Source organism: Oreochromis niloticus, linkage group LG2 (assembly GCF_001858045.2).
Source record: "Oreochromis niloticus isolate F11D_XX linkage group LG2, O_niloticus_UMD_NMBU, whole genome shotgun sequence".
NCBI classification, from domain to species: domain Eukaryota; kingdom Metazoa; phylum Chordata; class Actinopteri; order Cichliformes; family Cichlidae; genus Oreochromis; species Oreochromis niloticus.
The window spans coordinates 15762799-15834887 of record NC_031966.2 but is presented as its reverse complement, the minus strand read 5'-3'; the positions used below and the strand labels follow the sequence as shown (position 1 = coordinate 15834887).

Sequence of the window (72089 nt, the reverse complement as noted above, 5' to 3'; positions counted from 1 at the left end):
TTTTTACTAAACTGTAACCTTAGTTTCCTGTTCTTAGCTGATAGGAGTGGGACTCAGTATGGTCGATATTAATAATAATGGATTGCATTTATATAACGCTTTTCGAGACCCTCGAAGCGCTTTACAATTCCACTATTCATTCACTCTCACATTCACACACTGGTGGTGACAAGCTACAGTTGTAGCCACAGCTGCCCTGGGGCAGACTGACAGAAGCGCCATATCGCGCCATCGGCCCCTCTGGCCAACACCAGTAGGTGAAGTGTCCTAACCAAGGACACAACAACCAAGACAGACAGAGCAGGGGGTCGAACCAGTAACTTTCTGGTTACAAGATGAGCTTCCCAACCCCCTGAACCACGGTCATCTCAACTGTTACAATTGTCGCATTAGCTATTGATTCATCTGCTCACATGTGGCCAGAAGACAATATTAAGAAAAATCAATTAAATGCAGAACCAATAACAAGGTAAAACATTAAAAGTGAATACAAATACTAGGAATTATTTATACCAAAGGATCACTTCAAATATTGTTAAAATGGTGCCTTGTTGGATAGCTACCTGGCAGTAATGATGATATCGCCTTTTTTCCTGACTGCCATTTGTACAGCTCAGAGCTTGTCATTTATTTGCGTTTTCATTTCACAAAATTTGTGAATCATACCCATAAAAACAAAGCTGTCATCCCAGTCTTTTAAAATATTTGGGTTTAATTAATTATTGGCGTGTTTTTTGTTTTGTTTTGTTTTTTTTACACTGGTAAATATTTGCTAACTTTGGTTATGAAAAGTATTACATTGTCAGTACATTACACTAATTGAGATTTTCAGATTGACCCTTTCATCATTTTTTGTCTTTTACTATATAAACAGATTTGACAAATAGATTTTTTGATAAATGATTATTTATTATCTTAAAGCGATCTGTCATTTTTAACAAAATTAACAAACATTTTTTTTTAGCATTTCCATCACAGTTGTTATAGAAATTAATATACAGAAATAAACAAAAACAAAAATTGGCAGAGGCAAAATGCTCACCAATTATACATGAAGTGATGCATTTCAGTTACTTCTGAGGCATGAAAAGGGTCAGGATTATTTGCTAAGTACATGGATCTATCTATCGTTCGTAGCACATAATTATATCCCTACTTTACTACAGCTCAAATTGCTACTTAATAGATGAAGTGACAAATGCAGACAGTGAAGCAGAAGTGGTTTCAAACTGGTTTCAGTAGACAGATTTTAATCTAATAGATCCAGATTTCCGGATGCGATATTTTCATCCTGTATATAGCACAATGAACTAAAGCTGCTGCGAGAGCAAATGGAGGCCTTATAAAGTATTTCTATAATCTCAAACGAGATTGGTTTTTGATTCTGACCAGACAAGCACTTAAAATAAATATTTTTTTTCACTGTTAATGTCTTCTTTTTATAAACAGGAAAAGTAGAAGTCTTTACTGATGTTGAACAGGACAAATCATCCAGGGATCAAATGAGCAACGAGGTACACACACACACACACACACACACACACACACACACACATTATATTTATAGCTATCTATCTATTACAAAATACATGACTAGACTTTCATCATAATATTGATATTCTGCACTATTGATGACAAAGTGACTTCTTATTTTTAACCTCCTAAGACCCGAACTCTTCCACGGCATGCATTTTTAATTTCTCTTTGATATTTGGGCTGATTGGGACCTGGTGAATGTAAAAACAAAGAATTACCAGATCTTTTTTTTTTTTTTACCTGATTTTTGTTTCTAAGAAAAATAAGAGCCACATATGAGGATATTCATTTGAAATTTCAATAGAACAGTAGCAGTATAATGTCCTCGTCAGTGGATATCAGGCCCCTGTAGAGCACAATTGAGTATTTTGGTCTAAATAACCCAAAATGTGATGTCCACATATGTGGACGCCAGGTCCTAGGAGGTTAAGGTTGAAACACAAAACGAGTAAGCTAAACATTTTGTATAGGAAACAGGAAGCATTTTGATGTTGTGAAATACAAGAAAGTACAGACAGCAAAGATCAAAAAACTACATTTGCCCTGAAACCTAGATGTCAAATGTAATCAGTAATCAGTAGTAATCAGTTGCATCTGATATCCTCCTAGAAGTCCTTTATTGTAAATGATGACATGTTTGATTAGGTCACACTTTAGTGTAATATATGTACATTAGATATGTGTTTTCATGATGGTAATTTGTGACTCGCTTTGAAACACTTGCAGTTGCCATTACGCTGAAACATGAAGTCATCTTATGTTAGACTGCCATCTGAGGAGAAACAAACAAACAATGGCTATGCGATGTTCTCTCTTTGTGTGTTTATGTGCTGTATGTGTATTTATTATTTTCAATTTTTTATATTTTTGTTAATAATTTACAGGAAGGTGAAGATGTAGGACTAAACTATGTGGCTCTGGATTTCCCCTCAAGAAAATCTTCAAGATGGAAGAGTAAGAAGGAGTCACCAGAGAGCACCATATACTCTGGCATCAGAGAGGGCCAGTAAAAGGCAGATTTAAGGTTGATGCAGATGCCATTCCTCTGTGTAGATGAAAAAGGAAATTACAATGACAAAGACAGATTCTTTTGTAAGACGGATTCTTTTAATCACCTTAATGAAGATATTCTGTCAGGATTAGAGAGGTAAAATGGGGCACAACCATTAAGATACTTAAAGACAAATGGATTCGTAAATGAACTGGAAGCCAGTGAAAGGGAAGCTAAAACTGGAGTAAAGTCCTCTTGCTTGCTCGCACAAGATAAATATTGTATATAAAAGCATGTGTTCATGTTTCAAGGTTGTGTTTGGCCTGAATAGTTACACAGTTGCCTCAGTTAGAAAAAGCAGGGTTAGGACTTAAACAAATGGAGAGCTTATGAGGATGAGGATATCATGGTCCACAGTATCAAAAGCAGCTGTTAAGTCTAAAAGCACGAGTAACACGCAGTCACAGAATCAACTGCTAAACATATGTTGTTACAAACCACAAAAGAATGGACTCTGTACTGTTGTGAGTTTTGAACAATGTGAGTATACAAACATGGCAGTTTGTCTTGAAACAACAATTGTTTTTCACCTTTCTTTTCAAAATAGTATTTAAAATTTTTTCTTAAAATAGATTTTCGACTTTAATCTCAAAATTTCATATTTATTCTTAAAATGGGGTTTTTATTCAAAAAGTAATGCATTACTCTGTTTAATTCTTAAAAGTAATCCAGTATATTACTTAATTATGCCCCAGAGAAACTGATATGGGACACTCCATAATGTGAGCTGAACTACACTGTCACACGAATATGATTTAACTACGTAAACTGTAGGCTACAGAGCCACACACTGACACAAATCTATGTCTCTATGTCCGTCATGAGAACATGCGTACTGTTTGATCTCTCTTTTAGTGTTTGAGCATAAACACAAAGCCAACAATACAAAGTTTTTTTTTAATTTCTTGTGGATAAATGAAGAAACCTGGGTTATCCACAAACCAGCAGTGTTGGGTAAGTTACTTTAAATTAGTAACTTAGTTACATTACTAGTTACTTCTCTAAAAAAGTAACTCAGTTACTTCAAGTTACTCGTTACTTTCAAAGTAACTAGTTACTAGGGAAAGTAACTTTGGTTTTACTCAGAATTCTCTTGTTAATGTGTTGCTTCCGTAACTGGATACCCAGCCAGACTGCCAGTCTTCTAGCTTGCTTACTTGCCACAAGTGCACTGTGCCACCTACCAATAGAAAGGAAAAAATAATGTGCATATTTCCACGAGAGAAATCCCACGCCTGGACCGTCGTCGACCGCCGCCATGATTCTAGCCTGCTTTTTACATCCAACACAAAAACTGCAGTCGTGGTGCTTTTGATTGTACTCAGAACTTGGAAATTCTGTCTTCTGAATAGGAAGATGTAGGTAACACCAGACTGCAGATGAGCTGCATACAGAGCTGGACTGGGAGAAAAAAATCGTCCCGGGCATTTTGACAAGAGACCGGCCCACCATTATAGGAAAAATCATAAAGCCTTTGAATGAAAATAAACACTGTTGTGACAGTGATGTACACTGTTCTGATGGTATATATGTATCAATCTATCAATTGTTTGTTGTAAGACTCAGATAATTATTTTTTTTAAAGCGAGACATTTTAAATGAGAATAATAAAGAAAAGTATTTCCTTGTCCCCCCCTTTCCCTGTTAATGCCCTACCTGGCCCCCTGGCAACACTTTGCTAGACCCGCCCCTGCACAGTTACCAGCTGTCAGCTACGTAGAAAAGGATCCTGGTGTTATTTGTCTCTCAGAAACAGTTCATAACTTCCCTTCAACTCATCCATGTCACCTAAAAGGTAAACCTGTTTCTCCATCACCTGTTCAGCTCTGATGATTCAGTAAGGACATCTCCTGGTTTCATCTTCATGTTTCCCTCTCACCAGATAACCAAACCGATATCATGACCAGCAGCTTTACAGCTGTGGCTCCAGCAAACATCAGCTGATACTAGAAATTAATATTAAATAAATTCTAACAACAGCTGATCAAGCTTAAACGTGCTGCTGTTGTTTAACGCGACATCCGCTGGTTTCCTCTTTCTGGCGCAAAGTGGGCGATAAATAAACAAGAGAGAAAAGCCGATCAGCTGATCATTGATCAGTTTCGTGATTGAAGTAGGAACGGGAGAGAATGAGAGAAGAAGAGGCAGCTGTGCAGCTTCAGCTTTGTGTCTTTTTCATTGTAGCTGAAGTCCGGGACAAACTGTGTTCCTTTTCACCTCAGTACGAAACGCGAAATATTTTCTCTGAATACCAGACGATTCTGTTTTTTACGGGACGGTTGGAAACTCTAATAATTAACCGTATGAACAAAATAAAGTTCAACATCAGTAACATAGCACCCACCCAGCTGTATAGAAACTCCGTCATGCTAGCTAGCACGCAGTACGAAAATGTCAGCATACCGAAAATAAACTCCACCTAAACTTGGTTTATATCTGACTCCGATAGACTGCAGGTCATAACTTCTTACCTGAAGTTCAGTTCACCTGACACGCGGACCGGCGGCCGCTTCGGGTCTCTCCTCTTGCCTCCCTTTTCCTTCATCCACCTGCTGGCCTCCACCACTTGCTAATGTTACTGAATCTGTGGAAGCTCCGCGATATCCACCACACGAAGTAACGAGTAACGAGCCTATCTAAATCCCAGTAACGAGTAACGCGTTCCTGGTTTTGGCATAATAACTAGTTACCGTGCTCGTTACCACAATAATAACGTAGTTACTGTAACGCGTTACTTAATAACGCGTTAGTCCCAACACTGCAAACCAGAGAAAATAAACACAAACAAAAAAAAATACCCACACATCAGAAAAACTTTGCAAAACCTGGAGAACAACATGCTCATAAAAGGACATGAAAGTCTGGCTTCTTGGAAGCAAAATATAAAGAAATGAGGGGTGACTGAAGACAGTACTGTGAACAAAACTGCCATGATAGAGGCATTGTGGCTTGTGCTGTTGTGCAACGAGTGACGTCTATTGACAACCACATTTCAGTCTTCAGAGGAAAACACAACCTCAGGAGGATGCAGTGTTGCACATAACTTATACATACATATTTCAGTATCAACGTTATGCTCCACATGCTGCAGTGACCTTCACTCACTGAATTGCAATCCTGATATTTGTTTCCTAAATTTAAAATAAACATTGTTGAGGAAAATGCTCCATCTATTGAATTTATGGGCATAGAGGTGCCTCACTAGGGATGGGTACCGGTGTCCGGTGCCGTGCTGACATAAACGGTAGTAACCAGACCGAAAAGCAGCGCACATTTCGGTGCTTTATTTCGGTGCTTTTTTTCCCCCTGAGCCAATTCTAGCCAATCATTTTACGTTTCCGAGGATAGTAGGCGGGGCCAGGTACGTACGTTCTTTTAGAGCAGAGCTACAGATTAAAAATGCCCAAGGCGGAGCGATCAAAAGTCTGGCTGTACTTCACAGCAAAAGATGCAAACTCAGCAGCCTGCAACAAGTGCTTTAAGCTGATACTGTGATACTGTCAAAGGAGGTAACACCTCAAATCTGATGAAACACCTGGCGACGCATAGCGGTTTTTTTAAAGCCGAGAAATAAGCCGTGTTTGATAGCTTGCAGCGAGACCTCACACCGTGCACATCTACTGTGGGTGTGGTGCCTGTTATTGGACCCGGAGTTAGCAACATCCCCCCAGTAGAGAGTCCTGGCCCCTAGCCCTGTCAGCGTAGCAGAAATGATGACGGATGATGATGGCAGCAGCAGCCGTTCTTCTCTGCGTGAGTAGCTTCACCACATTAACCACATTATTACATTAATGCATGTAAGGTGAACTAGCAAACACCGTCGTAGTTACATGCAGCTGTCTTCTTGTTTGATGGCAGATACTCCCTTCACCCTGGCCAAAAAGGTATCCCAAAGAAAAAGTGGAAAACAGTTAAACATGAGAGGTTTTTGGACAAAGTTTGTGTTTTTTCCATTGTTTAAGCACTGCTTCCAGCCAAGAGTGATACCATATATGCCCAATAGCTGCAGAAAAGGCTAACATTGTTATCTTTTTACAAAAAAAAGCTGAACATGAGAGGTTTTTGGACCAATTTTGTGTTCTCCATTCTTTAAGCACCGGTTTGAGCACCGTTTAAGCACCGGCACCGTTTCAAAAGTACCGGTTTGGCACCGGTATCGGATAAAACCTAAACGATACCCATCCCTATGCCTCACTGTGCACCTTTTCTTGTAATTTTCTGTACATTTCAATTTCTTGGCTCAAAGATTCTTAATATAAGCTGTTTTTTTTCTCAATGTCTAACTAACTGATGCATTTCCAAAGTGATTGAACTCCCCCTAGTGGTTCAAAACAGAATCTTGCACAGGAGCCCTAAAAAGCTAGAAACAGTGAGACATAGATAACTGTGGGTGAGCTAGAATCAGTGGTGATATGGTTATAATCACATTAAGTAAAATAGAGCTTTAGTCTTTTTATTCCACACTCTGTCTATGTGAATATCTCCTAGAAACAAAAAGTTAAACCTGCAGTAAGTAATTCTTTATTTAAGTTTCGCTCACTAAAATACCTCAATCATGTATGTTTGCCCCTGCCTGAAGTATCACATGGACTTATGGCCTCCTGGAAGAGTACATGAGAGGAAATATCACCTTAACCCAATATTCATTCTGAACTTAAGTCTAGATGCCCCCCTTCAGTACTCCACCTGAAGGTCAAGATCCAGCAGAGGGCAGCATACCTGTATATGCTTCAGTGAGGCCTGAAAAACTCATAACAACATGGGTCATTTAGTATTGTTTTACCAATTAAAACAAGCTGTTGGAACTTTTTCTATTTTCTTTCCTTTATTGAAAGGAATGCCTTCTATTCCCCAAATTCTGTTCATCTGGACGTAGCATTTTCAGTGGGAGAAACGTTTCGTCACTCATACAAGTGTCAGCTGACTGCAGGTTTCCCCAACCTTATAAACAGTACATTTGCATAATGAAACTAGACCCACTGAAGGAACAATGGGCTGGGAGGCCAGTTCCTTGATCATTAATATGCAAACTCTCATGACCATTGATCAACAACCACTGATTAAAAGCTCATTGATCAAAGACCACTGATCAATGGCCATGAGTACCATTCACAGAGAGTTGGGGAATGGCTGCAATCACAGCATTGTAAGATGGTGAAAGATGTACCCTTAGACCCCCCAGCATCCAACATCAGCATGGAGGAGAGGAAGGCACTCACATCACTTAGCAATGACGACAACATTATCATCCTTCCGGGTAAGTGCACAAGGGTAGGTGCACAGTTTTGCTTACTGCAACTGCTGCATGCACTTTTCATGATTTGAAGAAGCAAAGCATGAAATGGACATAGTGGACCGGTGTGTCTGTTACATGTTTTGCCGTGATACTAGGTTGAAAGTAAACACTAGTTCCACCAAACATAGCGCTGTTACTTCCGAAAGGGCACACCCAATTTTTATTGTAAGAACAACAGGAGCTAAATAAAGGAGAAAAAAAGGACATTTCACAGAGCAGAGAACTCAACAATACACAATATACTTGCAAGGTAAGTATTCCAGACTCAAGCTCAGTAGCATTATCTTGCTAATATACCACAGTAGTTTTACCACTCGGAGTCCTCCATCTTGGTTTCCTGTGTGCGACCTGTATTGGGCAGACCACTGTTTCTTTGAAATTATGGACTCATGTACCAGTGTGAAATGAATGGTACTACACATTTGTACCTGGGTGGGCAGCCCTGTACTGTACTGGCATGAAATGTGGGTCACATGGATACCAGTAGGCAACCCGAGATCTACATTGTGGGCATCCTGTGGGTATGATGCCGGCATGTGGTGATGCCAATTCTGGGCCCACACCATACCACAGAATGGTCAAAATCTAGGTGTGGGCTGCCCTACTGACTTGTGTGGATGGCCCCATGTGGGCCCACAGTAGACGAGTGGGACATGTTGGTCTGCCCGCAGCACCTAGATATGAGCACAAAGGGGGCATATTTCCTGGGTAATAGGTTCAGTAGACATGCTTTATTGGATTTAGGCACATTTAGGGACTATGTGCCTAAATATGCACTCACAGGCTTTATCTCGTGCTCAGCAGACTCAATATATGCCTTGCAGGTGTATAACAGTGTTTTAAATGAATGGATTGAGTTTGCAACATAAGCATGTTAAGGATGTTTAAATATTACACTTGTCATAGCTGTGGCGTTTCTGTGAAAACCCTAAAAGGTTATTTAAACATCATCAAGGCCTATACAAAATGAGGCACATTACCAAAGTGCATGTTGTTACAATGTTACAAGTCTGTTACAAGTTTTTTTTTTTTCAGGGATCATTTATAGAGCAACGTGATTTTTTTGTATTTAACTAGCAAGTAACTAGCAGGTTGCTTGTTGTCAGTCTTTCCCTGATTAAAAAAAAATGTGTTAACCTGCTCTTTTCTATCTGCATGGTATTGGGCTATGAACACAGCTCATATTAATAGATGCTGGAATCTCATGCCAAGCCCATGCAGCCTGTTTCTTACAATTTGGCCAAAAATGTACACATGTGGTCTGCTGGAGGTCATTTTATGTGACTGGCAGTGTTTGTGATGTTTTTTCTTGCGCAAAGAGGCAAATACTCATGCAGATACTGATCCTGTGGCCGGGATGATGTCCTTCTACAGCCCTCTCCTCCTGCCCTTCTGTAACAGTTTATTGTCTACCTTGAGAGTCTGCTGAGAGATACAGGAAGCCTTCTGGCAATGGCACATCTCATGTTATCAGTAGTGACAAAAACAGTAGCAAAGAGCAAAACTAGAACAAAAGGAGGGATAAACAGAGAAGAATGGTCTTTGACCACCTTTCCTTGAGGTTGGGCATTATACCTCGAACCTCAGCTGCACCTGTAGTCAGCTGAATATGTATTGAAATGCAATTACCCAAATATAATAATAGACAGATTTTTCTGTATTTTGATTATGAAAAATTTCAGTAATATTTAGGTGATGGTAAATTTCAGTTGTTTTAAGCTACCTGGTAACCCAGCTACTATAAATTTTCCCACTTGAATTTCATTTGAGGAGGATGAGAAACAAACGTCATGACAAAAATCTTAAATGTTCATAATTTTATTAACAGAACTTAGAATAAGCAAACAATAAATACCTTAAATTCTCTAAATGTCAAACACAAGCATTTTAGGATTTATATCACCAACCAAAAATTTTTGTCATTCAATTAAATTGATAAACTGACAAATGAATATTTGTATGGCATTTCATGCAATATTTGTAACATTTCCACTTTATACAAAACGTAGTGTAGTAGCATTTTTTTTTCTTAAATAATCATTAGAAAAGGGCATTAGAAAAGAATTTCACAACTCACCAGCAGGTGACAGCAGAGCATCTGCCGCCACTCATTCAACATTTTGGGCCTACAATTCTTCTTCTTAATGCATCGGAAGTTAAATGATTTCAGTTTACTTCCATAAGACAATAAGACTGAAATTGTAGCAACAGTTTTTGTAGTAATAGCAGGACTACATGTGGCCTTACTTTGTGTTTGACTTTTTACTCTGTAATCTAGTCATGAAAGGGACTTGACCTTAGTAACATCAACCATTTACAACAAGAGAAAAATGTGCAATTAGTGTTCATTTTAAAAATAAACATAGTGGGGAACTGGTGGGCTCATGCAGCACAGCATCACATTCACTTTGTGATCATCAAACAAGATTTTTAATGATCAGAGTTTCAATGATCTACCTGAGTGTTGGTGTTGCGCTCTAAAAGTAGTTATAAAATGTACATTTTTCTGAATCGTTGGGAAAATCTTTAAAGACTATTCTTATTTATTTGTGTTTTATTTTTGGACACATTTCTAGTTAGTTTTTGTAGTTCACTAGCTCCAGGAGGTCAGAGTTCAGACGTGTGATGTCATCTGTAAGCGCAGAAAAAAAGGAAAAAAACAGTGTCTGAGACGTGAGAGCAATGTTTTGCTGATGATATGCTATGCTGCCTGTAAACTCCAAACCTGAACTGAGGAGAATAAAGTTACCAAAAGGAGAATGGAGTCGTGTCTCTCTGAGGGTGCAATATTTGCACTGAGTTGATTTAATTTACGCAAAACTTAAAAATAAGTAACTTGTAAATGATTCATTTATACATGGTTCTTTGGTTGTGGTTGATGTTTCACATGCAGCATGAACAATGAATGGAAAATTAAGCAGTGATGTGGTTGTGTGGTGTGAATCCACAGAAGGGTTTTTTTTCTTGTTTTTTATTTTTAGTTTCTGAACTTTTCCCGCTTTGTTTTTTTAACGGCAGCAGTTCATATACATAGTATACATAGTATTTAGAATTTCTATTGCAGAAATGTGGTTATCATGATTTTTTGTTTTGAAAAGAAAATGTGCTGCTTAGTCACCTGGTACATTTTAATGTTTGTTCAAAGTGAAAGTGGCAGAGACAGCTGATCTTCCCCTCACATGCCTCTTTTTCTGACCTTTATGCATTGCGCCACTAAATAGTTAGCTTATAGTGAACTTATCACTTATCACTCATCCCCAGACTATCCAAATAAGTATCACTTTTTCGAAGCTACTAATGTGGCTAATTGACATACAATGTGTCCCTTGACGTAGTTGCTCTAATGAATATTTGTCATGCCATAACTGAGAGGTCAGTCATACGTATATTAATGTAGTTCCTAAACCAAACTGAGTAGAAATGAAGATGAAAAGGGAGAAGAAAAAAGTGAAAAACACAAACTTCTAGGTTACCACACCTGAATCAAATGATTAGTTCATTACCAGGCCTCGGGAGAACTTCAAGAAATGTTGAGAAGGTAATTTAGTCATTTAAACCAGCTGTGATGGATCAATGACACATCTAACTGACTCTCGAGGCCTGGAGTTAGCCACTCCTGTCCAAATTGAACCAGTCCTGACTACCACCCCTCTAGCCTTCTAACGAGGACTCTACAGGTTTGTTAAATGTGGGAGTTGTCAGGGGCCAGCATATCTCTGATAGGAGAGTCAATGTACTAGCACTGAAAGACATGCAACAGGGATACAGCAAATAATGCTGACAAAGCAGCATTACACAATGTGGACTGGGTGTTATGTGATGGGTCTTAAGATTGTTTTTTAGTCCCCCATACCTACCTCATAAGAAACCAGACAATAGTCATCCTCATTTCTAATATATGTCTTTTCTTTTTTCCTCTCTCCACCATTTTACGCAAGGTCTGAAAACCTCATTAAATAATGAAAGAGTTTAACTCTCAGACATTCACTGAAATTATTTTTTTTAACTTAAGCACACTTGCAGTTGTTCAGGTTTAGAGTAATTAGTTTTGGCCTTATAATAATCAAGGCCATATCCAGGAAGGCTGAAAACTGAAATCTGTCTAACGGTTTAAGCTAAAAATAGCCTGCGGAGGCTTCTTGTCAACGAGCTACATATCCTGTCGATACCAAATATCATGTACATTCTGAGTAAACAGGATTGGCGGGGTGTCGGCAGCAGAGAAGTAGCCAGCCACAACTTGCATCTCACAGTTCGCCTGCCACATGTGGCTTTGCTTGTTCTTTCACAGCCACTGACGAATACGTACCAACATTCTTTGAAAGAAAAACGTGCAAAACTTTTGTTGTGATTTGGCGCAGGTGCTAAAACGTGCATCTAATGAGTTCAATGTTCATTGTTTCCATACATAAATATTTCTGGTTTTGGCCCTGTTCCACCAAAATCTTTCAGTTATCAGAAGTATGCAGCAATACTTTTGAGAATTTCTCTGTAAAGGTATTAGAATGTGCATAAATATTAATTTAACTGTCTAGTAAAGCCTATTAAATTGTAATAATAATACTTTCCTCTGCAGCAATCTCGTGTTGCATCTGTCCCCTCAATTTTAATAGTGCTTAGTTTTCACACAGTCACTCTCACTATTTACCCCTAATACACTGAGCTGCACCCATACACGCATCCAACAGACCACTTTTCACACAGATAAGTAGGGAGGGGGGCTGGCGGATTTTTTTACACCTCAATTTCCTGGGGTGGGGCTGGGGCTGGGGTGGGGCTGGGGTCATACATGCCAACCCTCCCGATTTTTCCAGGAGAATCACGAATTTCAGTGCCCCTCCCGAAAATCTCCCGGAGCCACCATTCTTCCAGATTTCTCCCGATTTTCTACCCAGACAACAAAATTGAAAAACCATATCCCAGAATTCATAGCGCGGCTCAGCCAATTCCAGTTTCCGACAATGGCGGCAGCTACTTCGTTTTAATATTGCTCTTATTGCTCTTTCTGGGTCACAAAATAAACTTTTAGCAGATTTTCAGGCGAGAATGTACCTGTGTAAACTTCAAATATCTGAGCCGGCGAGAACAGCGAACTCCCGGCACATCATTTTCAAACCCCCGCGGTCTTTCGCTACTCAGGTTAAACATGATATATAAGTCACTTAGATAACCTAAAATGTGATTGTTTGACTTTTTTCCGTGTTTTATTTGTTCCTGAGTAAATCGGTTTGGCTGAGATCAAAGTTATGAGATCAGATTAGATTAAATAAAACTTTATTAATCCCTCGGGAGGGTTTTCACACAGCTGAATAAACGTCAAACAGAAAACTGATTAAACAGAAGTGTGAGATGGTCGAGAATTTACGCCAGCGTCCAGTTATATTTAGATAGCAAGGAGCAGGCGGCAGAGTTTCCCTCCACCGAGAGAGCTCGTGATGTACAATCACTCACTTCCGGCCTACCCAGCTTTCGGAGGACCTAGTCCAGTTAGACCATGAAGTCCGGGTCCTCAGGTGGATGCAGCATCTGAATTTCGACAGCCCCGGCTGGGGGACAGTAACAACGGTGGCATTTTACTTACTTTAAATAAATAATTTTAAATAATTAAACACTGTGAAATTGAATTTTTTTTTTGTATATGTATATCTGAATGTCCCCCTAATTCTGAGGTGTCAAGGTTGGCAAGTATGGCTGGGGTTGGCTGTTGATTTGGAGGGATTTTAACTACATCCCGATGACACTGCTGGCTCTAGGGGACACCAATCCGTCAGTACTTCAGAGGATGGCGTAGTTTGTGTGTGTGTGTGTGTGTGTGTGTGGCTAGGCCTGGTTCTGGGGTTTACTGAGCCTTAGTCCCTCTGGGACATTGTAAGAGTACTCCCCTCCCTGCTGCTCCTCACTGGTTGTTGCCCCCCACTGCCTGTGCTAACATCTCTTTCACATGGACGGACACACACACACGCGCGCACACACACACACACACACACACACACACACACACACACAAAGAGCAAATGCAATGTTCATTTGTGTACCTCCCTTTGTCTTGACCCAGCATATCTACCTGTTTCATCGCACCCCCTTTTTTTCTTTATTCCTTTCTGTCCCTTTCCTTTCTTGTCCTCTGCTTTGTTCTCATGCTGTTCACCCCCTGTCTGTGTCATCATAAAAGCCACACAGATAATAATATGAATAATAAAATCAAAGATATAAAGTTGATCCTACAGAGAGTCCAAGGCGCTCCTCTTAGGAAAGAAAATGCGTTTGGCACAGCAAAGCATTCAGACCGTGATACTGCAGGACAGGAAAAAGAAACAACGAAAAAAAAAACCCAAAAAACATTAAAACCAAAACTGTCTGATGCCCAGGGAGGGAAATGAGACAGACATAGAGACAGTAAAGATAATTTAGTTATCTGGCAGAGTGTAGTGTTAACCTGCTTATTTGCTTTTGAACCGTAAACATGCTTTCCTAATCAGCAAATAGCTAGTTTTAACATCAGTTAAAGTACAGCGGCATTAGCATTACATTAGGCAATTGTAGCTGTAACAGGTACTTTTTTAGTATCTACTCCACTGGGGTTTCAAGCAATTCGATAATGTGACGTCCACAGACTGCATGCAATTGACTGGCAGATCACTCAGTGTCACTCAATGAGTTGTGACAATCAGCCACTTTTTTTTTTTAAAACCTGGCAACGAGGAGAAAGGCTACAAAAAACTCCAAGCTTGAGAAAAAACCACAGACCAAGCAGCAGGTATATCACTGACTTCACATCCTCCTTTGTTGTGGGGTTTTTGTAGCATACTAATTACATTATGGGCCGCCTGGCGCTATTGCTATCCGGTCTTTAAGTCTGATGTCATTAGCTGGGTCCAGGGCTGGACTGGGACAAAAAATCGGCCCGGGCATTTTAACTAGAGACCGGCCCACCAGGCCACCCATCAAGCTTAAACGTGCTGCTGTTGTTTAGCCGGTTTCCCCGTTCTGGCGCAAAGTGGGCGATAAACAAACAAGAGAGAAAAGCTGATCAGCTGATCATTGATCAGTTTCATGATTGAAGTAGCAACAGGAGAAGGAGGGGAGAGAATGAGAGAAGAAGAAGCAGCTGTGCAGCAAAGACACAGAATAACTCCAGCTTTGTGTCTTTTTCATTGTAGCTGAAGTCCGGGACAAACTGTGTTCCTTTTCACCTCAATAATATATTAATAATATTTTCTCTGAATACGAGATGATTCCGTTTTTTATGGGACGGTTGGAAACTCTAATAACTAACCTTATGAATAAAATAAAGTTCACTATCAATAAAATCATAGCACCCGCCCAGCAGTATATAAATTCTGTCATGCTAGCTAGTACGCAGTACGAGTTATTGTAACTGACTGTAAAAAGTCAGCATAACGAAAATAAACTCCACCTAAACTTGGTATATATCTGACCCAGACAGACTGCAGGTCATAACTTCTTACCTGAAGTTCATCTGCTGGCCTCCACCACTTGCTAATGTTACTGAATCTGTGGAAGCTCCGCAATAGCCACCACTAAACAATTGAGTTATTTTTACACATCTCCCAGCATCTGGCCAATCCACCACCTTTCAGTGTTTATACCGTTACTGGAAAAAAACGGAACCCCCCCACATTGGCCCATAAAAAGTCCAGCTATGGCTGGGTCCGGGTCCAAACTCTGCTTCAGGTCCCAAAGTCAAAGAAACACTGCGGCATCAGTGAGAGTTTAAAAAATGTCTAAATTATTTCATCGTTAATAAAATGATCAGTGTGGCTGCTCTACGATTAAGTTTAACATCCAGGCATCCATGAAAAACAGGATTTCTGAAATTTAATGAAGTTATCTCACTAATTGTGCAGTATTATCCTAATATATTAATATATTAATATAATCCTAACATTTATCTTATTTTACATTATGTTGCTTTGATAATGTAAAAGAGTCAGGAGGAATAATGTTGTTGTATATTTTGTTTTGGTTTACATAACAATACATACAACAACAAATAAAGTGTTTAGCCCAGCTCTGTTTGCATAGCACACAGGGAAAGTGTCATATCACAGTTCATGAGATAAGAGGATTACAAGTCTGCTCTGAAGTGGCAAAGCTCACCAACCAGCAAACGTACAGTGAACTTTAATCATCAAAGCACCTGATCTGCTTTTTGCACCAAGGAAGAACTATTGTATCATATGGTAATTGTGTTGATCTGTTGATTTTGTATTTAGTCACTATGTGGTGCAGCTTTTGAATGATCAGATTACAAATTACAGAGTACACAAAATTAACACATAGCTTGCAAGAGAGAAAAGAATTTGAAATATTTTATATATATATATGGTGAAAAACCCCCAAACAAAAATACAAATGAAAATATTTAACTACACTTTACCACACAATTTAAAATCTTACCATTTCCTGAAATTTAGGTACAAAAAACAAAACAAACAAAACAAAAACTTAGTTTAATGGGAGAAAATGACCACTAATCTCTTTTTTCCTGTTTTAATTTTTTAATTATATTTTTAGTGTTAAAAAAGCATGCAAGTTAAAACAGAAGTCTTGAAAATACTGAAGGTGTACTAATACAAATATGCACCACAACAAAGACTCTTGTTCAGTAGGTTTCAGTTCACTACATAGTTATTTGTGAGTGGGAGTTGAGTAAACTATGCACGAGACAGCTAATTTAGTGCATCTGCACTGACAATAGTCTCAAGATAGTTACTGTTAATTCTGTAAAAACATTCTTTGGACAGTTGAAACCACAATCAGCTACCAGAATGTTGGTAAGGAAAAAGTATGGATAAGGCTGATCCAGAAGAATGATCTAAAGCATAGCACATCATTTATACATAGCTTGAGCGTGCAAGGCTCCCAGGATTGAGGATGAGACACAGGGCAGAAGCAGCCAAATGAATTCTGAGGTGTTCAGAGCTGTAACAGCTTCAGTTCTTTCAGGAAGGGTTTTCACAAGGTTTCAGAATGTGTTTATGGGAATTTTTGACCATTCTTCCATATGTTACGTTAGACTCTGCCCTCTATCCTAAAGTTACTCCATGACGTTGAAGTCAGGACTCTTTGCAGGCCAGTCAACGTCTTTCACACCAAACTCACTCATCTGTCTTTATGGACCTTGCTCTGTCATATAGGAGCAGGAAAGGGGCCATACCCAAACTGTTCTCACAAAGTTGGCAGCATGAAATTGTCCAAAATGTCTTTTTATGCTGAAGTATTAAGAATTTCTTCCACTGGAACTAAAGGGCCGGGCTCACTTCCTGAAAAATAATGCCATACCATAACTCCCCCTTACATGGCCTACCACTTCATGGTGGAGTTGCTGTCATTCCTATTTGCTTCCTCTTTGTTATAACACCACTCACAGTTGACTGTGAACCATTTAGTAACAAATGTGACGTCTGACATGAGGTTATTGTCTGATTTGTTACTCTCATGATACCACGCTGGAGTTCACTGAGCTGTTCAAAGCAAGCTGTTCTTTTATAAATGCTTGTAGAAGCAATGTTTATTTGTTTGTTTGTTTGTTTATTTGTTTTTGACCAAAAGAACAAAATTCAGTAATTATACATACACTGTAAAATATAAGCTTTAGAAATACTGCCATTGTTTTAAGGATATCTTTCTGTCTTTTAACCACCAATTGGATTTTACCATTTACAATTCAGAGATATGTGTGTAAAACAAATAATGTGATGGCAGAAAATAACCAATATATTTAAAAAACAATTTCAAGTCATTCTTTACAGTGTACATAATTGCAACTAAGTTAAAACAGAAGCCTTGAAAATACTGAAAGTATGTCATAACAGAATCCCCCACCACAACAAAGACTCCTGTTCAGCAGGTTTCAGTTCACTACATATTTGTTAGTGGGAGTCCAGTAAACTTTGGTTGCACAAGACAGCAAATTTAGTGCATCTGAACTGACAACAGCTTCAAGATAGTTACTGTAAAACAAATTTGAATCCAGTGATACATGTTTTTCCAGTTTTTAAAAGAGAAATATTCCATAGTTTGGAGGGGTGGTAGAGATGTAATTCATTCAGAAACAGCAGTTAAACTTAACTATGGAGACACCATGCAATGCCTTTTTATACTACTTTTATACTTATTTTTTTCGTGAGTTTTTGGGTGGGTTTATGCAAGAATAACCTAACCCTATAACTTGCTAGAAAGATCATAACTTGTGATATATGAGAAGTCTTGTCTGTTCTTGAGACTTAAGCTAAGTAAAAGTCATTCTAACTTGAGAGAAATAAAAGGACAATTTATGTCCATGTAAATATACAGATAAACTGCTATTTCATGGTTTGCCATTAGACTAAGGCAGCATGGAGGGAAATAAAACCTGGGTTTGCTAGAACATAAAATTTTTCCTGTCCAGTTGATAGAAAGATTAATAATTCACACATATAGGGGACACACTAAACTAGGCTGGACCATGTGAAAAAGACACATAGTTGCAGGAAGCATCCAGTAGATCTACAAAGATAAGTTCAGAAAGTGCTTACATACATTTTTGATCCCAAAAGAAACAAAAGTAACCATTAAAAAGACGTTTTACTGCATTGCTGTATAAAAGGAGTACTGATATTCTTCTGTTTCAGAGTGACAGCTCATGTTTGGCTGTTTCAAGTATGCATGTAAAACATTTCAATAGAAAAAGACTAAAAACAAAGTTATTCTTCAACTGGGGAAGAAACTGTCTAATAAAGAGCTACTTTAATGTTGTGTGCAAATATGTGTAGTATTTTGTTTACCTCAGAGAGCAGCTATCCAGATGAGTGGATAGCTGCTTTTCTGCTTTTTTGGGCAATGACCAATGAACACACTATTATTAACTCTGTTTGAATATATTTTTATTCATTATCTATTTGTTTTGTGTAATGTTCTTCAGATTATTATTTTAAAGTGACAACACCAAATTTAAGTACATGCATTGTAGCTATGTGAAATGGGGATCGCTTTGCTTGTATTGTGGAAAATATGAGTTGCATCATGCACTTGCTGCAGTCAAGTACTTGTGTGGTGGCCTCTTTTAAACTTTCCCCCCCATCATTTCTCACCTCTCAGAGAATTGCTCAATGTGCTGTGGCTTCTTCAACTGTAAGTACTTTCTTATTATATCATGTCAGATTAAAAAAAAAACTTTTTGGTCCCTGATGTTTAAGGGTGTCAGGATAATTCTAGCCTCTGAAATAATTGTTCACAGTATTGATATAATTTGTTGTACAGTTTTACTTTCACACTTTCACTTTGACCAGAAATAGAATCAGAATAGAGTTTTTGTTGTTGTTGTTGCGGTTTTGTTTTTAGAATCATGAGCAAGATTTTTAACATTGATCAGAATGCTTTCATGCTTTTAGCGATGTTGAAAGTATTCTGATCCCATTTGAAATTTTACCACACTGTAAAAGTATGATTGTTTTTTTTTAAACTCACACATTCTTTAATAACTGAAGATAACCGGAAAAACCCAACAAATCAAACACGCATTGATCTGTGCATTGCATTGAAAATAATTATTTAAAACCTTTTCCGAAAATGTTGGGATGTAGATGCATAAAGTATTATTCTGTAACTTGTAAATCAGTAAAATCCTGATAGAAGTGCAATCCCGAGAAATTCTGTTTTGCTTTTTTTGACTTTCATTTTCTTCTCTCCAGTACCTTTACTCCCCAGGCTCTCTTCCACCTCCTCCGTACCTTCACGGCAAATAATGTTTAAATATCACAGTCTATGGAGACTCCTGCCTGATTTTATCTGTCCACCTGTCAATCAACCATTAAAAACAAGAAAGGGCTAAGAGCTGATCCCTGTTGTATTAAAATGTGCTTTGATCTAGCTATCTTTGTTTGTAACGATTTTCTTCTAAATATCGGAATGTTTTTCTTCCAAATTCCTTGCTAGCTTGATTACGACTTTGACTGGAAAAAAAAGACACAAATCAGTTTGTGTGCAGTCAAAACAAAACTGCAGCACTTGAGTCATGCACCACTGGATTCTGCTGGCCATCACATAAATAAGTGTGTAGTTTGTGAGCACTGAAAACTTTATTTTTTTAATTTATACTTTGACCTATGCTGCCTGGTTATAACTGTAGGAATTAGTTGTTATTGTTATGCTTCAGTTATACCAGATTATTTCCTGCAGAATCATCAGCAACAACAAACTGTACAGTGTAGATTCATTGTAAATGGTTTGAATTTTACAGGAAGTGCATTTTCTGTGCTTCAGCCAATCACTGTGATTTCCACTTGGTAAACCTTGATCAGCTTGTGACTAAATCTTCCTTTGAGTGGGAAGACATCAGTTGTGCGAGAGAAGGCTAAGGTACCACAATGATCAGAAGACTGCTTTCTTTGATTCTTCTAAGTACATTGTGTGAGTTGACTTCTTCTGCACTGAAACATGTGACACTGTAAACAATATAAAACAAAATCTGTAAGGTTGAGTAATGTTTATATATAGATGAGACCTTTTTAAGATGCTTTGTCCTGTCATGTTCTAACCAAAACCGTGTTTTGTGTTGTTTTGTTTTTAGCTTTGACCGAAGGGAATGAGGGTCCTTTCCAGACTTCTATAACTGTGACTAAACTTGGAGATAATGTGACTCTGACATGTAGTATCCCTAGGGATGATGTTGGGTTGTCTTACTGGTATAAGCTGAATTTTGGATACATGATTGAAACAATTGCCTCAGGAAGTTTTGACAAAATATCACGTAAGGGACAATTTAACAACTCAAAATTCAGTGCCACAAAAGTGGGTAATATCTATTCTCTTACCATAAGAAATGCAAGCAAAGAAGATGAAGCAACATACTTATGCCAAGGAGGAACGGCATACGTAATGGAATTTTTTAATAGCACGCTTTTAGTAGTGAATGGTAATGTATTTTAATTTGACTGTTTTTTGTCATATCTGCTTCTAAACCCAAACAATTACAGTTAATGCTATTTTGTGTCTTTTTGTGATTCACACAGATACAAAAACGCAGCAGAAATCTTTCACCGTGAAACAAACTTCAGACGTGGAGTCAGTACATTTGGGAGATACAATGACTCTGCAGTGTTCACTCCTCTCTGAGAACAAAGATGACACAGATCAGTGTCCAGGTGAAGACAAAGTGCACTGGTTTAAAGGTGCATCAGAATCCCATCCAGGCAGCATTTACCACGGCAGTATCAGAAATAAAGAGGACGGGAAATGTGATTACAGTCTGTCCAAAACTATAACAAACTCATCTGATGCTGGGACGTACTACTGTGCTGTGGTGACATGTGGACAGATCCTGTTTGGTAAAGGAACAGAAGTGAAGATAGGTATGTTTTTGAAGTATTATTTTAATATTTGCTTATCTGTATCAGTTGTTGCTGCACTGATTTTGTGAACATGTAGGAGAGCAATTTAAGTCTGCTCAATCTTATATAAACATTATAATGTTCTTAAGCCTCACTGGTTTCTTTGACCTATGAAGTAGTTTTTCAGTTTACAGCCCACATGAGTTGATAAATTCACAGGTGGCATGTGGCTGCCTCTGTGACCTTTGCTTTTTTTTCTCTGTACTTTTCTGTGTATGTGTTTTCTCCCCATTTCCTGCAGTGTTCTCTTTGTCACATAAAGGCCCCTCTGTTTCAGCTGCTCATGTTGTCTTGTGTAGTTTATATGATGATTTATGTTGTGATCAGTGTTGTTAATATGAACAATTAAAATACACTACAATCCAATAGGAAAATTGTATAATAAGAATATGTCACATGAAGCGTACAGAATTAGTTTAGTTTTTTTTTTAGTTCTTTTCAACTGTGTTTAAACTTTGCCAAATATGAATGTGCTGATGTTTAGCAGAAGGGTGCACTATGACACATGTTCAACATAGCTGGGCTTTCTTTGTGACAAAATCTAAAATGCAGTAAGAGATGATTGGTCTCATTATCATCTTTCGCTGCAGAAAATCATTAATCTTATGATTTGATCATGACAAGCCCACAAAAAAATTAAGGGAACACTTGAACAGTTATTCATAATAAAAAAGGCTACAATCGTATTTGTGAACTCTGTCTGCACCACTCTCTTTTCTATTCCGTATATGGACAAATTTCCCAGATTATCCCAGATTCTTTTTTATATCTTTAGATTTAGAATTATTTTTTATTAATATTGTACAATCCAATGGTGAGTAAATGCAATGAATGAATAAATGAATGCATTCAACACGAGGTGCCTCATTCATTTTGCCAGATTGAAAGAGAGCCACCTTTGTGAAAGTGAAAATAGAACTAAGCTAAACATAGTTTAGCCCCTTAATCTTGCTTTGTTGTACAGCTGTTACTGTGTAATGCAGGGAACGAAAAGTGCTGTTGAGATTGAGGAGAAAAAGGTTGTCTGCAGGCATTTTGTCATGAACTTCAGGGTGGGGCAAGTTTTTTTAATATAACTGTTCTGAAGTAATGCTAAGTAAAATTTGAACATATACATAAAAAATCATGAGTGAATGCCCGAACTAACTTTTATGCTAATTTATTACTGAGGTATTGCAGATGTAGGAAAATGAGTCAGTGAAGTGGTTGGAGTCCAGAATGTTTTTTGTTTCTAGCTTTCTGTGAAAAGAGTCTTAAAGTCCTAAATATGAAAATAATCATTATATGTACTTTATATAGAACTGCTCTGTATGTAGACGTGCACTGTTACACAGACTTGTAAATGAGATGTTAAATGTCTGGGATGTTTTCTCATTCCAGAGGGGTTCCCGCTGGTTACTGTGCTTGTGATACTGCTGACCTGCTCTGTGGTTGGGAATATTGCACTGATTCTCATCAGAAAACAAAAACCAGATTGGAAACACAGCAGAGGTAAGTTACTGACACACATGCATACACATATGTACACATGTGCACACACACACACCCACACACACACACACACACACACACTCACGAGTAGCATCAGGTGTTGCCTTCTGCTGCTGTTGATCACCTGCTTCAACGTTCTACTCAAAATTCAGAGATTCTCTTCTGGATCCCTTGATTATAATGAGTGGTTATTTGAGTTACTGTTTTCACTGCTGTTTGGTCATGCTCATGATTGGCCATGTCTACAAAATTACATCTTTCAGCACTTTGCGTGAAAGGTTTCAGTTTGGGGGTTTTTAGTGCATGGTCCTCTGAGGGAAAAAAAAGAAGAAGAAAAAAGTTGCCAGTTCCTGAACTGCAAAGTTTCTGAACTGGTAGAAATTCAAATGTCGTATCAGGTACTATTAGTTCAAGTTTTCTTGACAGTATACCCCAAACATGTTGTTTGTATTTTCACCACCATAGTTTTTTGCGAATTATGAATGTCAGAAATGAACTATGTCCCAACTTCCCACATAGAGTATATAAGCAGAAGAGCTTCTGCTGAGCCATTTATCAAGCAGTGACAAAAATTTGAGGTGACATTGGGGAAATCCTCACTAATAATGCATGATGTGATAGATTTCAGTCAGAATTAGACATAAACACTATAGATCTATCAAATCTGTCTTGTGCATTTTCAAACACCAAACCTCAGATGCCTACTTCCTGGATGAGTCACAGATACAGAAAGCGAAGCAGAAGTCGTATCACGTTTCGTTCTTATGACCATGATAGTGACTCCATAGACTAATGCAGCCATTGTGGTAGACAGATTTTATTTCTTGATGTAAAAGAACAGGATGTTCACAGTGTGAATCTTCTGGTAACAGTTAGAGTAGACTAAACTATGAAATGAATGTATCCATCATAATATTTATAGTAAAAAGAACTGAAGCTAACATGACAGCTAACTGAGTCCCTATGCAGTATTAATTTAGTCTTGATGATTAGATTATTGGTTCTGACCTGGGAAACATTTACACCTAATAGCATATGTTTTTAACACTGTTAACATCTCATTGTATGTCTTCTGACAATGGTAATGTCTTCTTTTTATTAACAGGAAAAGTTACAGCCTCCAATCAATCTCCAGTCAGTCAACAGGAGAGATCGACTGTGGCTCAACTGAATAATGTGGTATATAAAATATTAGATTTTCAGACAAACACAGAACCAGTAAGCTTAAAATTTACTTTAAGAAAAACAGAACACTTTTATCATGTGAAATGCATGCAAATTGTCAAATGAATCTGAAGCTGAAGTGTAAAATTACAGTGTAGTAATCAACCACAACCAGCATCCCAACAAGAGCTGTAAGTGAGGGTGCTGGATTGGACTGATGAGTCAACAAGAATTGAACTTTGACACAGAGAGACACTCGTTAATTTTCAATTTTCAACTATGCTCTTTGTTTGTTTTCATTTTTCAATTTAACACTAAAAAAGTACTTTGGTTATGGTTATTATTTTATATGGTTATTCTTATAGGAAGCAGAGTTTGTGAGGAATTTGCAGTTAATTGTGACTATGTTCTGTGTGTTTTTAACTGTATAATGTAAATCCTAACCAGGTTTTATATTGGTTGTTCAATTACAGTTTGCTCTTACTAATTTGCAGGAGGGTGAAGAAGTGGGAGTGAACTATGCGGCACTTGATTTTCCCTCAAGAACAGCTAAAAGATGGAAGAATAACAGGGAGCTACCGGATGACACACCATGTACTCTGGAATGAGAGACTACTAGTAAATCTCTCTCCCCTTTGAAGAATGAATATATATATATATATATATATACATATATGTGTGTGTGTGTGTGTGTGTGTGTGTGTATATATATATATATATATACATTTACATATATACATATATGTATATATATATATATATATATGTATATATATATATATATATATATTGCATATTTACTGTGTTAATATTATATGCATGCAATATTGATTAACCACTCAAATGGAGAAATACCAATAAATAATCTGCTGTCATTAAAACTCTTATTCCCCTCTATGTTATATGTACCTCATGTATTCATGATTCATGTATTTGACAAAGACAAGTCACAGTTTATTGTCTTTATTCCTTATTTCAACTTCACAGAAAGTATGCTTCAGAGTAAAACAAAGCTTATGCTTCCTGAACCTATACCTTTAAATTTAAGTTTGAAATGTTCTCTATTAGAATTGCAGTTTTGTTGCAACATGGAAACTAACTACTAATAATAACTTACTAATCTGTGGCAAAGAAGGTTGTTTAAAACAATAGCAACATTTATATTCTCCAGACTGTTGATTACACAGTTTTCATTAGTTATATTTTCATCAGTTAATATTTTGGAAGGATTCTACTGATCTACTTGAGGGATATTGTTACTAATATCATAATATATAATAACATAAATAAGCAACTCAATTACAGAACAAAACATATGAATTTACCAATACACAGGTGTCTATGTCGCAAATCATATTACTAATTACATAACTTTATTTAGAAAAAAACACAGAAAGCAGTCACAGGCATGGGATCTGTAACATAATGTGAGGTTTATTTAAAATTCAGGACATGCTCAACATTGTCTTTAGCATTCAACTCAACATTTAAGAGAACACATTGTCCTCAGCAAACTCTGCCTTTCTTACTCTTGTTTCTCTAGCAGAAAAATTCAGTGCAGCATAGTTTATATCATCATCAGCTTCAGTCTGTGTAGTAACAAAAAGCATATAAAAAAGTAGTTTAGATGAAGATATGAAACTCTTTAGACATATTTAAACTAAATCATTGCATCACTTTCATTACTTACTGGTTGGTGGAAGTTGTCAGTTTGTACTTCCGATATAGCATTTCGTATTCCTGAAATAAAAAAAAATCTTATCATGATAAATATATGATAGTGAAATACACTTAATGAGACATTTCCTTCTGAATTTACTGCAGTTACTGAAGTTCCACAAAGATATGATACCCACTCTGGAGCATAATCCATTAAAAAAATATCATCAGTCTGTTCAATAATATTTCCTTATGTTTTTATAGTTGAATTAGTTTTATGTTTTTAAAATACATGAATGTTAAACCACTGATAGCACTTACCTTTACATTTTTTACATACCCTTCGGTTGCAGATGAAGAAAACGTTTCCAATAACAGAAACGGCCAAACAGGCTATTAATATTGTCATTTGAAAAAATACTGGTTGTGTTGTTTGCTCTACAAAACAAACAAAAAAATCAGTTCTTAAAAACATGTTTTGAGTATAACTTCCAGTACGGGAGACAAAATCAGGTACAGGTACCTTGAATATTAAGTATAGTTCCATTTCCAGATATTATTTCCCCACATGCGGCCACAGCACAGTAGTAAGTCCCAGCATCAGAGGAGCTGACGTTCTTAGAGAAGCGATAAACACATCTTTTCTGAGGGTGATATCTGTTCTCATATTCATTATCTCTTTTTCTATCAGTGTAGATGATGTTTGGATGAGATCCAGCTCTGAACCAGAAAACATTATGATCTCCTGGACACGTCTTGTTCTCAGAATCAGAGAAGACTGAACACTCGAGAGTCGCTGTGTCTCCTGAATAAACTGGATTTGATTCCATCTGCTTTTGGACAACGATATAGTTTGATGACCTCTGAGTGTTTCCTGTGTAATACAAAACACAAAGACGTTCTTCAAAACAAGCTCAGAGAATTTTAAAATCTTTGTAAAAGTAGAACAGTTGAATACTTTTTACTAACAAATACATCCCTCTCCATTCACTACTAACACTACTGCCTTGCTCACAGTGATAGTAGCCCTCATCTTCTTGGACTGTCTTCACAATAGTCAGGTTGCCAAAATTTTTATCAATTTTTGCCTCAAATCTTGACTCAGGAAACTCTGGAGTATACACAGGTTTTGTAGTTCCATAAAATGTAACACCTAATTTAAGAGTATCTCCGACACTCTGCTTGTACCACTGGACTCTACTGCTGATCTCTTTAGTAGTTCTAGCACACGTTAAAGTTGCTGTTTCACCAAGATGAGCGGTTTTCACTGGAACCAGAGAATCTGAGTGAAAACAAAACAGAAAAAAATAATCATGAGGGGAAAATATTCCAATATTCCAATGTGTGTTATTACACACACACACACACACAAATCTATTCAACATAAATAATTATATTTCAGACATGTGATCAGAGTAAAAAATAAAAAAGCCCTTACAGCCTTCATGAAGAAAAACCAATACCATCCATAATATGACCATCTTGACACTGCTCCTTGTTGAGGCATTTCAGTAGGTTTAAGAGGTGACATGTGCTTGTTTGTTAGACCATCTGATTGGTTGAAGCATCTGATTGGTTAAAACAGAACAGACTTAAAAGTACACTTCCTGTCACACTGATCTTAACATTTTTTGTCTGTTTTTCATCTTCTTCTGCCATGTTTCAGATGTCTGTCTGATAGTAGTTCATGTTCTCAGATGTTAAGCACAGGAAAAGCAAATGGCAATTCTACTCCGGGTTGTAATACGTGCTGCAAGCAATATCTCAAATACATGAAACTCTGCACTACAGAGGAAATTTACTATCTGTATGTTTCATTGGTGCAGGGCAATGACATTTTGTTCATCAAAAGATCTGAAGAGCAGGATGAACAAATACTATATGGTTTAGCTTCTTCAAAAAACACAGTTAACACAGTGCAATTTGTGGATGAATTTACATGAAAAGCAGCAGCAGATGTTTTGGTTAATATCATATAAATTATCCCCATGGTGGAGCTATAGGTAAAGCCAGAATCATGCCGAGTGCAAGATCTCAACCATCACATGCCTGTACAACAGGAACACCCATGTGAGGATGCTCTCCCTTTAATACAGTATTGCCACACAGACTGGTTTCAAAGCAGAGCAACCTGGGCCTCAGCAGCTCGCTTTGCACTAGGATACCAGACCTCTTTAACAATAGACCCTAGAACATCAGTATGTTCTGGGGTCAGTAGAGATGAAATTAAGTTTTCTATTGTTTCTGTGCAAATTTTCTGTTAAGTAAGTAACTGACATGCAATTCAATATTATCATAATTTTTTTTAACCTCATTAACTCCAGCATTTACAAGGTTAATACTGAGGTGGCAAAATATGCATACAGGCTAAAATTCAATTCAATTCAGTCCAAATGAATGTTATTTATGTAGCACCAACTGACAGCAACAGTCCAAAAAAGAGAAAATATCAGTGACAAGTGGTTCTGTGGAGGAAATGACTGACTTGGCTCTACCTAAAGCAAGTTCCACTTGCTTTAGGATTTTTATGTAGCGCTTATTAAGTGCTTAATTGATCATTTATAAAGCTGTACTCATCTTTAGTATATAATGTATAACTACAGATATAAATGTTTATTTTTGTTTAACAACCCCATATATAATGAGTTCATAGTATCATTTATAAAGTCTAAATAAGTGATGTATTTATAAGGACATTTATCTATATAATGATTAAGATATAACCTCATTGCTTGTGAGTGTGTTAATAGAGGTTTTATTAATACTTATTTCATAGGGTAAATTATGGTTATTTCAGTCAGTTACTAATTGTTAGTTAAGTATTTTGTGTGAGTTCATATAAAGTGAGGACTGTTTTTCCCTCATAAAGCATTTATTAATGAAAACAAAAGTATCTCAAATACCAGCTATCTTTACAGCAGAAAAATGATGCAGACAAAGCACACAGAGATACAGAACATACTAATATTTATTGCCAGATAAACAAACAAACAAACATAAACCACCTGAGTTTTACAGAATACTAACTTTGTAAGTGGGGTTTAAACAAGTTCACTTATTGAGTTCACTTAATTTTCCTCTTTCCTTTCACTCTTTAACATTTTTAGCTTCTTTATTACACTTTTTGAACTGGTTACATACTGTTTGGTTTACTGCTTTCTCACATCGATTATGTCTATTTTTCAGAGTAGATGATGCTTGGCTGACATTTATTTGACATCAGTTTTCAGGTATGAAAAAAAGAACACATTACACTAACCTCAACATGAATTGTTGTGAGAGTTAAAGTGTCTCATGGGAAGAGTGGATTTGATTCTATTGGCTGCTGGAAAGTGTAGTTTGTTGTGCACTTTTTCGTTATACTTTCTGTCATATTGGTCTCATCCTGAGCTTTTTCTGAGCTTTTTCTGAGTCTGTGTCCAAGTGCGCAATTGTATATGTAACCATTGTTACATATATAATCACAATTCCGGAGTTGGGAAGCAGTGATAAATATAGATAGAAACAAATGCAAATATTTGCATATCTCATAATCCCATGTTAAGGTGACAATAAAACAAAGAAAACACAACAGTTGTGCCATTTTAAGATAAACTTAACATACATGTTTAATTTGATGTCAGCAACACATCTCAAAAAAGTTGGGACAACAGAAGGATAAAAAACTAAATGGTACTATAAAAAAACAGCTGGAGCAACATTTTGCCACTAATTACCTTAAATGGCATCAGGGCGACCACACAGTGAATATAAAAAAGTATATCAGAGAGGTAGAGCTTCTCAGAAGTAAAGATGGGCAGAGGTTCAATAAGCGAAAAAGAAGTAAACAGTACATAAGTGTAGAAGCGAGTGCAAGCAAGGTGGAGTGAGTGGAGTGGAGTGGAATTGCTACAGAAGGATTGCAGCAAAAGTAAAAGTCAAGGTTTATATGACTGGCGATGAGCCCTGCTTTAATGTATGGTTTGAGACTTAGTAAGGGAGGCAAACTGATTCACTTGTGGAGAGCAGGGACTGTGCATGTTGTGAAGGAGAGTGTGTAGCAGGTTGGTGTGACAAAGGAGGATGCTAAGAATGGGGTGAGATAGAGGCAGATGATCACAATCACAAGGTCTTTTTTATTCATTTTAATTAGTGACAACTGACAGACTGACAAATGAACATTTTTATGTGATATTTATACAAAATTTGTAGAAAGATTTAAGTAAAAAGAAGTTTTTCATTTAGGCAAAATATATAATAATAATAATAATAATGATAATACATCATATTATAATTGTAACTTTTTTCTTTAATAATCACTGGGGAATTACATTTAAAGCATTTAACAACTCATCAGCAGGTGGCAACAGAGTATTTGTCATCATATCATTAACATGTGGGGCCTGCAAGTTCCTGCTCCTCCTATCAGTGCATCTGAAACTAAATGACTTAATCTCAGGCAATAAGACCAGTCATCATTACTTTTATGAATTTTAACTTTAGCACTTCAACAGTTTTTGTAGTACTTGTGTGACTAACTGTGGTGTTACTTTGTGTTTCGCCACTCACTAGAAGATTGTGCAAATTAAATTAGATTTTGTACGTGTTGTCTGTTGACCTTAATAACGTCGACCATTCATAATGAAACAAAGGGCTAAACAGTTTTGCCTCATGCGTTCTGCTGTCACATCCACTCTCTGATCAGCTTCTTGTAAAAACTCTTTGGTTCATGTTTCACAAGCAGTGAGAAACAAATGATGCATGGAAAATTCAGCTGTGGTTATCTGGTGTGAATCCACAGGGGGAATTTTTTTTTCTCTCTTGCTTTTTTATTTTTAGTTTCTGTGCAGGGGGCTAATGTTTTTCTATCCTTTTTCACAAGACATGTCAGATAAAAATAAGAAAGTTTTAAACAATAACAGTTTGCAGCATATCAAGCAACCACTTGATAAGAACTGTTGTTCAATGAGAATTTCCATTTCAACAATGTGGTTTCCTTAATTAGTCACTGCTCTCACCTTAATGTTTGTAGAAAGTCTCAGGGGCTGAAACAGCTGATCTTCCCCTCACGCATCTCTTTTTCTGACCTTAACGCAGTCTGTGACTCAAAATAGTAAGCTCAACACAAGTATGCTTAAGAAAACAAAACAGCATCTGTTGATATTTGGATTTCAACAAAACTACACTGATACAGTGCAATGCTTCCAGTGTTGCATTTGTAGCTGAATTGTGCCTACCCTAATTAGTTTTTTTTTTTCAGAAAGGAAGCCATCAGAGGTGCAAACAGCCACAGGCAGGATAGCCTCTTAGCCATCTTGTCAGAGCATTCTTTAATGCACCTTATTCCCCATCCTCGGGGTGCTATTTAGTACTATTGTGCCACAGATGCTGGTGTGGCTAATTTATGTACAACAGGGGTGGCCATCTCTGGGCCTCAAGAGCTGGTGCCCTGCAGGTTTTAGATATCACCCTGGGTCAACACACCTGAATCAAATGATGAGCTCATTACCAGGCCTCTGGAGAACTTCAAGACATGTTTAGGAGGTAATTTATCCATTTAAATCAGCTGTGTTGGATCAAGAACACATCTAAAACCTGCAGGACACCGACTCTCGAGGCCTGGAGTTGGCCCCTGATGTACAAAGTGTCTGTTGGTAATTCTGCTGCATTAACAAGTAAAAGAGGTCAGTCAAACATGGTTTCATCCAAACTACAATCTTTCCCTAACATCAGCTTAAACATATGTAGTGCCGAATGTACATATAGTAACACAAATTCCTAATGGGACCAAGCCTAACCACCACCACTCCAGGGTTTGTATGAGGACTTTGTACTAACTTGGAACCTATTTCAGGTGGAAAGGGTAGCTTAACCTTTGCACACTTTCGATCAAGACAAATTGATTTAAAGACTTTTGTAAGAAGATCAAAATCAAGAGTCTAAGGAGAGGGAGTATGTTTTGCATAATGAAGCCTGGTGTGGTAAATTGGGTTAACTTGAACTATATATAAATACCAGAGATTATTCAGCTTAATTAAATATGCAATTGGTAGGTCTGAAGAACAATTTTTTCAGTTCCCTAAATGCACCTCATAAGAAACTAGACATCATTTATTGTGGCTTCTAATATCTGTCATGTCTTTCTTTTCAGTCACATGCAAATCAGCTGGTGGTCTGCAAACTTCTTTCTGAGATACTGATGAGATTTAATTTGACCTCTGATTAAATAAGCCTTAAGTGCTACATATTAAACATCATGAGAGCATGAAAGATTTTACCTGACGAAAGTCGACTATTACATTTTAAAATGTAAGCACAGGTGAGTGGCGTTTGTGTGATTGAAAATAATTACTTTTGTTCAACTCTGCATAAAATTGAACGAAACATGGCCATGACCAGAAAGACAGATCAGAAAATGATCTTGTTAATGGTTTAAGTTTTAAAAAAGCCAGTGAAGGCTTCTTGTGAACCAGCTGCATATTCTGTTGATAACAAAATTCATGAACATTCTGAGTAAACAGGTTTGACGGGATGTCGGAAACAGAGAAGTGGCCAGCCACAGCCTCCATTTCACAGTTCAGCTGCCACATGTGGCTTTGCTTGTTCTTTTACAGACACCGTCACCGTACACATACCACAATTCTTTGAAATAAAAGAATACAAGACCCTTGTTGATCCAGCCAAACTATTTTTGCGCTGTTGCATGCTCGCTAGCCAGTGTTAACTAGTTTACATGCACCTAACTAGTGCAACGCTTATTGTTTTCCACGCATAAACAGCTCTTGTTTGTGCAGCTGTCGTGGAAATTTGTCAACTCTTAGAAGTCCTTTACAGTCTTGATTAAGCAATGATAACACAAATGGAACAATAGATCCAGATCTGAGTGACTTCCTTTGTCTGTGCAACTGGTTTAGTATTCTTCTAAATGCCATAGTCTGTGTGTGTAGGGGGTGTTTGTCATGAGCTTTCTGGTTGTTAGCTACAGCTAGTTTTTGTTTCTTTGGTCTTTCATTGCGACCTCTGTTATTATTGTTTTTCTGTTTAAAGTTCACTGATGTTTTGGTATTTAGTGGCCTAGTCGCCGTCCTGTTTTCTTTAGTTTTCCTAACTGTGTCCCATTCCCCTGATTGGACTTCAAGGAATTTAACTTCTGTCTCTCCTGTTCTTCTGTCAATTTTTTTTTTGTGTTTTTTTTTTTTCAAGGTGCAGCATTACCCACTCCTCAGCCAGCTCCTTCAGCTCACACAGAGGCATTCTCAATCCAGTCAAAAAAGTCTTTCCAGCATGTTTGAGAGTGGGGCATCCTCCAGGAATATCTCATCAGGAAGGTGCCCAGAGAGCAGTCACATCAGATGCATGAACCATGTCACATGCCTTCTTTCGACATTAAACAGTAGCGGCTTTAATCCCGAATGACTGAACTCATTACCCAATGTCTAAGGGGGAGCCAGCCACCCTTGAAGTGCTGCTTGTATCTTTGATCTCTTTCTTTTGATCACTACCAACAACTTGTGACCACATTTAAGCGTAGGATTATAGATCAACAAGTAAATTGACAGCTTCTTTTTCCACATTCAGCTCTCTCTCAAACTCAGCAGACAGGAACAATGTCTGCATTGGCCTCAATCCATTTTTGACCATGTCTACAAATTCTGTCCATCAAAATTATAAACAGAATCATTAACAAAGGGGGGAATCCAGCACCCACCAGGAATACCTTTGACTTTTTTCCTGGAAGGAACAACAAGCTGTGTTTGTGGGTTTACAAGGACAGAATGGCTCATAGAAATGGGGCAGAGACCCCATTCTCGCACCACCCATAGGATTCATAGAGGCACACTGTTGAAAGCCTTCTTCAAGCCTTCTCTCTCTGTAAAATACAGGTTGACAGACATCTGTGAAATTCTATTTATTCTAAAGGGCACTCACAAGGAAAAACACAATCACAAGTAAATAATTTAATTTCTTACGCATCGCCAATCAGGCAATTAGATTCTTCAAACATAAATTCAATAACCCTTGCAAATAAAAACGAGCAGTCATGTGTACAAAGAAGCCATAAGACACACTACGGCAGATTCATGCTTTTGGGTAACTCTGCTTTCAAAGCAGTGAAAACACAGCAAAAATCCTTAAAAAATGGAAGGATTCTAAGGGAAATTGAATGGAAGCCTGTTTCCGCCACTAAAAAAAGAAAAAAAAGTATCCATAATTCAAAATTTGGAGTTATCTTTCTCCAAATTTTGAGTTATTTCTCGAAATTTCGACTTATTAACTCAAAATTTTAAGAAAAATAACTCGAAATTTCGAGTTAGCGCTGCCAATCAGTAATCTACGTGAATGATGTCATTTCCTTGTTACCCAGAAGCTGAAGCCCTCAGCTACAAATGCTACAGCTAAGCTACCAGTATTACAGTCAGTCTTGAATGCACAAATTGCTGAGTATTTTCAGTTTTTCAACAGTCTTTCTGAAAATTCACACATAGCTTACAAGAGAAAAAGATAACTTAATTAAAAGCATCTAAGTCAGTGGTCTGAAACTCAAATGAGCCATGGGCCACTGCTGGCACTGTCATCTCATTGGTGGGCCACTTTAGGGTTAACAAACCGAAAAACACCCACTAAAATATAGTATTTTCTTTGTTTTTTTAATAAAATTTCAAATATTGTATAATAAGACAAAACTGCAAACATGAATGCATTTTTTTTCTCTCATTCTTAACTAACTAAAGGCTTTCAATAAACACATTGGTACTCTCTTTCTGGCCAGACACATGGCAGCTCTCCTGCTATAATTTTGTTCGTATTTAACAAAATAAAAATGCAGACATAAGTGTACACATTAGTTTTTGACTCCTAGTCAAAATTGTTTTCTTTCCAAAATAAATCTCTCATTGAACTAACACAGCCAATCCCTCAACATGTTTGTACTCTCTTGTTACCTGGGCGATGTCCGCAGCTCTGTCCGTGGTAACAGGACCCCTGACTAATATTGCGGTTTCTGTGTCTGGCTCGTAGCCGGTAAATAGCTTTACTGTCTGGGTCAACTTTGCTAGTGAGAGACAGAGAGAGGCGTTGAAAGGCTGCTCTAACTGAACTTTATTGTTTCGGAGGCGCCGAACACAGTGTACAGTTGAGTCTTAACAGCTTACTTACAACTGGGCTGGTCAGGCCCTCTTTTTGGCTGCAGTGGTTATTATTATATTTACATGCTTTCATCTTCTGTTTCTTGTTAGTAGCAACTCGTACTTTTTGAATCTCCTTTTTCTCCCTCCCTCCCGCTCACACACACACACACACATACAACGGGAGGGGCAGTCCCACACATTTTCCCTGCAGCACAGAATACACTGCCCATGAGGCTATATTCTTAAAGGGCTATGCCGGTAGCAGTCTGCTCATTTGGCTTAATATTAAATCAATTTATGTTAATATTAATTTTAAAAAATATTTCTTCACATCAATATGTGCGCCACAAGTAGAGGTGACGTGGGCCATAAGTGGCCCGTGGGCCGCGAGTTTGAGACCCCCGATCTAAGTTAAAACAGATGTCTCGAAAATACTGAAAGTGTGCTAAAACAATGCCCCCACCACAACAAAGACTCTTGTTCAGTAGGTTTCAGTTCACTACGTATTTGTTTGTGAGTGGGAGCCTACTAAGCTTTGATTGCGCAACATGTTTGATTTAGTACATCTGGAGTGACGACACAATCTCGAGACTAGTAGTGCAAAACAAAGTTTAATCCAATGCTTTTTGTTCCCTTTTTTGTGAACATAAACTTTAACATATTAATTTGTGTCAGTGCACATATTTGTATCCACTACATTTTTTTTTTCTATCCAGCTGATAGCATGGCTAATAAATTACATAAAGAAGGGACACAAAAAGCTGGGCTTGGCTCTGTGAGACACAGAGTTTCAGGAAGCCACGAGTAGCCGAAAAGGTCAAATGAGCTGTTCTTACACTCATTCTGATCCCCGAAGAAACAAAAGTAAAGCATTACAGAGCTGTTTTACTACTACTGTTTTACTCCATGAGATGAGTGCTGATGTTTTTTTTGTTTTTTTTTTAAATTACAGAGGGACAGCTCAGGCTTTAATTCTGATTCATTGTGATTCACAAACTCAACTGTATAGGTGTTTTCTGATATAGGCATGAGTTTGTGAATGACAATGAATCAGAATCCTTTATTAATCCAAGTGGAAATGATGTGGTCACAGTTGCTCCAAGACAGTAGCTCATAAAGAACTACAGATTTATGAGGTCAAGACTATCTGCATGTATGCACGCATCAAAAAAAGCATGACCAGTGAACACATTAACATTGTTAATATAATTCATATATTCATCATGTATTTAACTATTATTGTTTCTGCAATTTATCCTGACAACAAATTTAAGTATGATAAGTCTAAGTATGTGACATGAAGTGGGATTTGCTTGCATAAAACATAAATTATGGAAAATGTGATTCCAATTTGGGGTGCAAGAATTTCTAAACATAGCACTAAAAGAAAACAAAAAACTAACATGTATCATAGTTTCAGACTGCACCACCCATTTGCTGCATTCAGATTTTTTATCAAGCCAGTCAGCATATGTCTGTTGTGGCCATTGTTTACAATTTCCCACATTATATCTCACCTCTCAGACAATTTCTCAATAAAACAATGAAATGTGATAATAATGAAAAGTTAGATAGAAGTGAAAACCATGCATAGCATTCAGATCTTACTGAAATGTAGCTCAGTAGAAGTATAAGTGTAAGTCAGATAAAGTTTTCTTCCAAGTACCGTTCTAGCTCTATTATCAGTTTGATTGGCATGAATTAAAGGACACAGTTTCAACACACTCAGAATCAAACTACAACAACTGACTCATGTACCACTAGATTGTAATGTCAACTACATTATCGTCTAAACATGACTCTTCTGAGCACTAAAAGTTTTAATCTTATATTTTACACATATCCTTCAGATGGCTTAACTACTTTAGTGCAGGACTAACTTACTACAAGTTACCGGTTTGTCTTAATGATTAATAAAGGTAACAGCTCCAGATAGATAGATAGAGCTAACAGCTCAGTTGTGCAAGAGAAGGTTGAGGTACCACAACGATTCGTTTCTTTGATGTTTCAAAGAACATTGTGTGAGTTTTCTTCTTCCGCACTGTAGGATGTACAATTGTATACAATGAAAACAGAATATTACGATGTTATGTAACATTTTAGACAGTGATGATTATACCTCTTTAAATTGCTTTGTCTTCAATTCAGTTTAATTCAGTTGAATTTTCCTTATACAGCACCAAATCACACCAACAGTTACCTCAAGGCACTTTATTGCCTTTTTTCAGCTCTGAGCAAAATGAATGAGGTTCTGTGTTAAATGTCTTCGACTGAGGCTAACCTTAGAGATGGTGTGACTCTATCATGTAATATCTTTAGGGATGATGTGCTGCTTACTGGTATAAATTGAATCTTGGATATATTACTCAAATAATCATCTGAGGAAAGTTTGACTAAATATCACTTCAGGGAAGGTTTAAAAAAAGAAAAAGCTTCAAAGCCACAAAGGTGGGTAAGGTGTATTCTCTTACTATAAGAGATGTAAGCAAAGAAGTTGTTTTCTTGTTGTTTTAATGCCACAGTAAATTACACCCAGATCATTCAAGTTAGATTGATCTTATATAAACTGCTTTCAATTTTTAGCCTCCATGAGTTGATGATTTCACAGGTGGCATTTGGCTGCGTCTGTGACATTTGCCCTCTTTGTTCTTTCTCTGTATTTCTGTGTCTTTTCTTCTCATTTCCTGTGGTGTTCTCTGTTACATAAAGGCACCTGCGTTTCAGCTGCTCACGTTGTCTTATGCAGGTTACATGCTGATTTTTGTTGTGAGGTTGATGGGGAAACATGCCGACTGCAGGCTTTTTGTCATAAGCTGCAGTATGTAGCACAGTTTTTTAAATTGCTTTGAAGTTGTGCTAAGTAAAATATTCATGGATCCATAAAAAAATGCCAAACTTTATCACAAAGATACTGCACATCTAGGAGATGGAGTCAGTGAAGTTGTTGCAGTCCTGAATGTTTTTGATTTGCGCTTTTCTGAAAAGAGTCCTTACTTCCTAAGAAAAAAGTTAAAATAGCTTATGTATGCTGAAAACTATCAACATATATGACACTGACCTGGTCTGTGCTGGTCAGGCAGAAAAAGTACTTTGGTTAATGTTAGGGAAAAAATGTTAGGGGTTAGTGTAAGGCAGTAGTAACTGACAGGTGATGAATCGTGTCAAAGTGAATGCTTACTTGCCAGGGAGATGGAACCGGTGACAGGAGAGCGGTGGAACGAGTGTCCAGGTGAGGGTGGCAGAAGCACAGTGGAAAAATACACCACACACAGGATGCTCATGGACCATGACAGCACAAGCCACTTTATGTATATAGGTGTTTGATAATCAATCCACAAGACACAATTTAATGTTTTGATTATTTCAGCTTCACAAATTGTATACTTTAGAATAAAGCCAAAACTAGCTACATGGTGTGAATTGTAAGAACTTGTAGGGTGTTACTTATGGGATTCTCCAGTATGATAACGACAGATGTTTCATGTTCTGGTTTCCACTGTTCTTTTTACTGTCTTGACTTTCTGAACCTTTCTACTTTGACAGTGATTTTGAAGTGCTATTAAATTTAACTCTAAAGTATCCTTAAAATGATTTGGAGCTTTGTCACAACATGGAAAAATGGTAACATATTAAGATTTTGTGCTTAGTCTGGCGCAAAGAAGGTTTCAAAACACAAGCAAAATTCCGATTCTGCAGAATGATTTTTGCGAGGTTCTTAATATTTTGGCAGGATTCTCATTTTCAGTCTCTCTTCTGATTAATAGATAGTGTTATATGCACATGCAGTTCATGTTTGTTGCACAATCTGTTTAGCAATGCACAAAGATATATATTTTATCACTACAGAACTTATTACGTTTTTCTATTTGTAGTCACTAGAGCTAAATATCTTCTTCTGTCTACAGCTAATATCTTGCAGTTCAAGATATTATAAAAAATAAAATAAAAAATAAACTGAATTGAACAACAGGTGAATCCTATACATTCAAACTGTCTGGATTGTTATGATGATTTGGAGGACAAAGTTTTGGATAAAAGTTTTATTCTAGTCTCTGTGGCGGTATGGTAATGTTTCTTTTTCAACATTGCAAGAATGACTTTGTTTCAGTCTTAAAATAATACAACACAGCAGAACCAGAAAAAAACTAAGTTTCTTATAAAAAGAAGTTCTTGGGTCTCTCTTTATGTTTATATTTGCAACTGATCTGCGGAGTGACATTACTTGGTAAAAATGTAGGATTAGATATCACTCTGCAGATTTGTTTGTCTGAAACAAGACCCTGTTGTAATTGAGACACTGAGTCTCAATAGGACTACCTGTATAAAAAAAGGTTAAATTATAATTAAAAATTGAGAATGCACTTACATTAAGACAATTTCAAAGCAAAATAACTAACATGTTTTCCTTTCCTTTCCTGCACTCTCATACAAATAAACACTAGATCCAATTCCAGTTTAGTTTTTTTGTTTTTCTTGGAGTGGGGGGCTGTGTGGATTAGTTTTTAACAAAGACAGAAAAATAAGAAAAGAAATAAGAAAACAAAGAGTGACAAACAAAAGGCCCATAACTTAATTTAAGGTTTATTTTAATATTAAGGAGGTGCTCAACAATGTCACATTCATCAGCATTTAACTCAACATTTATGAGAAAACAGTGTCCTCGGTATACTCTCTTGTCCTTCTTCCTCTTGTTTTTCTTTCAGAGAAACTGAGTGCAGCGTAGTTTATTTCATCATCAGCTTCAGTCTGTGTAGTAACAGAAAGAGTATACAGTACACAAACATGTAGGAGATGATGTGGAACTGTGCATACATATTTAACCTGAACAAAATCTGTTTGATTACTTACTGGTTGGTACAAGTTGTCAGTTTGTACTTCTGTTGTATCACTTTTTATTTCTAAGATAAACAAAATAATAACAATAAATATATGATAGTGAAATGCACTTAATGTGAAATTTCTGCTCTTTTTATTTTTTGCTACAAAAATCTTACTTAGATAACTGTTTCATTCAAATGAAATGATAAGTTAAGTTAATGAGAAGTTAAATTGTTTAATGAGGTACACAAAGAAATAACAACCATTATGGAGAGCTTAAACATTAACAGTTTGTACAATGTTTGCCTCCTTACAGTTTTACAGCAAACTAAAACTACTTACTACTACTACTTTAAAGCTAGTGACAACACTTACCTTTACATTTTTTGCATACTCTTCGGTTGCAGATGAAAAAAAGATTTCCAATGATCGAAATAGCAAAACAGGTTATTAATATTACAAATTCAATAAATACCAGTCGTGTTGGTTTCTCTACAAAACAAACAAAAAAGGTCTTATTACTGATCTTGATATGAGCATGTTTTAAGTACAAACTGAAAAGTAGTTTAGACAAAATCAGGCACAGATACCTTGAACATCCAATTTAGTTCCATTTCCAAAAAATATCTCCCCACATGTGGCCACAGCACAGTAGTAAGTCCCAGCATCAGATGAGTTGACGTTCTTAGATAAGCGATAAACACATCCATCCTGAGGCTCAGATCTTTTCTCACATTGATCAGTTTTATTTCCATCAGTGTAGATGATGTTTGGAAGAGATTTATTAGATCCATCTCTGAACCACAAAACATTATGATGTCCTGAACATGTGTTTTTCTCAGAATTTGTCAGAACTGAACACTGAAGAGTTGCTGTGTCTCCTGGACGGAGTGGATTTGATTCTATCGGCTGCTGTACAACAATATAGTTTGATGTCCTTTCAGTGTTTCCTGTGTAGTACAAAATGTAATACAAATAAATTATTCAAAACATACTCATTTAAAAATTTTGTAAAAGTTGGTCAGTTTATTACCTTTTACTAACAAATATGTCCCACTCCATTCAAGTTTAATCCAGGTGTCTACTCCACAGTGATACATTCCCTCATCCTCTTGGACTACATTCCAAATGGTCAGGTTGCTAAAATCTTTACTATTATGTGCAGAAATTCTTGACTCAAGAAACTCTGAAGAAGGTTTTGTAGTTCCATAAAGTGACACTATTAATTTAAGAGTATCCCCGACTCTCTGCTTGTACCACTGAACCTTTCTGCTGCTGAGCTCTTCATTTGATAAATCACATGTAAATGTTGCTGTTTCACCAACATGAACTGTTTTCACTGGAACCAGAGAATCTGCGGTAAAAGAAAATGTTTAGTTTTTATGTTATTATCTCTCTTATTATCTCTATGTCTATCTATATATAAATCTATTCAACATAAATAATACGTTCTGTTTGGTCAGATAGCCAGATAAAACAAAAGAACAAACAAAAACAAATCCCCCTTACTTCCTTGATGAAGAAAAAGCAATGTAATCCATAAGACGACCATCTTGACAATGCGCTTTGGGGTTTTTCACTAAGTTAAGAAGGGGAAATGAGCGCACTGGGTTAGACCATATAATGCCTCCGATTGGTTAACACAGAAAAGACTTAAAATACACTTCCTGTCACATTGGTCTCTCTTCAGCATTTTCTAACACATATTATCTCTGTTTAATCTCCTGTTGCAATTTTTCTCATTATTTACTGTTAATTTTTGACTATTTCTGGCTGATTATAATTAATGTTCAGCACAGAAAACATAAAAGGCATGACTTCTACGACTGGTTGTGGTGTGTACTGCAAGAAATACCTAAAATACATCAAACTCAACACTTCAAAAGAAATTTGCAAGCTGTATGTTTCATTGGTGAGGCGCCATGACATTTTGTTCTTCAGAAGAGCTGAAGAGCAGACTGAACAATGATGCATGGTTTAGCTTCTTGAAAAAACAAAACTAATGTGTAATTTGTGGAGCAAAATCATTCAACAGAACAAATTTCTCAAAAAAAATCACCCAAACAAGATTTTTTTTAACATTTTCGAAAGTGTTATAAACAGGATATTTTGATTGCTTGGTTCTGATAGCATCAATATATGGACTCACAAATGTTAGCTGATTCCTTGGAGAAGATTGCCAAAATAATCAAAATGGACGTGAGGAACAGTTTGCCTCTGAAATACAAAAAATCAAAACCAAAACCAAAAAACTGATTACAACACTGAGTGGGGACCCAGGAGAAACAGAAGTCCATACATTTTATTTGTTTCTTTCAACTGAGATGGAGGTCACTGCTTTATGATGCCAGGAGGACCACATTATCTGCAGAAAAATAAAAAAAGTTTAAAAAATTGGGGAACAAAATTAGGTATAATATCATGAATGGGGGGAGCATTGTTGGAGCTCCCAAAGAACCAAACCAAGGCCGGGTACTTTGATGCAGAAATATAAATGATAGTTAAGGCTCATTCCACCACCCAAAGGTTTAGAGAAGTGTCACCTGTAAAAAATGGCAATAAACAGGCAGGCATGGAAGTATAGGCACAATTGCTTGCCCCCTCTCATGGTAGGCAAATCCAATGTGGCACACAGTTCAGTCCATCTCCAGGAAGTCATGCAATGAGGTGAGTAAGATTGGTAATTCAAATGGATTTAGTGATCTATAATTGGTTTTGCAGTGCTCTGTTTTGAAGCCTTAACCTTGGCATTTTGTCCTCCACCATGGCAGTCTTCTGGAGCCAGAAGTGACCGGCTGGATTGCTACAGTACGTATAGCATACCAAACAGATACTGGATGGATTTAGTCTACTCAAAGATTGCAGTTTTCATATTTCTGTCTTGGTTTCTTTTCTTTTTTTTAGCCCACTTGACCTAAACATGACTGATTTGATACTTTTATCTACTATTATCTGCAGAACCAATAGTCTAATCAGTTTTCCTTCTTTCTCTCTTCTTTCTCTTTTTTTAATATCAGCAGTATAAAAAGAACTTTAAAGCAAATTAGGACAAATTCCTAAAGCACATTTGGTATTTCTGCGTCATGAACTGAATACATCTAGGTTTCCATGGCAATTCAAGATGTACATTTTACACATTATACAACATTTTGTGTGTAACTGCATAGGATCATCTTTATTTACTAATGGAAAACACTTTTAAGCTAATAGCATAATAAAGGTAAGGTAATAGCATAATACACTACAGTCACTGCTCATATTATCAGTTGCACCTGTGTAATTCAAGTTATTGTTAGCGTTTTATATGCGTGCGTGCGTGTATGTGCATGTGTAGCTCCTTAACCGAAGTAGCTAGTCAGGAAATCATTGATTAGATACTTTGATTTGAGTATTTCAGGAGCTACTGATTGTTAAGACCCGGCTCTGCTACAGGACAGGGGAGCCCCACACAAGGAGACACGAAGGAGACCAGTTAAGGCACAGTTTTATTCACAGAAAAAGAACTTAGAACAAATAACCAATACAAAAATAACAGGTTCACGTACGAGTAGAAAATAAAACTAGCCTCACGGGCAGTAGAACTAAACGCTATTCAAACAAATTCCACACCTCAAACAGAGTTTCACAAGAAAGTCTCACAGACAGAAGCATGCGAGGTAAACTGCACATTCAGTTCAAAGCAGCCCCCGAATAAATGTTCAACAGCCATTTGTAGAGCACAGGTGAGTACAATCAGTGGCTGATTGGTCCCTTTCCCCGGAGGTGCCACCCACGGGTCCCCAGCCAGCCAATGATCTGTGGGTCCTGGCACGCTTGGATTTCCTTGAAGGAAGGTCAGCTCACTTCCTCCGAGGCCAGGGGCTGTAACACTGATCAACTTGGAGTTTTCCAGTTTAACCATCTCAACCATGATAATATACATGTACAAATGTTAGGTGGTCATACATAATTTAATTCAAATCAATTTTATTTATACAGCGCCAAATAACAACAACAGCTGCCTCAAGGCGCTTGTTGAATTTAAAAGCAGTATTTATGATTTTAAAATGAAAAGTAACTTATAGGTGTACTCCATATGATGCTTGTCTCTAGCCACATACTTAAAACGTGATTAGGAGGAGTGGCAAAGGCCATCTCGGCCATTGTATTCATGATGGGGGGCAACATGGCGGTTTCCAGAAATCAACACCCAGTCCTATGGATTTTTAATGTATTCATTCTTAGTTTATAAGAATACAATTTATTGGAAGACATAATTACACACTGATCAATGTATATTCATAAGTATGATATTCTTTTATTCTTTAAATAACCTAAAACAAATTTGCTTATTGTATTTTTAAGACAGGTTCTGTGCAAACACCAAGTAGGCGACTGAGAAATAATTTAAATTTTCTTCCAAACAACATGGACTTACTGCAAACTGTGGAACTGTAAATTATAAGCAGCAGACAATGATTTCTCATGATAATCTATCTATACAGTCTGTCAGATTAAATTAACAGCTTTGCAAGACAGCTAATTTCACTCTTCAACACAGCAGTCCAGTAAAGTATACGACTCTACTCCAGTCCATTTGTTACTCTCTCCTCCAGTCTTCCAGATACTTGTGAGCAAACAAAGTGAACACAATCTCAGAATCTCTACCAGAATGCCTTTCTGTTCTTTAAAGAATTTCATATAGCCTGTTTGCAACCTTTCTGTATATTACTGACATCTTTTGGTGACAGCTGCCTATTGTCTTTGAGAGTCAGTGTGGCCCCAAGCCACTGGAATCTATATTTTCTGTAATTTTAATGGGGATTTCCATGTCTCATTACCAAAGGTTAGAGCTTGGTAAGCTGACAGGCGTTTGCACATACATTTTTGATAACACAGTGCATTTTGACAGGCGAATGACAAAAGATTCGAGTGGTAGTAAAACTACCTTTTGTCATAAAACAGCTGTGTGCAGGCAGGATAGGACCAAAACTGTGATGGTCCTAGGTTGGTGACCAAGTGTGTTTTGTACTTTTAGTTTTTGATTTCATCATGGTTGATCACAGTAGTGTTTTGGTTTCTTTATCAGTATGTCTAGCTCCTTAGCTCTTTAGCATTTCCTGAGTTCTAGTTTTAGGTTTTGTTATGTGGCTTCCCTGTGTTCTGTGTTTACTGTTTTACTTTGAAGGTCCATGTCTTGTATTTTGTTTTGTTTCCTCCCTGTCTCGTCATGTTTAATTAGGTTCAGCCGTGTCTCCCTTCTGTGTGCAGTTTCCTCGTTTCCCTCTGTCTAGTTAGTGTGTGTTCTCCTGTGCTCGTCATTGGTCCGTCTACGTTTCCCTGCTTATCATCCCATTTTCCACACGACTTGCCTCGCAAACCGTGACAAAAACACAGACTCACTGAGGTGAAACAAAAACTAAAAAAAAAACCAAAAACCCACAGCTTTATTTGCTGAACAAATTAACAGTTCAAAACTAAACTTGGAAATCTAAAGAACTGAACACACTAGGAAACACATGAAGAATCACACAGGGAGATCATGACATGGGAGGGAGATGCTGACATAAATACACAGAAAGATGACGAGGAAATGAGAACACATGAGGAGCACAGCTGACATGAATAATCATAATGAGACAGGGGGAGCAAAACTGAACAGACCAAACATGGAAACACGAGACCTTCACAGGAAAAAGGAACAAACAGGAAACAGAGGAACATGATGCACAAGTGGAGGAGAGGCAGACGAGATGGAGTGAGGGAGTACGAGGGAGAGAGCAGACATGATGGGCTGGGGAAACATACATCAACATGATGAAATAAAACACGGGGAGGTGAAACAAGGCACAAGAACTCATACAACTGTAAACACAGACACACAGCGGGAGACAGAGGGTAAGGACCAGTGTAGGGACCAGAGATGGGCAGTAACGCGTTACTTGTAACGCGTTACTGTAATCCGATTACTTTTTTCAAGTAACGAGTAATGTAAGGGATTACCATTGCAAAAACGGTAATTAGATTACCGTTACTTTCCCGTAGGAACGCTGCGTTACTGCGTTACTAAAACCGTGAGTTTTTTGCGAGAATGTCTCATGACAGTGACGTAAGCGAGTGCGACGTTCGTGACAACAGCTGTGTGCAGATCAACAATGGATAATATATCGAGTGCGGGAGAAAGTATGAGCATGCAGCGTTTAAAGTGTGGAAGTACTGACCTTATTTTGAGTTTGATTCCATAAAAAGTGACAAAAACAGTGTCCGTTGTGCGTGGGAAGAAAACTTCTTTTTACAGCGAAAAACCCCCTAAACTTCCAAGCAAGCACCGAATGCGCTACGACTGTAATGGGAAATTCACAGAGAAACTCGCGGAGTCTTCAACTGACCGCTGCGGCACACCTGCACCAGGGCAAACCTCCGCCTAAACCTCCTGCTTTACAGGTGAAAATAGAGCAACTAGTCTTTGACTTTATTTATTTTCTGCTGTGTTTTACTTGCATCTATTTGAAAGAGTGAGTGTAAACACAAAAAAAAATTTTTATTTTATGTGCTGGAATGTGGAGAAAATAGGTTTAAATGTTAAACAAATTTCTTCCAGTCAGAGAATGTTGCATATAATTTAAGTTAAAAGATTAAAACTAATAAAACAAGTTTTAAAAAGAGACTTTTCCATTTGATTACATTTTGTATGATGGATTATGCAGAAAAAGTAGAATTGGGCTGAAAGATCTATCGCTTTAATACCTATTCAGGTTGTAAATTGTGTTTTTAAAAAGTAACTAAGTAACTAAGTAACTAAGTAATTAATTACTTTTGAAAATAAGTAATCAGTAAAGTAACGGGATTACTTTTGGGGGGAAGTAATCAGTAATTAGTAACTGATTACTTTTTTCAAGTAACTTGACCAACACTGGTAGGGACTAACGCGTTATTAAGTAATGTGTTACAGTAACTACGTTTTTATTATGGTAACGAGTACGGTAACTAGTTATTATGCCAAAATCAGGAACGCGTTAATCGTTACTGGGATTTAGATAGGGTCGTTATTCGTTACTTCGTGTGGTGGCTATCGCGGAGCTTCCACAGATTCAGTAACATTAGCAAGTGGTGGAGGCCAGCAGGTGGATGAGGGAAGGGGAGGCAGGAGGAGGAGAGACCCGAGGCGGCCGCTGGTCCGAGTGTCAGGTGAACTGAACTTCAGGTAAGAAGTTATGACCTGCAGTCTATCTGGGTCAGATATAAACCAAGTTTAGGTGTAGTTTATTTTCGTTGTGCTGACTTTTTACAGTCAGTTATAATAACTCGTACTGTGTGCTAGCTAGCATGACGGAGTTTCTATACAGCTGGGTGGGTGCTATGATGTTACTGATAGTGAACTTTATTTTATTCATAAGGTTAGTTAGTAGAGTTGCCAATCGTCCCATAAAAAACGGAATCGTCCCTCATTCAGAGAAAATATTACGCGTTTCGTATTGAGCTGAAAAGGAACACAGTTTGTCCCTTACAGCTAGAATAGAAAAAGACACAAAGCTGGAGTTATTCTGTCGTTACGCTGCACAGCTGTTTCTTCTTCTCTCATTCTCTCCCCCTCCCTCCCCTGTTGCTACTTCAATCATGAAACTGATCAATGATCAGCTGATCGGCTTTTCTCCCTTGTTTGTTTATCGCCCACTTTGCGCCAGAAAGAAGAAACCAGCAGATGTCGCGCTAAACAACCGCAGCACGTTTAAGTTTGATCAGCTGTTGTTAGAATTTATTTAATATTAATTTCTAGTATCAGCTGATGTTTGCTGGAGCCACAGCTGTAACAGCTGCTGGTCATGATATCAGTTTGGATATGTGGTGAGAGGGAAACATGAAGATGAAACCAGGAGATGTCCTTACTGAATCATCAGAGCTGAACAGGTGATGGAGAAACAGGTTTACCTTTAAGGTGACATGAATGAGTTGAAGGGAAGTTATGAACTGTTTCTGAGAGACAAATAACACCAGGATCTTTTTCTAAGTAGCTGACAGCTGGTAACTGTGCAGGGGCGGGTCTAGCAAAGTTTTGCCAGGGGGCCAGGTAGGGCATTAACAGGGAAGGGGGGGCACAAAGAAATACTTTTCTTTCTTATTCTCATTTAAAATATCTAGCTTTTATTAAATAATTATCGGAATCTTACAACAAACGATTGATAGATTGATACATATATATACCAACAAGACAGTGTACATCTGTACAGGCTTTATGGTTTTTCCTATAATGGTGGGCCGGTCTCTAGTCAAAATGCCTGGGCCGATTTTTTTGTCCCAGTCCAGCCCTGTATGCAGCTCATCTGCAGTCTGGTGTTACCTACATCTTCCTATTCAGAAGGCAGAATTTCCGAGTTCTGAGTACAATCGAAAGCACCACGACTGCAGTTTTCGTGTTGGATGTAAAAAGCGCACATGACGCTGTGACGTAGGCTAGAATCATGGCGGCAGTCGACGATGGTCCAGGCGTGGGATTTCTCTCGTGGAAATATGCACATTATTTTTTCCTTTCTGTTGGTAGGTGGCACAGTGCGCTTGTGGCAAGTAAGCAAGCTAGAAGACTGGCAATCTTGCTGGGTATCCAGTTAGGGAAGCAACACATTAACAAGAGAATTCTGAGCAAAACCAAAGTTACTTTCTCTAGTAACTAGTTACTTGAAAGTAACGAGTAACTTGAAGTAACTGAGTTACTTTTGATAGAAGTAACTAGTAATGTAACTAAGTTACTAATTTAAAGTAACTTACCCAACACTGGTAAGGACACAAGGGGAAATCTAATAAACAAATCTAAACAGACCAACCCAGGTCTTATAGAATAAACCCCAACACAGCAGACCTAAACATAAAAAGTAAAACAAAATGACAAAAGACACAAGAAAACTCAAAACACTGGGTAAACTGAGCCAGGACTATGACACCTTTGGCTCTGAAAGAGATGACAACGGACTGTTGAACAGCTAAAATCCTATATCAGACAAACAAAGGCCAACATTTTTAAGGCCAGATGTTTACAAACTTAAAAGAACAGGGGATGCTACTCAGTGGTGTAGCATGGCCCTGGGTTTATGAGGTTTGGAAAGCATTGCATGAAGTGTTATTTACATGTTATTTACTTTTTACAAAGTGTCCCAATTTTTTCAGAACTGGAAAGACTTTAAGTTTGGAGTTATATTTTGTCCACACATGTGAGTAAATGAATGATTCAAAATGAGGGATCAAAATTGTCCCCGTACACATGGAGAGGAGTGATTGGGACCTGGTGGTTTATCAAACTTGCTGGGTCAAGTCAAATTCTGCAAACATGAACTGATGTGTACCAGTAGTGGAAGATTTTATCAATTTAATGGGAAAGTGCCGGGTGATATCAAATCAAATAGTTACTTCTTAGCTTAAAATAAGCTAAGAACTATTTTAAGAAGCTTAAAATAAGTCAAGTGAAGTTTCTGTCCATGTCATGGGAAATATCCTGCAGTATAAAAATGCATTTTCATACTACATAAAGAAACACATGAAATGGGTGAAAGAAACAGTTGTGGTACCAAAAGGCTAAAATTTAATCCCATTCAAAACCAGCCCAGAAGATGCACTGAAAGTAAAGGACAACAGCAATTGGCGAAGTTTCTATTTCATTACCATTAACATAAGATAAGATAATACAAGTTAAAAACAACAACAACAAAATATCAAGATAAAAACCCTAAATTGGCACATTTTTGCTAACATACCTGTGAATGAATAAACAGTAAAGGGAATCTTTTACCCCAAAACGTCTTCATTTCATTCATTTGTTTTACTGACAGATTGACTCATGAATATTGGTATGGACTTTTTATAGAATATTTGTACAACGTAGAAAGATTAGGTAAAAAATAACTTTTTCAATTTATGCAAAGTATAGTAGCATTTTTTTCTTAATTTTTCACTAGGGAATTACATTACTTTACCAGCAGGTGGCAACAGAGCCTTTGCCACCACATTCAAACTGTATGGCCTCCAATGCTCCTGCTCCTCTTCTCACTGCAGCTGAAACTAAATGACATAACTCAGTTAGCACTAAATAACCACATTCATCATTACTTTAATGTATCCATTTTAATTGTAGAACCAGTTTTTTGGTAAAAGCAGGATTAAGTGTGGGCTTACTATGTGGTTCGGTTTTGACTCTAGAAGACAGACAACAAACATACAAAACCTAACTTAGTTTATCTAATAACTTTATAACTTTGACTATTTATAATGTAAACAAGTGCTAAAGAAATTAGTGTTCAATTACACTTTGTAGGGGATTGGTGGGCTAACATTTCTGACAAATACTGTGCCACACCCACTGTCTGATCAGCTACCTGTAAAAAAGGGGAAAAACAGAGTTTTAATTATCTACTTGTCTGTTTACCTTGATTCATTAAATGTAATATCATAAATAAGTAACTAATAAACAAGTAATTTATACGTGATGTTTCACAAGCAGTGAGAAACAAACAATGCATGGAAAATTCAGCTGTGATGTGGTTTTCTGGTGTGAATCCATAGGGGGTATTTTTTTCTCTCTCTGACAATTTTTAGTTCCGTGCATGGGGGCTTTGCAAACCTTTTCTTGCAAGGAAAGTCAGATGAAAATAAACACTTTTTAAATACTATATGCTTGCAGTGTGTCATGCAAATGCATGCTCTTTGATACGAAAGTTGTTCTATGAGATTTTCCACTGCGGCATTGTGGTTTCCTTTATTATTTGTGGGAAGGAAAGGTGTTGCTTAGTTACTGGTCTCATCTTAAAAGGTGTAAAGGACTGAAACAGCTAATCTGCCCCTCACACACCTCTTTTTCTGACATTTATGCATGCTGTCACTTAATATGGTAAGCTTAACACAATTGCTAAAAACATTAGTATACTTTGAGAAAAAAACACTATCTTTTTATTTCAGGATTTTAAAAAAAATCTAAATTGATACAAAGTAATGCTTACATATTCATAACTGAATTGTGCCTGTCCTCATTAATGGTTATAATATGTTATCAGAGAAGAAACCATCAGTAGAATAGCCATCAGACAGGATAGTTTATTCATCCTGTCTGAACATTCCTTTAATACATCTTATTCTTATCCCTAGGATGCCATATCATTTTGTCAAAGCTACTGGTGTAGATAAGTTGCATACAAAGTGTCTGTGTGTGCTGTGTGTGGCATGTGATACACATTTGTAAGGCATAATTCAGTATCTTTTAACCCAAAATACTGCACAATCTTTTCTTATTGTCAGCCTGGCTGTTGGTAGTGCCTACACTTATTCAACAAGTCGAAATAAAACATAGTCCTGACAGGGGAAGGCTTCTTGTGAAAAAGCTACAGATCCTGTTGATAGCAAAATTCATGTGCGTACTGAGTAAACAGGTTTGGCAGGCCATTGCAAGTAGACAAGTATCCAGCCACAGTCTGTATCTCACAGTTCAGCGGCCACATGTGGCTTTGCTTGTTCTTTCACAGTACAAGATAATTTGGGTAAACTATGATTGTACAGCTCATGTCATCTTGTGCACCTAACAAGTGCAATATTTTCTTTTCCCCACAGAAACAGTTCTCAAATATATGCAGATGTCAAAATTTATGAATTGTTAGAATTCTTGTAGAGTCTTGATTAAGCAATCCTTGGGTGTCTTGAAAGGTGCCCAGTGACCTGGGCTAGATGCATATACACTTTTAGGAGTGCCTTTCTATGATAGTGCTCTATAACTGTTTAACTATTATATATTTAACATAGATAGCACTGTAGATAGATCAATTCCTGTTGTTTGTATTATTCTTCACTCAGTTTTATTCATTTTTCTTCATTCACCTTTCTCACCAGGCACTCCATCTCACACACAGCCCACACTGGATTAATCTTAATAAACCAAACCAGTTTGTCTTGTGTCTGTAATAACTGTGTGTCCAAGACACAATTATTACTATTGTTGATCTATAAGTTAAAATTAAGTCATGAATGTTGAAAGGAATGACACGCGCTGTACTTGATTATTACGTACAGTTTGTCCAAAAGTTTAACAAACTCAGACAGGTCTTGTTTGGTGAAAAAACTAAAGTTGAGATTGTTTGTTTTTTTTCTTTCTTTCTTTCTTCCTCTTTCTTCTTCAAAGTCACACAGTACTTAACAAAAGCATCACAAGTGTTGAAAACCTATAAAGTCGTTCTTCAGCTTACATATGTTGGTCACCTCACAGGTGTCATTTGTCAGCTTTGCTCTGTTTTTTCTTTCCTTTTCTTTTTTTCTCTGTGTGTTTTCTTCTCATTTCCTGTGGTGCAGTCTGTCACATAGAGGCCCCTGCTTTTCATAGCTGCTCATGTTGTCTTGCACAGCTCAGACGGTGATTTTTCTTGCACCTATATCAGAGATAGTGTGTAAATTCCTATCACAATGTGGCTTATACAGTTTGTGCTACTGCAACTTTACAGCTGGGCTTCAGTCAGTAGTGTTAGTGAGGTACAGCTTAAGAAGTCACACATTTAAAACATATTTCTTCAGTAGATAATATGTCTGGTGCTTAAAGGTTACTGTATTAATATTACTGCTGACCATGTAAGGAGTTATCTTGTTGATTTAGCCACGTTAAAGGAGAGCCGCCTTTGTGACGCTGAAAAGTCTGACTTTAAGTTCAACACATCTTATAACAGAATCCATTAATCTTTATTCACAGTATGCCCCTCGGTTGTTTAATGAAGAAAATGTGTAGTTGAGGCTGATGACAAAAAATGCTGTTTGCAGCCATTTCACCATAAGCTGTAAGGTGAGGCAGATTTTCTAATTGTTTTGGAAGTGGTGGAAAGTTAAATTTTAATAGATGCAAAAAATTATGAATGTCTTGAATGATTTTTTCCATCCTGGAAAGTTGAACCTCAAGAATGAACTAAAGAAATCCCAGAGACATTTTCCATTTATTATGATAATGGTGTTTACACTTCTTTGTGAAGCTCTGTGAAATATTCACTGTGATTTTGTGATAACCTTATTTATATTTTATTTTAAATGAAGACGCTTTAGTATACAGTACTAATAATATTCACTATATTACTGTATGTTTTACTGTACTGATTTAACCAACCTTAAAAACTCTGGTTTTGACTCTGTTCATTCTGCAAACCTCAGGTGGGTTACGTTTGCATCTGCCAATAAATATTTGTAACTGCGTGAATTACCAGTTAATTATAAAGTGAAATAAGCTCACATCTTAATCACCATATACATAAATGTGCATAAAAATACTTTTTTAATTGCTTATTTAGACCTTATAAATTGTACTGCAAACTTATTATATATTAGCTCATTAAGAATGAATGTTTATTTTTACATTTATAAATTACATTTTAAGGCAGGTTCATGCTTGTTCAATGATGAGGTTTAATGGATATGCTATACAGACAGATTTCTCTGTGCCATGGGCCATCTGTCCACTCTAACCTCCTCTGGGTGCTCCTGATATGATCTTAAGCTGTCCTTCATGATAAGGGCCATTCAAGAGTAATCCTAGATAGTATCGGATGAAGCTGTTTGATTACTGTTGGCCCAGATGAAATATCCATGAATACACTTAAAGTTTGCTCCAACCAACTCATGGCTGTCTTTAATCGGTCTCAAGCACATGCTTCTCTCTTGTGTATTCAACCATGTTGCGCCAACTGAAAAACAGGTGAATCCCATACACATAAAATTGAAAACCATTACCATTTTAAATTCATACATACAAAGTGAGATGAAAAGAGGCTGCTCGTTTTTTAATTGCACTGAATGTTTCTCAATCCATTCTGGATTGAAGTCTTAGCTGAATATGAATTTATTTGACAGACTGGTGGACCCGATGAGCAGGTTCATCAGCTGCAGGTAACTAACTAAACAATCAACTGGAGTGCTCTATCACCACTAATGAGCAACAACATACATAGATATGCACACAGATAGGATGGAGAAGCAATATGTCAAGTCAAGCAACGTTTATTTCAGATTAAAATTAAAAGACCAGATGATCTGTTGACAGACAACAATGTCTGAAGAACTTAAAAAGGAGCCAAGTTTGGTTAACAGGTTTTATCATGCAAGAAAAATAAAAAATGTTCTTCTATTATGCAACAAGGATAAACAGTGCCAGACAGTCAGATTTGTGTTCATAAATTTTAATAACTTCAGCATTATTGACATATGTGCCTTGAGGTGACTGTTGTGATTTGGCGCTACATAAAGACTGATTACAGTACACATGGAATTTCTTTTTCACAGACATCATTATTATAGTCATTAAACTTTGCAATTTCTTACATAGTATATTATTATAATCATAATAATTTTTATATTATTATTATAAATATGTGGAGGTATTAAGCATCTAAAGAATAAATATCTTCTCTTAAAATTGTTCTGCATTGCTTTTTTAGGCTGCTGTGGGCATCTATCAGGTCACATCCATTGTGTGATTTCAGCAATGCCCATTTTAAACATAATTACTTTGATGTGTTTAGAACATAGAAGATATTTTTGTTTTTCTTGGGCTTCATTAAAGGCAAGACATACAAATAGGAAATAAGATTAAAAAAATGCAATATTCAGTCAGAAATCCAGCAATGTTGCAGTTCAGCTCTGATCTACATGGATATGCAAATTTACATACACAACTACAAAAACACTAAATTCTTATTAACTCTAAGGAGTCATGCTTTTGATCACCTATTCCAGGCCAAAGGCCTTTACGGCTTTGTAGAGCTCATGCTTCTCCACCACCTTTGGCTCTTTCGTTTCCCATCTGTCAGCTTTCATCATGGTAAAGACAACAGCAGAAAACATCCAAGTGTCCTTATTCTGGGAAATTGGGAAAGAAAAAAATATATTAGAAAATTCAAAACTTCACCATAAAAAAAATCATATTTCTGAGAATATTTCTGTCAGTAAGTACTTTACCTGTTGTGTTTTCTGACAACAAAAGTTTTTCTGCAGGACAGGCTCTTGATTACAGAATAGACAGATGACAATAAATACAAATATAAGATTTTTTTAAAACTTTTTATCTATAGCGAACTGTGAGTAACTTTGGTTACCTTTATGATGATCATTGTTGTTTGTTTTGAATGTGTAAATGAGGACAGCTATAACAATCAGAATTATACCAAAAAACAGCACACAGCAGAAAAATAACTGTACTTCCTGGCTGTGACAATACAGTCCTTCCTGAAACTAAAATAAAAGTTACAAAAAAAAAAAATGTCATTGCACATGCTGGCACTTCAATATTATATGATTTAAATGCGCACACACACACACACACACATATACATATGTATATATATATACATATATGTATATATATGCATTCATTTAAAAATCAGTGGGACAGGTACCTTGAATATCCAGTGCAGTTCCATTTCCGAATAATATCTCCCCACATGCGACCACACCACAGTAGTAATTCCCATTGTCACAAGAGCTGGTGTTATAAACACATCTTTTCTGAGGGTTATATCTGTTCTCATATTCATTATGTCTTTTCCTATCAGTGTAGATGTTTGGATGAGATCCAGCTCTGAACCAGAAAACATTATGATCTCCTGGACACGTCTTGTTCTCAGAATCAGAGAAGACTGAACACTCGAGAGTCGCTGTGTCTCCTGAATAGACTGGATTTGATTCCATCTGCTTTTGGACAACGCTATAGTTTGATGACCTCTGAGTGTTTCCTGTGTGATACAAAACACAAAGACATTCTTCAAAACATGCTCAGAGAATTTTAAAATGTTTGTAAAAGTCAAACAGTTGAATACCTTTTACTAACAAATACATCCCTCTCCATTCACTACCAATCCAACTGCCTTGCTCACAGTGATAGTAGCCCTCATCCTCTTGGACTGTCTTCACAATAGTCAGGTCAGGTTGCCAAAGTTTTTATCAATTTGTGTCTCAAATCTTGATTCAGAAAACTCTGAAGCATAAACAGGTTGTGTAGTTCCATAAAATGTAACAACTAATTTAAGAGTATCCCCGACACTCTGCTTGTACCACTGGACTCTACCGCTGAACTCTGTAGTACTTCTAGCACATGTTAAAGTTATTGCTTCACCAAGCTGAACAGTTTTCACTGGAACCAGAGAATCTGAGTGAAAACAAAACACAGAAAAAGAAATTCATGAGACGAAAATAATTTAAAATTTAAAAATACTGTTGTTATTGTATATACACATACAAATCTATTCAACATAAATAATTGTATTTCAGATTTATAATCAGAATAAAAAAGCGCTTACAGCCTTGATGGAGAAAAAGCAATGCCGCCCATAATATGACCATCTTGACACTGCTCTCTGTTGTAATGTTTCAGCAGGTCTAAGAGGAGAACTGTACATGTTGGGTTAGACTATAAAATGTATTTGATTGGTTAACACAGAACAGGCTTAAAAGCACACTTCCTGTCACACTGGATGTGTACTTACCTCAGCACATGAACTTTCTAAAACATATTTAGAAAAACCTCTTTTTCTTCTTCTCTTGAAATATTTCAGATTAGTCAATTTTCACATTTGACTATCTGATAGGAATTCATGCTCTCAGAAGTTAATCACAGAAACAGTAAAAGGCAGTTCTACTTCTGGTTGTAGTACTTGTTGCAAGAAATATCTCAAATACATTATACTCTGCACTTTAGAGAAAATTTGCAACCTGCATGTTTCATTGTTCTTCGGAAGAGCTGAAGAGCAGGATGAACAAATACTAAATAGTTTAGCTTCTTCAAAGACAGAACTAATATGCAAGTTGTAGAGCAAATTTCATAGAAAACAGCAGCAGACACTTAATTATCTTAAGTTTATTACTTAAGTAATAAAATTCTATCCATCCACTTTGGTTACCTCAGTTTTGTTAAGAAGAAATGCCAGACATCTTTATCGATAATCTGCAGCATTTCCAGGATTAATACTAAGGTGTGTCTCCTACGTTCAGCTCCTGCTTCAGTGGGAAATCTATGACATAACATGTCCATGTCTTGGCCGATATCCTGCAGTATAAAAATGCATTTACATAGTACTTAAAGAAACACATGAAATAGGTGGGAGAAACAGCTGTGGTGCCAAAATTTATCCTCATTCAAAACAACAGTGGACAACTGGCAAAAGCTTCAAAGGTAAAGTTTCTTTTTCATTACCATCCAATATAAGATAAGATAAATTATGATAACCGCTGTAACAAAGTACATAAACATCAAGAATAAAACCCTAAATTGGCACAGGTTTGCTGACAGACCTTAGAATGAATAAACAGTACAGATAATCTATTACCTCAAAATGTCTTCATTTACTATTCATTTATTGGTTTAACTGATAGATTGACACATTTGTATCGATTTATATTGTACAACGACTTTAGCTCAGTTATGCTTTAAGACAGGACCAAATAAGAGTATTCATCATTACTTGTATGTATCCATTTTGATTGTAGAACCAGTTTTTGTGGTAGTAGCAGGAGTAATGTTAGTGAGGTAAAATCATGAACAAGTAACTAATACAAAAGTAATTTATGGCTGATTCCTTGCTTTTTGTTTCACAAGCAGTGCAAAACAAATGATGCATGGAAAATTCAGCAGTGCTGTGGTTACCTGGTTTGAATCCGCACAGGATTCTTTTTCTCTTTTGATTTTTAGTTTCTGTGCATGGGGGTTATTGTTTGCAAACCTTATCACGATTTCCAAAAACTCTAAATTTGTATAAAGCAATGCTTCTTGTTTCGTATTCATAACTGAACTGTACCTGCCCTAATTAATGGGTTTGAGAATCTATCAGAGAGGAAGCATTAGTAGAACAGGCATATAAGGTGTCTCATCCCTAGGGTGCCATTTAATATCATATTCTGAAAACTACTGGTGCAGACAGTTGCATACAAAGTGTCCTTGTATGCTATGTGTGGCATGTTGCATGTGTGCTGTGACACACATTTGTTAAGGCATACGTGAGAGAGGACTGTCCACGTCTTTTGTGCTAAACTATTTTATTTGATCTTTTTGTAACCATAACCTAGCTGTGGGTAGTGCCTGCACCTAATGAGCAAGTTGAAATGAAACACAAAGTCCTAACACTGTGAACAGGCTACACATCCTGTTGATAACAAAATACTTGTGTGCTCGGAGTAAACAGGTTTGCAGAGAAGTAGCTAGCCGCAGCCTGTATCTCACAGTTCAGCTGCCACATGTGGCTTTGCTTGTTCTTTCACAGGCACTAACGGTCAAATACCACAGCACTTTGAAATGAAAAAGGATAAGTCGATTTGGTTAAACTATCTTTGCACAGCTGTATGTGCACTGGCCATTGCTAGCTTTTTGATGTGCTGCTAACAAGTGCAACATTTTTGTTTTCATACATAAACAGTTCCTGTACATGCAGCAGTCATGTCAAAATTTTTCTGTTTCTGCAGAACGTGTTAATATCAACGTATTACTGCCTCTTTCTAAAAAGCTTGTAAATAAGGCCGTTATATATCAAAATTATCTGGTTGCATCAGTGTATCAATTCATCCTTTCCTTTTCTGCCAGTTATAGAGGTTTGGATCACAGGAGAAGCTGTCTAAGTAAAGTGACGGTGAAAAAATAGTTCATGCATTTATTATTGGATTACTACTGTAATTTGTTATTATCAGGATGTCCTAAAAACTGCCTGAAAGGTCTTCAGTTGATTCAAAATGATGCAGCAAGGTTACTGACAGGGACTTGAAAGGGAGAGCATATTTCTCCTATATTGGTTTCTCTTCATTGGCTGCTTGTTAAATCCAGAATCAATTTTAAATCCCTGCTCCTCACATACAAGGCCATGAAAAATCAGGCCCCTTCTTACCTCAATGACCTTATATCACCTCTATCAAATTGCGGGCTCACTTGTAGTTTCTAGAGTATTTAAAAGTAGAATGGGAGGCAGAGCCTTCACTTTTCAAACCCCTCGTCTGTGGAACCAGCTTCCAGTTTGCATTTGGGTGACAGACACTATCTGTACTTTAAAGATTAGGCTTAAAACTTTCCTTTTTTAATAAAGGATAGAGTTAGGGCTGGATCAGGTGACCCTGAATTCTCCATTAGTTGAGCTGCAATGGGTCTAGGCTGCTTGGGGATTCCCATGATGCACTGAGCATTCCCTTTTTTAGTCATCCTCTGCCACTATGAGTTTATTTGTTATATTTTTTTTTTTATTACTTATTATTAATTATAATAATTATTAATCTCTGGCTATCATCCACATCATGTCTTTGTCCTGTCTTCATCCATTCATCTGGTTCTGCTGGAGGTATCTTCTTGTTAAAAGGAAGTTTTTCCTTCCCACTGTCACCACAGCACTTGCTCTTAAGGGGGTCATATGACATATGGTGCTCTCTGCTTTCTTTGTATTATTGTAGGGTCTTTACCTTAAAATATAAAGAGCACTGAGACAACTGTGATTTGACACTTTATTAACAAATCTGAATTGAATTGAGACAACCAGATGTTCCTCTCCTCAGCCATTGGGTTATTGAATGGTTTATTTGTGGCTTGTTACAGTGCATCCTGTGAATGCTTGAGTCTGAAGGCTGGGCAAAATGTTGTACTCTATCTTGCATTCCTCTAGCTGTCCGGGAGCAGTTTTTGTGGCATGAGAGGGCTGTTCTTCTAGGTGAGGCTGCTGAAATTGGTGACTTACTTTGCCATTGAGGTATTTGCTTGGGCTACAAAAGTGTTTAGTTGGCTGATATGTATCACCGTAATATTTACGCAAATGCCAGGACCTGGTTTCAGTGCCAGTGGTTTTAATGTTACAGTTGATGAGCGTAAAAGAGGACACCACTTGTGTGGCAGGATCTTTTACCATTTCCTTTCATCATTTCTCACCTCTCAGGAAATTGCTCAATAAGCTAAAGCTTCTTCTAATGCATGTACTTAACTACAATGTCATGTCAGATGAAAAAAAGCCAAAGCTGTCAATTGTTTTTCATTCATGTTTTGAGGGTGTCAGACTTATTTAAGCCTTTTAAATCTCATATCACAGGAGAGCTAACACTTCTTGCTCAACTGTCATTTTGTTAAGAGTACTGAATGTGGTGTTAGTCTAGATAAGCCCTCTCACGACAAAAGAAGATGATCTGTGAAAAAAGAGAACAGTCTTAGAATATGTTTGTCTTTATCACGAGCAAAATCAATTTAGAAAATATTCAGATCACTTTTAAAAGTAAGAATACCACACTGTAACTAACAGAGGGGATCTGTGATTCTAATGACCCAAATATATATATATATATATTTTTACATTTTTTGATGCATTCAGTTTATGAAACAGTTAAACAAAAGAAGTGAGGACAAATGAGAGATAAAAAAAAACAAGAGGTCAAGTGGAGTAAACAGTATCATGAAATCATATATTGCATTACAGTTTTCAGTATATCTATTCTTGGTCCAGTACTGTTTTCATTGTATCTCCTACCACTGGGTGCGATCTTCAGAAATCGCAAAATTTCTTTTCTATATGCTTCATTTCTATATTCATTTCTATATTTCATATCTATATGCTGATGATTGCCAGCTTTATCTACCTTTCAGTCACTCTGATATCTCCTTGACTGGACTCCTGCTTGATTGACTTAGCGATGTTAAGTCATGGATGGCTCTAATTTTTTTCAAATTTTAATGAAAGTAAAACAGAGGAAATTTTATTCAGTCCAAATCATTTCTCTGGTACCCTAGATGTTGACTCTGCTGCTCTGACTCCTCACTTGAAGGGCTCAGTTACTAATCTTGGGGTAAAAATCGACTCTGCACTTAGTTTTCATGGACACGTAAATGGGGTGGTGAAATCTTCATTCTATCACCTCAGACGTCTGTCGAAGGTCAAGCCTTTTCTTTCCAGGCGTGATTTGGAAACTGTCATCTATGCTGGGATTACTGCAACTCCCTTTTAATAAGGGTTGGCCAGGGCACTCTGTCACACCTACAACTGCTGCAGAATGCTGCGGGATGGTTTTCAACTGGTAAAAGGAACTTTGAGCATATTACTCCGGTTCTGGCCTCCCTACACTGGCTTCCAATTTAATTTAGAATCCATTTTAATATCCTTTTACTGGTTTTTAAATCCTTAAATGGTCTGGCACCTGTATATTTTATCTGCTGAAGCCCTATGTTCCCCCTCGTTCACTCCGGTCAGCTGAGCAGCTGTTGCTGTCAGTCCCTAAATCACAACTGAAATTTAGAGGAGACCGAGTGTTCTCTATTGTGGCTCCGAAGCTTTGGAATAATCTTCCTCTTCACATTAAGCATTCTACATCAGTGCTGGTTTTTAAATACAGATTACAAACTTATTTTTATTCACTGCCCTTTGACTCAGTGGGTAACTGACACTTTTACTTATATTTTATTGTTATTATTATTGTTTTTTATTTATCATATTTATTATTCTTATTGTACCTCTAATATTTCTGTTGTTCAGCACTTTGGTCAGTCATGTCTTCTTTTTAAAGTGCTATATAAATAAACTATGCTATGCTATGCTAAATAAATAACTATGCTAAAACTACAATCCTCACTGTATTGCAACACTTTACTACAATGCAACTCTGCTAAAGCTGACATGTAATATCCCTGGGGATGATGTTGGGTTATCTTAGTGGTATGAAGTGAATTTTGAATATATTACTGATGCAATTCACTTTTGGTAAATGTATTCAGAGTGTTTCTTTATTCTTCTTCTTCTTATTATTATTATTATTATTATTACCACCACCACCACCACCACCAATAATAATAATAATAATAATAAATAATAATATGTTTATTATCTTATTTTATGCAGACACTGAAGGTTTTTCTTGCTTTGTTTTGTTTTTTTAACTTTCAAACATTGATGACTTTGGAATCAGAATATGAAAGGATCCCTTATACACACCAAAGTTCAATCAAGAGCTGTTTTACTGAATTTCTAACAGTCATTGTGAAATTATTCCCCTTTTATACTAATATTGATGAAAATCCACATGTCTGAGTATAACACATGCTCTGGATGACTCATTTTTTGCAGAGCTCACCAAGTGTAGCTGTGAGACTGACAGAAGGCTATATGGCTCTCTTTATAATACAAATTGATGGTCGTTGACCATTGTGTTATATTGTTAGCATGTTAAGTTGTTGTATGTTATATTCTTTGCCATAAAAATATTTATATGACTATAAAGTCTACACAAAGAATAAACATCTGCCTGTTCATGTAAAACACTGTATATTTACACCCCACATATTTTCAGACATTACTGTTACTTTTATATTTGTATTTAATGTTATGGGGTATTCTTCATAGAATTTTGAGGTAAAAAGTGAATTTAATCCATTGGAATAAGGCTATAACTTGACAAAATGTGGAACAAGTGAAACACTTTGAATACTTCCCGAATGTTGTGTATACAGATATTACAACATACAATAAACACAGGAGGAGACAGAGGTGCAAGAAGCATCAGTGTCTGTCTTTTTTTGTTATTATTATTTATAATGGATTAGAAAAAACTATGCAGTGCTATGAATCCTTGCCCTGCTGATTGGGGGTGAACACTACAGGGAGACTGTGTTGCGTCCCCCTCCTCCCCCGTGCCGCCCCAATTTTAACAACAACAGGTAACTAACTGAGCATCCCAGAAGCACAACTGGCCAAAAGACAGCTTTGTCAGCACCACTAATGAGCAACAATTTTTAGCAATAACATCTTTCAGAACACTGATGGGATGAAGGACCAATATATTAAGCCAAGCAGGGCTTTGTACACCTTTTGATTTAAAAAGGACAAACAGAACTGTTAGAACTGATAGCAGTGTTGGATGAAGTTAAAAAGGAAAGAGTCAAGTTTGGTTAAAAAGTTTTAGCATGCAAGAAAAAGGAAAATGCTTGTCTCTCATCTTGCAAGGATATGCAGTGTAACACAATCAGATTTTCTTCCAGCAATTTTTATTTCAACATAAACACTGAATACAGTATATAAAGGTTGTCTTTAACATAGACACCATGAAACTTTACCATTTCATTAATAGTTTTATATAATTACAGTCTCTATACAGGTATTTTAATGGTTTTTTTTTCAACAGTGGAAGACTAAATACTTTTTCTAGATAATATTCAAATTTTGAAGTATTTAACAGATTTCACCTTTAGTTTGCTCTTTACACAGCTGTTTGATTTCAGAAATTTCATCAGAGGTAGTCGAGCAGAAAAGGTTCCAAAAAATGTGGTGATCTGAGATTAAATGACCCTTCAATTAACTTTGAGGGGTGAGGCTACTGGCTAAAAATTGTTATGGTGCGTGAAAATTACCCTGGAAATGTAATATTATTTACATTAATACTTTACAACAACACTGCAATAATTTACAGAAATGTTAATTAAAAAGGAAATATAAACACTTGGTAATGGGAAATGTGATATAGGAAAGTAGCGGAATGATGTGGGCACCCATTTAATCACACTCATGGTGCAGTAATGTCCATTTTTAACATAATTACTTTGTTGTTTCTGTAAGATTTTTTTTTACTTGGGCTTCATTAAAGACAGCACATAAGATTCTAAACAAGACGGAGGAAAGCAACAGACATTCATGACCAGACTATACTAGGAATCTTGCAGCTTAGATGCGTATGCTAATGTATATGTACAGAACGATAGCAGAATTTCCACACTTTAAAGCGTATTATCTATAAGATGAAAAAATACCCTACTGTACATTGTTTCATACCCAGCAACAGTAAGTAGCTCTAATCCAGCCCAAAAGCTTTGACAGCTGTGTAGATCTGCTGCTTCTCTGCTGCCTTTGCATCCTTTTTGTTGGAAATATCAGCTTTCATCAAGGCAAAGACAACAGCAGAAAACATCTGTGTGTCCTTAATCTGGGAAATGTAAATGGAAAATATTTGAAAATGTCAAAACGTTTAACCTTTAATAATCTCAAAAATTCCATATTTGTGAGAATAATCGTAGCATTTAATACTTTACCTGTTGTCTTTTCTGATCACTAAGGTTTTTCTGCAGGACAGGAGCTTGATCATAGTACAGAAAGACAACAACTTAATATCAATTTAAAATAAGATTAGATTTATTTTGTTTATAGTTAACTGTGAGTAACTTCAATTACCTTTGTGATCATTATTGTTGTTTTTGTTGGTTACATAAATGAGGAGAGCAGTAAACATGAGATTTATACCCATGACAGCACAGAGCAGAAAAACAACTGTACTGGCTGTCTGTGACAATGCACTGCTTTCTGGAACAATATTAAAAGTGAGAAAACAAAGTTAGAGTTGCCTAAAAGTAAGATTACCGTAGCTATGAAATAAATGTTTTATTAATTACTGGTACTTAAATATAATTATTACCTGATTTTTATATATTTATTGTATGCATTAATTTAAAAATCACTGGGACAGATACCTTGAATATCCAGTGTAGTTCCATTTCCAAATAATATCTCTCCACATGTGGCCACAGCACAGTAGTAAGTCCCAGCATCAGAGGAGCTGACGTTCTTAGAAAATTGATAAACACATATTTTCTGATGGTCCAATCTTTTCTCACATTGATCAATTCTATTTCCATCAGTGTAGATGATGTTTGGAAGAGACTTTTTAGATCCATCTCTGAACCACAAAACATTATGATGTCCTGAACATGTGTTTTTCTCAGAATTTGTCAGAACTGAACACTGAAGAGTTGCTGTGTCTCCTGGACGGAGTGGATCTGATTCTATTGGCCGCTGTAAAACAATATAGTTTGATGTCCTTTCAGTGTTTCCTGTGTAATACAAAATGTAATACAAATAAATTATTCAAAACATTTTCAGAGGCATTTAAAAATTGTGTAAAAGTTGATCAGTTCATTACCTTTTACTAACAAATATGTCCCACTCCATTCAAGTTGAATCCAGTTGTCTACTCCACAGTGATACATTCCCTCATCCTCTTGGACTATGTTCCAAATGGTCAGGTTGCTAAAATCTTTACTATTTTGTGCAGAAATTCTTGACTCAAGAAACTCTGAAGAAGGTTTTGTAGTTCCATAAAGTGACACCATTAATTTAAGAGTATCCCCGACTCTCTGCTTGTACCATTGAACTTTTCTGCTGCCGAGCTCTTCATTTGATAAATCACATGTAAATGTTGCTGTTTCACCAACATGAACTGTTTTCACTGGAACCAGAGAATCTGAGGTAAAAGAAGACAGATTTTTGTTTTTTGCACGAGGTAAAAACATTTAGTTTTCATGTCATTATCTCTATGTTTACTCAGTAAATGTATATGAATCTATTTAAGTTATACAATCAATTCAGATTGGTAAGATGGCCAGATAAAAACAAACAAAAACAAATCACACTTACTTCCCTGATGAAGAAAAAGCAATGTAATCCATAAGACGACCATCTTGACACTGCGCCTTGGGGTTTTTCAGTAAGTTAAGAAGTGAAATGACCACGTTGGGTTAGACCATAAAATCCATCTGATTGGTTAGCACAGAAGAGACCTCAAAAGTCCACTTCCTGTGACACTAATCTCATTTTGATCTTTTTCTAAAACATGATCTTTTTTTCATCTCCTTTTACAATGTTTGTTCACTTCTCATTTTTGACTGTCTATGTTTGGTTTAGTATGTACTGTACTGCAAAAAATACCTAAGATACCACAAGTTCTGCAGTTCAGAGGAATATTGAGTTGAGGGGCCATGACATTTTGTTCTTCAGAAGTATTGAAGAGCAGATTTGACACCCACCGCATGATTTATTTTCTTCAAAACCAGAACTAATGTGCAATTTGTGGTGCAAATTACATAGGAAAATTACATACCAAACCAAATGGACTCTATTCAGACCGTGTCTTTTCTTTGCACTACTTCCAAGCACTTTGTAACTTGTTATCTAATGTGTGCCTTTCTCTTTTATTTGTATTTTTGTATATATTCCTCTTGAATGTAGATATTTCTCCTGTTTGCTATTTACTCCTGTTATCTACTATTTAGATATTATTCCGGCACAGTTGGTGTGAAGCACCCACAATTTCGTTGTACATGTACAATGACAATAAATGGCTATTCTATTCTATTCTATTCTATTCTATTCTATTCTATTCTGTCTTGTGAGACACTACTAGAGTATAGTAAACACTGAAAAGTTGCTATGTCTCCTGAACAGACAGAATTTGATTCTGTCAACTCTGATTGTCCTCTGATTGTTTCCTGCATAACAGAAAATACAAAGTCATTCTTTAAAACGATTATAAATTCCCTTAGTCTCTTGGATTGTAAGGCTAAAAGCCATGTAATGTAAATGTAATTATGTAATGTAATTATCTACATTAAATATTGAATGTGAAAATTCAGAACCATACTCAGGGCCACTATTAAAATGGTAAATGGTAAATGGCCTGTATTTGTATAGCGCTTTTACTAGTCCCTATGGACCCCAAAGCGCTTTACACATTCAGTCATCCACCCATTCACACACACATTCACACACTGGTGATGGCAAGCTACATTGTAGCCACAGCCACCCTGGGGCACACTGACAGAGGCGAGGCGGCCTGTTAGATTTATATTGTTGATTGTCATTTATGCTTAGAAATATCTACTCATATATGCTTAGAGTTTTATAATTAGTTGTAGATTGTTAGAGGTTTGGAATGCACACAAAGTCTTTGCAGACTATTAAGGATCAGAGTGTTCTGGCATTCACACCCACATCTTGGGAGCATGGGAGAGGGCATACCTTCTCTTATTGTTTTATGGTAGGATAAACGTGTCTATGTCTGTTTTAGGCTAAGTGCCTTTTGTTTAGATGAACTGCTGGACTTCCAGACCAGCAGGTTTAGGGAAGTCTTTATGGGGTCACACTCTGACCACACACACATGGTTACACAACGCACAGGCAAGGTACTCTTTGTGTGTAGGTAGACGTCATATGTTAATGAACCTATGTATATTCATGTAACCTCAATAAAAGAGCAGTGCTACGGGGGAGCGGACGAGAGCAACTGGGGTCAAGCGAAGGAATGGCGTTTGTCCAGTTGGTCTCCCTCGTATACGAGTATCATGAAGAGCTCTGCTTGGTGTTCAATGCTTTTGCTGTGTAATTACATTGTCTTCAACGTTCCAGCGAATGGGTTTAAGCTACAAACCTATCACTGCCGGACACTGGCGCCACCGGGCCCTCTGACCACCACCAGTAGGCAGTGGGTGAAGTGTCTTGCCCAAGGACACAACGACCGAGACTGTCGGAGCCGGGGCTCGAACCAGCAACCTTCCGATTACAAGACGAACTGCCAACTCTTGAGCCACAATCGCTCAAGAGTTGGCAGTACAAGCAGAGTGACGATTATTCTCGTCACTCTGCTTCTTAGCTGAGCTCTTTGGGAAAAGGACGGGTAAAAGAAACACAAACTGGTATGATGTGGTAATGCTCCAATGAAAACAATTTTATTAAATGCATTACTTATAAACCTTCACACATCTATTTAAAATAAATACACATATAAAATTTTTGGATATAATAAAAGCTACACTCATTGTTGAGAAAAAGCATTGTTGTTGTTGAGAAAAAGCATAAAATGTTGTTGGGCATTGTTGGGGAATAAACTTTTATATGATGTTAGAATTTATTTCAACTGTTAATCTGAGGGAAATTGATTTTTTTGGACACCCAAGACTAACAGTAGCTTGCATATTGTTAGCTTGTAACCAGCATTCAGCTGTCCAGAGTTCAGTATGTTCAGACTTTCATTCTATGTATTTGGATTTTCATTGAATATATTCAAGATTCATTTTAAATTTTCAAGGTTCATTCAATATGTATAGGTATCCCCATAAAGCCTGAACCATGAAATAACTTAACCAGAAAATTATGTGTTTTTGAAATAGGTTTATTCAACCGTCTGACAAAATTATTTACATACAAACCTTCTCATTCAATGTTTTTTCTTTATTTATATTACTTTCTACATAGTAAATACATACTGAAGGCATCAAATACATTACCTGAGATATCTGTAATTAGAAAAGAAAAAAAACTGATAAATAACTTATATTTAAGATTCCCCAAAGTAGCCACCCTTTGCTTTGTTCACAGTGCTGCAAACCCTTGGCCTTCTCTCAGTGAGCTTCATGATGTAGACACCTGTAATGGTTTTCACTTCACAGGTGTGCCTTGTCAGGTTTCATCTGTGGAATTTCTTGCCTTCTTAATGGGGATGGGATCAGTTGTGTTGTGCAGAAGTCAGGTTGGTACACAGCTGACAGCCCTATTTGACAACTGTTAGAATTCATATTATGGCAAAAGCCAGTCAGCAAGAGAAATGACAGTGCATCGTTACTGTGAAGGTCAGTCAGTCTGAAAAAAATTGTTAAAACTTAAAACGTGTCCCCAAGTGCAGCTGCAAAAACCATCAATAGCTGCTAAGAAACCATTACTAAGGAAAAGCAACGAGCAGAGGAGATTTGTTTGGGCAAAGAAACACAAGGAATGGACATTAGACCAGTGGAAATCTGTGCTTTGTTCTGATGAGTCCAAATTTGAGATCTTTGGTCCCACCTGCCGTGTCTTTGTGCAACACAGAAAAGGTGAACGGGTGGTTCCCACCGTGAAGCATGCAAGAGGAGGTGTAATGGTGTGGGGGATTTATTTAAAATTGAAGGCACACTTCAATATAATAGAATAATCCTTTAATTGTCCCACAAGGGGAAATTTGGTTGTAACAGCAGCCAGAAAGACACATATACAAACAAACAGTACACAGGACACAGAACAGAAACATACACAATTTTTTCTTACATATTTACAATGGACAATGATTACTATAAACAGAGTACTGTACAGTTATTAAATTAAATATAAATAACTACAGATAAGAGGCAAACCAGGTTGTAGTGCAAATCGGTTGATTAACTTATTGCAGTTAAAGGAGTTTGCAAAGAAAAGCGTCTGGACTTCTTTAAGTTGCTTGAAGACGTTTCACCTCTCATCCGAGAAGCTTCTTCAGTTCTAAAGGTCAAATGGCCGAGAGTCCCAGATTTAAACCCAGTGGGAGTATCCCCCCAAAGAGGGACAAAGGACCCCCTGGTGATCCTCTAATCACATGAGCCAAGGTGTGAAAGCGGGTGTGGGACCTAATCAGCCAGGGTTTCAGGTGAGCTCATTGTGAAACCTGCCCCCACCTTGTCATGTGAATTCCTGAGGTCAGATGACCAAGGATGTGAGTGGGTGACAACCCCCACTCACATTCTGCAGCAGCTTGCAATCCCATCAGATATGTGTTTAGTTGGACTATCATTCATTTTTCAAAAGGACAATGACCCCAAACACACCTCCAGGCTATGTAAGGGCTATTTGACCAAGAAGGAGAGCGATGGAGTGCTGCACCACATCGCCTGGCCTCCACAGTCACCTGGCCTGAACCGAATTTGCTAGGATACCTGGGTCACTGACCCAGTGTTTTCAGTTTTGGACCTTTTGTCACCATTTAATTTCCCATGCCTGTTTCCTGTTCTATTGTCTTACTCTTCTGTCTGTTTGCACTGTGCTTAGTTCTATTTTCCCTGTAATCAGCTAGATTCATTTCAGCTGTGTTCTCATCGGTTTCCAGTCCTCATCATCCAGTCTATTTAAGCTATTAGTTTCTTTCAGTTCCTGGTCTCGTCATCAGCAACTTGTTGTGTGTTCCCGGTTCATTTCCGTCATTCATATTCACTTCATCCAGCCTTATAATAAATCAGTAAGTCCTGCATTTGGTGCTCTTTCTCCATTTTCCACACACCGTCAGTTGAACAATCACGATTGTTTGGGATGAGACTGACAGCAGAGTGAAGGCAAAAGGGCCAACAAGTGCTCAGCATCAGAAAACCATTTCGGGTCAATGCCTTATGAAGCTCGTCAAGAGAATGCCAAGCGTGTGCAAAGCAGTAATCAAGTCAAAGGGTGGCTTTTTTGAAGAATCTAAAATTTAAAATATGTCATGTAAATAAAGAAAAAACTTTAAATGAGAGGGTGTGTCCAAACTTTTGACTGGGAGTGTATAAGTTTTAATTTTCTAAGTAAACACATTTCTAAAGGTATTACTGATATAAAATTCTCACCGATGTTGTTAACAACCCATCCAACCCATCACATATAAAAACATATAGTGACCTCAGCTCATGCATGTTTGAACATTAAATTGACAGATTTGCAGTCAAACTCAGTTGCCTCTTCACCAAAGCAGACCAGTACAGTATACTGCAATGCTCCAATGCATTTATTAGTCTCCACCACTTGTAAACAAAGCTTCTCTGCCTGGAGAAAGATTCTTCTCCAATCAGCATTCATACCACATACTTTAAATCTAACTGTGCATCTGTCTTTCTCCTTACAGATGCCTTTGCAACCCATGTCCTCCATATATCCACCTCTTATCATTCAAGCTCCATTTACCCCACCTTCATCTCCACCACCAGCGTCTAGGCTCTGGGGTGTCCTACTCCAATCCCTCTCACAGCTGGGGTTCCGTTATGCCGAGATGGGTCATCGGAGTCTAAGAGCCAAACATCTATCAACACTCTGTTCATTAATAAATCATTTTCATTCTTCCCAATGACCTCTTCTTACTGAAACAACAGCTGCCTATTGTCTTTGAAAGCCAGATTGACGCACAGCCACCGGAATCTATATTTTTTGTATTTTTAATGGGAATTTCCATGTCTCATTACAAAGGGTTGGTGCTTGGCAAGCTGAGAGGTTTCGTACATAAATTTTGGAAAAACCCTGTGCTCTCTGACGGGAGGGTGATGAAAAACTGGCTCTGAAACATGTGACAAAGAAGACCCAGGACTGTTGAACAGCTATTGGAAAATAATGGGTCAACTTTCTCCAAGTCCAGCAACTGGTCTCTTCAAATCCCAGATGTTTATGAACTGTTGTTTAAAGAAGAGGGGATGCTACTCAGTGGTAAACGTGTCCAGTACTGTTTTTATATATATTTTACACATTTTTTCCCACATCTTTTGAAACTATGTTGTATGTATCAGACTGTGAGACTGAAAACATCACTTGGATGAATGAAAAACGCTACAACCAGACGGACAGAATCCACTTTCTGGCATTACCATTTTTAAAATTCACGTTTAACGTGACATATTTTTATCACTAGAGAATATAAATAATAATAATAATAAAGGCAGTTGAATTACACTTGAGGAGGATGAGATGGTATGATGGCTATAACATGGTTATAACCTCAGGGAAGGAACTGATTTAAGAAGTATGAAGTTGTATTTTGTCCACACATGTCAGTAAAAATACTATTAAAATTAGTGACCAAAATAGTCTTAGGACACATGGAGAAGAATGATTGGTGGTTTCTCACACATGTTGGGTTAAGTGAGTTTTACAAATTTTACAAAATGTGGTGGTATTTGCGAATAGAGGATAATTTGCCAATGTAATTGCAGAGTGCCAGGTCATCTTCTTTATAATTACTTTTTTTAATGTAGTGTAAAAATGCATTTACTTTCTGCATAAAAATAAACACATAAAATAAGAAACAGAAGCAGCTGTGGTCTTTATTTATTATTCATTTACTGGTTTAACTGACAGACTGACAAATGCATATTTGTATTGATTTTCTTAATCTATTATTTGTACAAAGCAGAAAGATTTATATGAAAATATAATTTTTCATTTAGGCAGTATATATTGTAATAGCAATTGTTTTCTTCAAGAATCACTGTGGAATTACATTAAAAGAATTAAAAACTTACCAGCAGGTGGCAACAGAGCATTTGTTACCATGTTCGGCCTACAATGCTCCTGCTCCTCTTCTCAATGCAACTGAAAATTACTTCAACTCATTTATGATCTTTTAAAAAAAAAGCAGCAAATAAGAGCTGTCACTTTTTGTGGTTGTAGTAGGGGTAATTGTGGTGTTACTTTGTGTAAAAGATAAGAAAGTGCTAAACAAATCAGTGTTCAACTGAAAAAGAATTGCAGGGAATTAGTGGGCTAACATTTCTGACATCCACCGCTTCCTTTAAAAAAACATTACAATAAAATAGTTTTAGTCATCTAGCTGTCTATTAGTTTACATTGCCTTTGTTTAATTTTATATAATGTTAAATTACTATTAAACAAATGACTAAGTATTTTAGACTTTAGTTTACTTCAGCCATATTCCATATAAATCAGGTATCATACAATAATAAAAATAGCTTCAAATATAGTCATGACAATAAAAGAATATGACTTTAAGGACTTAACAACATTACTTCAGTTATAGTACACCAACATCTCTTACACATTAGCACTAAGGGAACACTGAATGACCTGGTGTTTTTTGTCCATAAAACTACTCATCTAAGATTACCACAAAGTAAAAGATCTCTCAGCAAAATTATGCAACATTTTAGGCGCACTATTGGCCCGATCAAATCAGTGAGCTGGGATTTTTTATTCTAAACATGAACTACTGTTACAGCAACAGACATGGACTACATGCCCCACACAACAACTCAATGTCCACTATGTGAAGGAGCCAAACACATGCCTTCTCCTCTCGTTAAC

The 72089-nt window shown here is 37.0% G+C and overlaps 4 protein-coding genes and 1 long non-coding RNA gene across 14 annotated transcripts in view; 3 read left to right on the top strand and 2 right to left on the bottom strand.

Annotated features, from left to right (window-relative positions):
- The window catches only part of LOC109203481 (uncharacterized), a 24927-nt gene extending 21843 nt beyond the window's left edge, over positions 1-3084 (top strand). For both annotated transcript variants that reach the window (XM_019362865.2, XM_019362859.2), the window contains exons 5-6: positions 1450-1514; positions 2421-3084. In XM_019362865.2, the coding sequence (XP_019218410.1) occupies positions 1450-1514; positions 2421-2546 (191 nt within the window). In that variant the 3' untranslated portion in view covers positions 2547-3084. The remainder of the gene's footprint in view (positions 1-1449; positions 1515-2420) is intronic.
- Positions 3085-19704: 16620 nt separating this feature from the next.
- Positions 19705-24598, top strand: LOC100702894 (uncharacterized). Of its 3 annotated transcripts, none has more exons than XM_005467313.4 (6): positions 19705-20297; positions 20458-20637; positions 20900-21238; positions 22658-22768; positions 23874-23947; positions 24427-24598. In XM_005467313.4, the coding sequence occupies exons 1-6, from the start codon at positions 20255-20257 to the stop codon at positions 24538-24540; spliced, it is 861 nt and encodes a 286-aa protein (XP_005467370.1). In that variant the 5' UTR covers positions 19705-20254; the 3' UTR covers positions 24541-24598. The 3 variants fall into 3 exon arrangements, with proteins under 3 accessions (XP_005467370.1, XP_005467369.1, XP_019218429.1); XM_005467312.4 differs by having other exon boundaries at positions 19706-20297; positions 20458-20802; XM_019362884.2 differs by lacking the exon at positions 19705-20297 and adding an exon at positions 20708-20802 and having other exon boundaries at positions 20541-20637.
- A 111-nt stretch (positions 24599-24709) lies between these two features.
- Positions 24710-55921, bottom strand: LOC100702625 (uncharacterized). 5 transcript variants are annotated; one of them, XM_025910549.1, is made up of 6 exons: positions 55791-55911; positions 26550-26873; positions 26115-26465; positions 25913-26029; positions 25623-25672; positions 24710-25521 (listed from the first exon to the last, which is right to left on the bottom strand). In XM_025910549.1, exons 1-6 carry the CDS (start codon positions 55831-55833, stop codon positions 25420-25422), a joined length of 987 nt encoding a protein of 328 aa, XP_025766334.1. In that variant the 5' UTR covers positions 55834-55911; the 3' UTR covers positions 24710-25419. The 5 variants fall into 5 exon arrangements, with proteins under 5 accessions (XP_025766334.1, XP_013126841.1, XP_003445285.2 ...); XM_013271387.3 differs by lacking the exon at positions 55791-55911 and adding an exon at positions 27030-27154; XM_003445237.4 differs by lacking the exon at positions 55791-55911 and adding an exon at positions 27030-27154 and having other exon boundaries at positions 25932-26029.
- LOC102079434 (uncharacterized) lies at positions 31176-33609 on the top strand. 3 transcript variants are annotated; one of them, XR_269008.4, is made up of 3 exons: positions 31176-31254; positions 31722-31879; positions 32774-33608. It is a non-coding gene; the product is annotated as an uncharacterized LOC102079434 (long non-coding RNA). The 3 variants fall into 3 exon arrangements; XR_001224405.3 differs by having other exon boundaries at positions 31722-31889; XR_003221773.1 differs by lacking the exon at positions 31176-31254 and adding an exon at positions 31273-31383 and having other exon boundaries at positions 31722-31889; positions 32774-33609.
- LOC102079338 (uncharacterized) lies at positions 39264-41080 on the bottom strand. Its single transcript, XM_013271302.3, has 6 exons — positions 41026-41080; positions 40550-40870; positions 40107-40466; positions 39892-40008; positions 39547-39596; positions 39264-39444 (listed from the first exon to the last, which is right to left on the bottom strand). Exons 1-6 carry the CDS (start codon positions 41066-41068, stop codon positions 39340-39342), a joined length of 996 nt encoding a protein of 331 aa, XP_013126756.1. The 5' UTR covers positions 41069-41080; the 3' UTR covers positions 39264-39339.
- Positions 55922-72089: the final 16168 nt, after the last annotated feature.

Excerpts from the sequence above, each read along its gene's own strand:
- LOC100702894 (XM_005467312.4), top strand. The coding sequence starts at position 20,255 with ATGATCAGAAGACTGCTTTCTTTGATTCTTCTAAGTACATTGT. Across the intron at positions 20,298-20,457 it reads GATTCTTCTAAGTACATTGT|CTTTGACCGAAGGGAATGAG; the intron begins GTGAGTTGACTT and ends TTTTGTTTTTAG. Across the intron at positions 20,803-20,899 it reads CACGCTTTTAGTAGTGAATG|ATACAAAAACGCAGCAGAAA; the intron begins GTAATGTATTTT and ends TGATTCACACAG.
- LOC102079338 (XM_013271302.3), bottom strand. The coding sequence starts at position 41,068 with ATGGTCGTCTTATGGATTACATTGCTTTTTCTTCATCAAGGAA. Across the intron at positions 39,597-39,891 it reads AGTATGCAAAAAATGTAAAG|AAATAAAAAGTGATACAACA; the intron begins GTAAGTGTTGTC and ends TGTTTATCTTAG. Across the intron at positions 39,445-39,546 it reads CTGACAACTTGTACCAACCA|ACTGAAGCTGATGATGAAAT; the intron begins GTAAGTAATCAA and ends GTTACTACACAG.
- LOC100702625 (XM_025910549.1), bottom strand. The coding sequence starts at position 55,833 with ATGGTCATATTATGGGCGGCATTGCTTTTTCTCCATCAAGGCT. Across the intron at positions 26,466-26,549 it reads GATGTATTTGTTAGTAAAAA|GAAACACTCAGAGGTCATCA; the intron begins GTATTCAACTGT and ends TGTATTACACAG. Across the intron at positions 25,522-25,622 it reads CTGACAACTTCCACCAACCA|ACTGAAGCTGATGATGATAT; the intron begins GTAAGTAATGAA and ends GTTACTACACAG.